At 38.2% G+C, this 63,176-nt stretch overlaps 5 protein-coding genes and 1 pseudogene across 9 annotated transcripts; 5 read left to right on the forward strand and 1 right to left on the reverse strand.

Moving 5' to 3' along the window:
- The first annotated feature begins 2,595 nt into the window (after positions 1-2,595).
- Positions 2,596-3,039, forward strand: LOC122048806 (secreted RxLR effector protein 161-like). The gene has a single exon (XM_042610330.1). The coding sequence runs from the start codon at positions 2,596-2,598 to the stop codon at positions 3,037-3,039; it is 444 nt and encodes a 147-aa protein (XP_042466264.1).
- A 1,903-nt stretch (positions 3,040-4,942) lies between these two features.
- Positions 4,943-7,500, forward strand: LOC122047560 (protein NRT1/ PTR FAMILY 5.10-like). 2 transcript variants are annotated; one of them, XM_042608923.1, is made up of 3 exons: positions 4,943-5,114; positions 5,219-5,436; positions 6,206-7,500. In XM_042608923.1, exons 1-3 carry the CDS (start codon positions 4,988-4,990, stop codon positions 7,412-7,414), a joined length of 1,554 nt encoding a protein of 517 aa, XP_042464857.1. In that variant the 5' UTR covers positions 4,943-4,987; the 3' UTR covers positions 7,415-7,500. The 2 variants fall into 2 exon arrangements, with proteins under 2 accessions (XP_042464857.1, XP_042464858.1); XM_042608924.1 differs by having other exon boundaries at positions 6,254-7,500.
- Positions 7,501-41,079: 33,579 nt separating this feature from the next.
- On the reverse strand, positions 41,080-41,251 carry LOC122049750 (annotated as a pseudogene).
- A 1,078-nt stretch (positions 41,252-42,329) lies between these two features.
- On the forward strand, positions 42,330-47,762 carry LOC122047563 (receptor homology region, transmembrane domain- and RING domain-containing protein 1-like). 3 transcript variants are annotated; one of them, XM_042608926.1, is made up of 4 exons: positions 42,330-43,036; positions 43,124-43,348; positions 44,838-45,251; positions 47,054-47,762. In XM_042608926.1, the coding sequence occupies exons 1-4, from the start codon at positions 42,889-42,891 to the stop codon at positions 47,665-47,667; spliced, it is 1,401 nt and encodes a 466-aa protein (XP_042464860.1). In that variant the 5' UTR covers positions 42,330-42,888; the 3' UTR covers positions 47,668-47,762. The 3 variants fall into 3 exon arrangements, with proteins under 3 accessions (XP_042464860.1, XP_042464862.1, XP_042464863.1); XM_042608928.1 differs by having other exon boundaries at positions 44,847-45,251; XM_042608929.1 differs by having other exon boundaries at positions 44,853-45,251.
- A 1,479-nt stretch (positions 47,763-49,241) lies between these two features.
- Positions 49,242-55,916, forward strand: LOC122047564 (probable methyltransferase PMT26). Its single transcript, XM_042608930.1, has 9 exons — positions 49,242-49,415; positions 50,110-51,162; positions 51,246-51,395; positions 51,919-52,189; positions 52,264-52,374; positions 52,789-52,963; positions 53,069-53,341; positions 54,119-54,313; positions 55,394-55,916. Exons 2-9 carry the CDS (start codon positions 50,155-50,157, stop codon positions 55,590-55,592), a joined length of 2,382 nt encoding a protein of 793 aa, XP_042464864.1. The 5' UTR covers positions 49,242-49,415; positions 50,110-50,154; the 3' UTR covers positions 55,593-55,916.
- A 633-nt stretch (positions 55,917-56,549) lies between these two features.
- On the forward strand, positions 56,550-59,427 carry LOC122047565 (BTB/POZ domain-containing protein At4g08455-like). Of its 2 annotated transcripts, none has more exons than XM_042608932.1 (2): positions 56,550-56,922; positions 58,786-59,427. In XM_042608932.1, exons 1-2 carry the CDS (start codon positions 56,684-56,686, stop codon positions 59,234-59,236), a joined length of 690 nt encoding a protein of 229 aa, XP_042464866.1. In that variant the 5' UTR covers positions 56,550-56,683; the 3' UTR covers positions 59,237-59,427. The 2 variants fall into 2 exon arrangements, with proteins under 2 accessions (XP_042464866.1, XP_042464865.1); XM_042608931.1 differs by having other exon boundaries at positions 56,553-56,922; positions 58,778-59,427.
- The last annotated feature ends 3,749 nt before the right edge of the window (positions 59,428-63,176 follow it).

Here is a 63,176-nt window from a genome sequence, read left to right on the forward strand (position 1 = left end):
TGCATCTGAATGCTACAACAAGCGTCGTGATGATGAGACTCACCTCACTTGCGCCACCTATGAAAAGCCAGCACTGATGATGACTGTGTTCCACGATGAGTCTCACACTAGGCGTGAGCGGCAGGATACCATTATGCTCAGTGAAGATAGGTTGCTACTGGAGATGTACCGCGATGTTAAGAAAGGAGATAAAGACGTCTGGTACCATGACAACAGTGCTAGCAACCACATGACTAGTCATCGCGAGAAGTTTCAAGAAATAGATGAAACCATCACCGGGAGGGTGAGGTTTGGCGATGGATCAATCATTGAGATCATGGGCAAGGGGATGGTTGTGTTCGAATGCAAGAACGACGATCAGAAAGTTCTCCACGAGGTATACTATATTCTGAAACTTTGTAGTAATATCATAAGTCTTAGTCAATTGACAGAAGCTGGGAATGAGGTGCATATGGAAGGAGATACCATGAAGGTGATTGATAGGAGCGGGAAGCTCTTGATGCTGGTAAAGCGAACACAGAATCGCTTGTACAAGATAACCTTGAAGATATTCAAGCAAGTATGTCTCCTAGCAAGATTAGAAGACCCAACCTGGTTATGGCATGTAAGGCTCGAACATGTCAATTTCCATGACTTGAAGCTGTTGGGTGAGAAGAAATTGGCGATTGATGTGCCACTATTGCTCCAGCCGAACAAGCTTTGCGAGGTGTGTGGGATCACTAAGCATGCAAGGTCACCATTCCCGTGCCAAGCAAACTTTAGAGTGGAGAAGCCATTGGAACTTCTCCATGCTGATATTTGTGGGTCAATCACACCATGGACATTCGCCGGTAATAAGTATTTCATTTTGATTATTGATGATTTCACAAGGTGGATGTGGGTGTTTGTGTTGGCAGTAAAGAATAATGCTTTCCAAGCATTTAAGAAGTTCAAATTCTTGACAGGGAACAAGATCAGAACACTCCGGACAAACCGGGGCGACGAGTTTCTATCCACGGAGTTCATTCGGTTTTGTGAAAATGAAGGAATCGAACGACACCTCACGGCTCCCTACACACCCCAACAGAATGGTGTTATGGAGAGCCAGAACCACACCGTGATGGCTATGGCAAGATCTCTCCTCAAGGGTACACATATGTTGCAAGGTTCTGGAGAGAGGCGGTTAGGCATGTTGTCTATCTGCTAAACTGTCTCCCAACTAAGGCGCTGGGAGAATGTAACCCATTTGAAGCTTGGATAGGGAGAAAGCCACATTTCGCCCACTTGAGAGTATTCGGTTGTGTTGCATCTGTGAAAAATACAACCTCTCATCTTAAGAAACTTGACGGCAGAAGTTCACCTATGGTATACTTGGGTGTCGAGGAAGGCTGCAAAACTTATCGTGTATTTGATTCAAGGCATGACAAGCTACAAATAAGTAGAGATGTAATATTTCAAGAAAATTGTGAATGGATATGGAATGCAGGTGCTAACAAGGATGAAAACTTACCAAAGTTTATGGTGGTGGATGCATTCGACACCGACGAGGTGATTGTTGCAGCAGACGTTAAGGCAGGGGGCGAAACATGTAACACCACCGGCAACAGCCGTAGTACTCATGCCAAGAGCGTTAAGTCCATCTACACCACCATCGAACGCCCATACAGTTACCTCGCCTCCAGTAACAAACACACCCGAGTCTCGTGAAGGGCTAGTCCGTTTTAGATCCATTGTCGATATCTATGTCAACACTGAGGAAGTGGTTGGTGTTGACGAAGAAGAGAATGAGATGACGATGGTGATGTCTGAAGAGCCGACATGTTACCAAGAGGTTGCAACCGAGGCTTACTGGTATGAAGCAATGGAAGAAGAGCTAAGATCCATTGAGATGAATAAGACCTGGACCCTAACTGAGCTCCCATTAGGCCACAAACCTATCGACCTAAAGTGGGTGTTCAAACTGAAGAAAGATTCAACGGGGAAAGTCGTTAAGCACAAAGCAAGATTAGTGGATAAAAGCTATGTACAAAGACAAGGCATCGACTTTGAAGAGGTGTTTGCACCTGTCGCTAGGCTTGACACTGTTTGAGTCATTCTTGTGCTTGTGGCAAATCAAAGTTGGGAGGTACACCATCTAGATATAAAGTCAGCATTTCTTAACGGAGAGTTAAAAGAAGAAATATATATCACTCAACCGGAAGGGTTTGAGGTACAAAATCAAAAATATAAGGTGTACAGGTTGTCCAAAGCCCTCTATGGACTATGGCAAGCTCCATGATCTTGGAACATGCGACTGAACAGGAGTCTGGAAGAGCTTGGTTTCAAAAAATGTACTCAAGAACATGTAGTGTATACAAGTGGTGAAGGAGAAGCAAGTATAGTTGTTGGAGTGTATGTCGACGATCTCATCATGACAGGAAGTATCACAGAAGAAATCAACAAATTCAAACAACAAATGATGACGGAATTTGAGATGAGTAATTTAGGTCTTCTCTCTTACTACTTTGGAATTGAAGTAGAACAACAAAAGAACCGAAATTTACTTAGACAATCACTTATGCCAAGAAAATCCTGTTTCAATTCAAGATAGAAGATTGTAATGCCACAAAGCATCCGATGGAACCCAAGACACAGCTGCATAAAGACTTGGAAGGGACTCTAGTTGACGCCACGGAGTACAGGCGCATCATTGGTTGTCTGAGATATTTGCTACACACACGGCCTTACCTATCGTATTCTGTCAGAATGGCGAGCAGATACATGGAGAGGCCTACAATCATGCATCACAAGGTAGTCAAACAGATTCTTAGGTATTTGAAAGGTATAATTCACTTTGGATTTGTTTACATGAAGGAACCTCAGGAAATTGGTATATTCGGCTACTCGGATAGTGATCTAGCCGACGATCTAGATGGGAGGAAAAGCAAAAGTGGAATGACTTTCTATTTTAATGAAAGTTTGGTGTCTTGGAATTCACAGAAGCAGAAGACAGTGGCGCTTTCATCTTGTGAGGCAGAGTTCATGGCAGCCAAACTGCAGTCTGTCATGCTTTGTGGTTAAGAAGTCTTCCAGCGAATTAACCGATGTAGAGCCAAAACCGGTGACTCTGTTTGTCGACAACAAATCTGCCATAGCTCTCATGAAGAATCCAGTATTTCATGGTCGCAGCAAGCATATAGATACAAGGTTCCATTTTATCAGAGAATGTATTGAGAAGGGATAGATTGTGGTTGAGTTCGTTAATACCGGAGAACAGCGAGCCGATGTATTAACTAAAGCATTGTCAAGAGTGAAGTTAGCTATCATGCGACAACTACTTGACGTCCGTGATTTAAAGTCATGTCAGGATTAGGAGGGGTAATGTGAGCATATTAATCCGGACATGACACATAGTAGTCACGATTTTTTTTCTTGCATTAGTGATGATAAGATTTCCTATTTTCATGGGATAAATTAGTGGAATTAGTCTTTTCTATTTTTATGAGTTAGTGGTGTTAGTTTATGATGTATTTAAAGAGTCCTAGAGATGTATAGTAAATCATTCATTTTTCTCACGTAAAAAAATATTCTAGTAATTATTTTCCTGATACCAATAATTTCTAAGCCAACAATGCCAACGCTCAAAATCTTGATCTCGCTAATTTGCTAACCTTAAGTTCATTTCTATCGATGTATTAATACTTACTTATTGTATTCTTTTATAAATTTAATATTTGTCTTTTTGAAGTGCTTTTAGAAATTTCCCATATGAGGCTGTGACCGCCATACGTGAGATCAAGGTTCCACCTTTTGCAACAATTGCCGGTCATAAGGACATTCAAGTGTCACTCAGCGCATATTATATCTGATAAGTTTAAATTATTACGATAATAATTTATTTAAGTTATCCGGATAACTGATGATAAAAATTGAATATATGAATTATTAAAAAATAGCAGTCGAGCACAAGGTGGCGGCGGCCGTGAGCAGTGAGGTCTACGTACGCGGCTATTTGTTAGGCAAGAATAGTGACAGCTTTAAGTAAGGGCTGTTTGGGCTGTTGCTGGTCCTCCTATGGCTAATTTTTTTTTCCAGGAAGCATCAGTTCAATTTAATTTATATTTAGTTATTATCTATATAATTTTTTTTAGGTAATAAATTTTTTAACTAAATAAATAAATATTAAATTTAAAATAAAGATGTTGAATTAAAATTGAATTGAATCGAACAAAAATACAAAATCTACCGCTCCCGCTAAGCACGAAGTTGCTACCCTGCCTGCAGTAGGCGAAAAAGGCATCAACTTTCATCACATTGGCGTAGACAAAGATCTCCAGACGGCTTTGGCTTATTCATAGACTCGACGGAACAGCCGTGGGGTTGACAGCCACAACCTAGGTACCGGATCTCCCTAATGTGGTTACAGGCAACGGGAGAGTGGAGAAGGAGAGGGGCAGGAGCAAAATAGAAGAGGAGATGCCAATGATCGGATTGACTTAGGACGGGGAAGGCTTGCTCGGTGCTACAAGAGAAGTCCTCCTTGAGGAGTCTAAGCATGCTTCTCGCTCCTGATTTCGAGCGGACAAAAAACTTAGGATAAATTTGAAATCCATCTTTCCCTTTATTTTTTTTTACACGTAAACAAACGAAAATATCAATTCCTTCCAGTCCGTCCATTTTCCCATCCGCGGTTCGGAATAAACAAGGCATAAAAGGGGCGACAATGAAGAAGGGTAATTTGGAAATTAGAATGGCTTTTTCATAAATGAGCAGATTCGAATGACTCCGCCATTTTAATATTACGCTGAGGGATGACGTCAGCAACCACTTAAAAAAGAACAAAAACCTGGTTTTCCAGCGAGGCCTGCGTTCCACTGCTCTCTTCTTGTTCACATCATAGTTTCGCATTCCACATCGCTTACACTCTTCTATACCAAGCTACTATTGGATACTAGGCGGACACGGGTAGATATAGGTATCTATGAAACGTGGTTTCTTCTGCTGCACTTCGCAACAGAGAGAGTGGGCGATGGACGACGGAGCTCTCCTTCTTCCCCACGGAAGCTCCGACATCGTCGATGGGGTCTTCGACTACGCCGGCCGCCCCGCCTCCCGCTCGGCCACCGGCCGCTGGATCTCCGCCGCCTTCATCATATGTGAGTACTGATCGATCGATTTTTCCGGGTCATCTCATCCCCTCGCATCGTTCTCTTCTATTTTCCCCTTTGCCCTAATCTCGCCGCAAGCAATCCGTTTCCAGGGGTGGAGATCGGCGAGCGGTTCAGCTACTACGGCGTGTCCAGCAACCTGATCTCCTACCTCACTGGCCCGCTGCGCGAGTCGACGGCGACGGCGGCCGCGGCCGTCAATGTGTGGAGCGGCGTGGCGTCTATGCTGCCTCTCCTAGGCGCTTTCATCGCCGATTCCTATTTCGGGCGCTACCGGACCATCGTCGGCGCCTCCCTCCTCTATATGCTGGTCCGTCCATCCTAATCTCATTATTCCTTTTATTGGATAATTACTAAAAGGCTCATGTTTTTTTTTTTTCAATTTGTTTTCTTCCAAAATTAGCATAAAAACCAGAAAAATAATTGAAATCAAAATGAATTAAACAAAAAAGAGGTGATAATAAAATAAAATATCACTGTAATTATTTTTTCCTGTCCCTATCCCTCTTTCATTCCACCTTGTTGTCCGTCTCTTAAAAAAACATAAATAATAAGGAAGATTCCTGTACATGGTCCTCCTTTTTTTGCAACTTGATATTAAAAAAATTAATGGCAAACGAATAGGACATTGAAAATAGACCTCGTTTTATATTTTTATAATTCAAATTGTTTGAGTGAGGGCCTTTAAGATTTGAAAAGATAATGAGGCCCTTTAAATTTAACAATCTACTTGCTTGTGTTAGAGCATCCACAATACATTAAATATTTCTTCCAAATATTTATAGATCCATTTTCATTTCATCAATCAAATATTTCACTTGTGATGCCCACTTTCATGCCACCCGTAATGAAATCATCAGACATAACTTTGTACCCGGTGATTTCTATTCTCCTTTCAAATATCCCTAATAATGGGGAATATTTGAGAGAGGAATATTTGGAGAAATATTTTTTTCAAATATCCCCTATAGGAGATGCCCTTAATATGTTTTTTTTTTTTTTTTTTAAGTTTTATGAATTATGATTAATTTATGTGCAAGTGAAAAATATTAATTGGAGATTAATAATTAATTACCAAGCTAAGTTCCTGTCCTTGTACCATCCGCCAATGGAGGGAAGAACCGCAGGGATTGAGCTTGATGACGCTTTCTTCCCTGCATTCATCGCCGTGCGGCGAGGCTGCCACCACGGACCCCGCCGACTGCGCGCCGGCTCCCAGCCAGGTGGTCTCCTTCTACGCCTCCCTCTACCTCATGGCGCTCGCCCAGGGTTGCCACAAGCCCTCCGTCCAGGCCTTCGGTGCCGACCAGTTCGACGACGACCACCCTGCCGAGCGCGCCGCCAAGAGCTCCTTCTTCAACTGGTGGTACTTCGGCCTCATCGCCGGCGTCCTCGTCGCCAACCTCCTCCTCACCTACATCCAGGACTACGTCAGCTGGGCCCTCGGCTTCGGCATCCCCTGTCTCGCCATGGCCGCCGCCCTCCTCGTCTTCCTCCTCGGCACCAAGACCTATCGCTTATACCCGCTGTACACCAACTCCTCGACGAAATGCCCCGGTGATGGCCGGCGGGGAGACTTGAAGCGGTTGCTCCCGCTGTTACCGATATGGGCGGCCTCTCTCCCTTACGCCGTCGTCTTCTCCCAATCGCCGACGCTCTTCACCAAGCAAGGCGCCACCTTGGACCGGCGCCTCGGCCCCAACTTCGAACTCCCGGCGGCGTCGCTCCAAGTCTGCTCCAGCGTCGCCATCATCACCTTCGTCGTGGTCTACGACCGCCTCCTCGTCCCACTCGCCCGGCGCCTCACCAAGCGCCCCTCCGGCATCACCATGCTCCAGAGGATCGGCACTGGGATGTTCATCTCCCTCTTATCTATCGTTGTGTCCGCTTTAGTCGAGATAAAGCGGCTCGAAGTCGCCCGGGAGTCCGACGATGGCGTAGCTCCAATGAGCATGTGGTGGTTGGTTCCGCAGTATGCGCTGTTCGGGGTCGCCGACGTGTTCACCATGATTGGGCTGCAGGAGTTCTTCTACGACCAGGTGCCAGAGGCGTACCGAAGCCTGGGGCTGGGCCTCTACCTGAGCATCTTCGGCGTCGGCAGCTTGCTCAGCGGGGGACTGGTGTCAGCTATCGACAAGATCAGCAAGATGGGTGGCGGAGACAGCTGGTTCGCCGACGACATCAACCGCGGCCACTTCGACTACTTCTATTGGCTGCTCGCCGGACTCAGCGGAGTAGGGTTGGTCCTCTTCTTGAACTTCGCTAAGGCATATGTGTATAAGAAATAGGAGGTGGTTGATAATGAAATAAATAATGACACCATAATCTCGTAAAGATAAAAATACAACCAAAGGATTAAAGATTATTCTAATCACGGAAATAGTATCAAATATATATATATATACAGTGAAAAAGGAGGACCACACTGACACGATTTAAATATTAAGATGAAGGTCAAAATCAAGATGCTCAATATCAAGGTGTTAAAAGGTTCATCTATCGTGTTCGAATGGAGGTCGACTACAACGGCGTCAATTGGGGCAAGATATATCCAATCGGCAAGAGACTTGTTCGAGCGGGTTAACTGTCTAGCTCGGGATAAGACGGTAAGACGGTCAAACGCTCAGTGCAGAATGACAGGACGTTGAAGAGCTTGTTCGATCGGGAGGGACAAGTTACTGCGCCTAGTCATCATAAGAAAGAGCAACTGAGGCCTACAGAGCGGAGGAGTCCCGATCGAGTGGCTATCCCGCTCGGCCATGCAGCAGGACTATTGTTATATCTCTCGATATCCTTTTAGGAGATAGTGTCGCTGACACGAGTCATGGTTAACAAGCGGATCGTACGACGGAAGCTTCTACTGTCTTGTCAGAGATATGCATGTCCTATTAAGGTATGGTGGCAGAGACACTTTCCTAACAGCTCTTTTCGTATGATACATTGAAGAACGTGTCTATGCCTCAAGGAACATGCACGTCGCCCAACAGGGTGGCAACCCTGTTGGGCAACGTGCATGTTCCTTGAGGCATAGACATATCGCCCAACAGGACTCTATATAAAGGGGGGTCCAAGCTAAGCATCAACGGAGGTACGTGTTATTCATTGTTTGCGCTTGTGTTACTGTTGCTCTGCTTTCCTCTACAGTTTCGATGACTGACTTGAGTGTTGGAGGATCAATGTCGGGGGCCTCTTCTCTGGCTCGGCACTGACGTTGCTTGTTTTGTAGAGCAAGACGTGGTCTACATCCAGTCAACGCAACAGCCACATCTACAGCTTTCTACCTTCCCATTTTTTGGACAAGATCATTTTGGCGCCATCTGTGGGAACGTAGCCTGCATTCCAAATGAAAAGATGGAGGGTGTTGGACGACTCACCACGATGATGCTGACAAAGAAGGAGCTCGATATGCTTATACAAGCTTGAGCCGCAAGGATAGTGGAGCAACAACAACAACAAGCGTTGGCTGAGCGCCAAGCGCATGAGCCCGCAACATCAATGGCAGAGCATCAAGCAGGATATGGAGACCGAGCAGAGCATATATCTATTCGGGGACAGAACAAGAAGCCGACCGACACATATGGGGAGGCACCCAATGCGCCGATCCCCTTTCATCGAGCGCTGTTCCGGACTCCTTCAGAGGAACAAGGCTGAGCGAACAAGGACCAAGGGTCTTCCTCGAATGATGCACCCATTCGGGACGCGTGAAAAGGGAAGGCACTAAGGGACGATGATTTGTCCGAGCGGATCAATCAACAATTCTCATAAGGAATTCTAAATAACCCTCTGCCCAGACACTACACCCCGCTGGCGATCAAAGAATACAACGGAACTACCGATCCAGACGACCACTTGGCCAAGTTTGATAATGCGGCCACACTTCATCAGTAGATCGATGGGGTGAAGTGCCGGGTCTTTCGCACCACCCTCTCCGGATCAGCACAACATTGGTTCAAGAGATTGTCGAGCGGATCAATTCACAGCTTCAAAGACTTCCGAGCGGCGTTTTTACACCACTTCGCCAATAGTCACCGCCATCAGAAGACAAGCGTTAACTTGTTCTCCTTGAAGCAAGGGCTCAGGGAGGCACTGAGGGCTTATATCCAGCGCTTTAAACAGGTGACCATAAATATTCTTTCGATCTCTGCAGAAGTATTGGTAAACGCCTTTGCCTAAGGCCTCACCGAAGGGGAGTTCTTCCGATTACTCATCCGGAAGCCGCCGAGGGATTTCGACTACCTGCTCAGGAGGGCCACGGAATACATAAACGTAGAGGAAGCCCAAGTGGCTAGAAGTAAGGAGGCGCGAGCGCCTACCAAGCCCATAGCAGCGCCCAAGCGACGACCATCGAGTAGCCATCACCCCCCAAAGGGGCCTCGATAGGGAGGAGCCCAGCAACACCAGGAGCCATGGACACATGCCATGCAACATGTAGTAGCCGAGTTGCCCAAAGGCTGCAAAAGGCAAGGCATCACGCCACTATCGTGCTCCTTCCATCCGACGGCGACACAGAACACGCATGACTGCTATGATATGACTCCGATTGTAAGTCGACCGGCTCCACAAGGATATCGTCGTCGGTCACCATCACCCGATCGGCATCACAGACGTCGGTCAACCAGTTGAAAGGAGAAAGAGAGAGGGTGTCTGAGCGACGCCATCATCAGCCCCCGCGAAGGAACAACATGAGTCTCACCCAAGCTTTTGCTAAGTGTAATAGACCCACGGATTGGGAGGAAGAAAACAGGAGCAATGTCGCTCGGGGAGAAATTGGAATGATTGCTGGTGGGCTGACCAGCGGTCTTTCCAATCGAGCGAGAAAATTGCATGCTCGACAATTGAAGATCCACATTGTGGGGTGCGACAAAGAGAAGGCCGAAGGACCTAAAATAAGCTTCGGTCCCCAAGACTTAAAGGGATTGGAGATACCTCACGACGATGCCCTAATCATCTGAGCGGTAATCGTTAATTATACTATTCACCGAACCTTTGTTGATACAGGGAGCTCGGTGAATATTATATTCAAGAAGACGTTTGACTAGCTGCAAATTGACCAAAGCGAGTTGCAGCCAATGACAACTCCACTCTACGGCTTCACATGCAACAAAGTGTTGCCGATCGACCATGCACGACTAGCCATTTCGCTAGAAGAGGAGCCGCTCAAGAGGACCGAGACCACGAACTTCATTGTGGTGGACGCGTCGTCATCTACAACGTCATACTAGGCTGACCAACCCTCAACGAGTTTTGAGTGGTGGTGTCCACCTTCTGCCAGAAGATTAAGTTTCCGGTGGACAATGAGGTGGGCGAAGTCAAAGGCGACCAGTTGGTCGCTTGGCGATGCTACGTTGAGATGGTCAAGTCCGAAGTAAGGGACGCTCGAAAGAACCCGCGCTTAGAGGTGAATGCTGTCCGGGAGGAGCCTCGTTCGCTGGTCTATGAAGAAAAAGAGGAGATTTAGATCCACCCCAGTCGGTCGGAGGCAACTACTTTTATCGCTGCCGACTTGGAAAGCGAGAAGAATGCAGAGTTGGTCGCTTGCCTTAGGCAAAACCATGATGTGTTCTCCTGGTTGACGCACGAGTTCTCGGACATCTTGTCGAGCGTGGCTCAGCACGAGCTCCATGTCCAACCAGACGCTTGGCATGTGAAGCAGAAGAAGAGGGACTTTAGTGTGGAGCAAAAGTAGATCATCCGGGTGGAAATAGAAAAGTTACTGGAGGCTGACCACATTCATGAAGCCCAATTCCCGAGCTGGCTGGCCAATGTTGTGCTGGTCTCCAAGCCGAACAAGAAGTGGCTGTTGGAATGTATACTAAAAGCCTAGTTTTTTTAAACATTTATTTTGAAATAAAGAATCACATTGGTCAAAAATGTCTACATTTATGCAAAGTGTAGTTGTTCAATTAATTTATATTATAGATAACATGGTGTGGGGTGTCACACACAGAAGATCATGTTATCAGTTCTTTATAAATTATAAATAGTAGCTCGCGACTAAGATGGAAATGAGCAAACCATTAGAATAGTCATAGTGTAATTAGGTATTAGTTTATCTTGACTAATAAATTACACTAGTACACTCTGAGTGTATTGAGCAGGACCATTTAAGATAAATTCTTTTTATATTGACTTAATAAAAGAACAAGACCTTAGTTATTATGGAAGTGTGTGCTCTTAATCCTAATATAATAACAAACACATATATTTAATATTTATTTCTTTAATTTATCAATGAGTGAGATTTAGCTCGATAAATCAATAGACCCAATAAGTTGGGAAATGATATTACTTATAGTGTGTGTTGTTGATTATAGAAGGAAACTGTGTCCTAGTAATCTAGGTTGATAATGTTCCCAAGAGGAGCTCATAAGGATTGTCATGTTAAACCCTGCAGGTGGACTTAGTCCGACATGACAATAAGGTTGAGTGGTACTACTTTTGGACTAAGATATTAATTTAAGAGAGTTGTCAGTAACTCATTTAATTAGTGGACATTCGACATCTTAAACACAGGGAGACTAACACACTCATAATAAGAAGGAACCCAAAATGTAATTTGGGATTGATGCGGTAGTTCAATAATAATTCTTTAGTGGTATGAATTATTATTGATGAAATTAAGTTGGGTGTTCGGGGCGAACGCGGGAAGCTTAATTTCATCGGGAGACCAAAACCAATTTCTCCTCTCGGTCCCTATCGTAGCCTCTTATTTATAAAGTATTATACTCACCTATACTCACCTTTATATTTATCCTAAGGTGGCCGGCTAAGCCTTGCTTGGAGCCTAAGCAAGGGGGTCGGCCAAGTTAATCCTTGGATGAACCAAGTGGCGGCCAGCCCTAGCTTGAGTCCAAGCTTAGGTGGTCGGTCACAATAAAATTAAAAGCATTTTATTTTTTTAAAAAAATCTTATGGGGATTCCATGGTTTTAAAATAGAGTTTAAAATTTAAATCTTTGCTTTTATAGCTTTCTACAAAAGATTGAGAAAAGATTTGATATCTTTCCTTATTTGTAGATTGAAAGGAAGATTTTAATTTTGACAAAACTTTCCTTTTTTGTAACCATGTTCATGATTTAAAAAGAGAGTTTAAAATGAAATATTTCCTTTCATAAGTTTCTACAAAAGATTAAGAAAAGATTTAATATCTTTCCTTATTTGTAGATTGTAAGGAGATTTTAATTTTAAAGATAACTTTTCTTTTTGGAAATCATCCACATGTTTTAATAGAGAAATTTTAATTTATATATTTCCTTTTATAACCAACCATGAAGGGATAAATTATTAGAGAAATTTTTATTTTAAAATTTTTGAAAATAAATTAGTAAGTTTTAATTTTTGTTAAAACTTTCCTTGTTTGGGATTATGAGGTGGCAAGCCGTTTTAAGAAAAGGAAATAAGTTTTAATTAATTAAATTTCCTTTTCATGGCAAAGTAATAATGAAGTTTTTTATTTAAATTTTCCTTATTTTCCAAGACCAAGGATTATAAAAGAGGGGGTAGGGGTGCCTTCATGGCTTATAACTCTATTCTATTCTCCTCCTCTTTTCCTTGGTGATGTGGTCGGCCCTTCTAGTTCTCCCTTCTCTTTTTTCTTTCTTCTCCTTGGTCGAAACTCTTCATCCTTTGGAGCTTGGAAGGTGGCTGGATATTGCTTGGAGAAAAAGGAGAGAAAGGAGACTTTGTTTCTTGCATCCCTTGGAGCTTGGTGGTGGTGGCCGAACCTTTACATCTTTGGAGAAGTTTTGGTGGCCAAAACTTGGTGAGGAAGAAGAAGGGATTGTGTTCTCATCTCGGTAGATTGTTGCCCACACAACGTCCGAGATAAGAAGAGGAATACGGTAGAAGATCAAGAGTTCATTGCATACAAAGAAAGGTATAACTAGTAATTATTTTCCGCATCATACTAGTTTTTCTTTGTATGAATTCCAAACACAAGAGGCATATGATTCTAAATTTTCGGATTAGATATTCGAGTTTGTGTTTTTTTTGTTGTTTTTCAAATTTGTGATTCGATTGTTCTTTTTGGTTAAACCTAGAGTTATATAAGGAAATTAAATATTAGATTTCCTTAAAAGGCTTTGTCTAGGCGATGGTGGATGATCTCATACCCAAGAAGGACTAGTGCCTCGCCATGCAGTCCTAGAAGCCAATTTTGGAAATTAATATTTAATTGAATTTATAGCATAGGTGGATTTGAATCAATAATGTTAAACATCGTTTGCGATCCAAATCTAGACCATTAAGAACAGATAAGTTAAATTTGGAATCAATAATGTTAAGTTCCGTTTGCGATTCCTAATTTAATTTCTAAAGAACACAATAGGTTGTTTAGGAAAGGTTCGACACTTGTACAAAATTTTTGTACAGTGGAGCCGGTACGATCTTCCTAGGACCAACCAATAGTGGCAGCTTTGCGTCGACTTCCGCGAGCTGAATAAGACGTGCCCAAAGGATTTCTATCCGCTGCTCAAGATAGATCAGATGGTGGATTCTATGACAAGCTGCGAGCATATCTACATGCTCGACGCGTACCAAGTATACCACCAAGTGTCACTCTCCTGAGAGGATCAACAGAAAGTCAGCTTCATAACGGTCGACGGAACCTATTGTTACAACCTCATGCCGTTTGGATTGAAGAACGCTGACTCCACCTACCAGAGTCTGATGAACAAGGTGTTCCGATAACAAATCAGCCACAACATGGAAGTATATGTTGATGACATATTAATAAAATCTCTCCGAGCTGTTGACCTTTGTGCAGACGTCGAGGAAACTTGTTGAACCTTGAGGGCCTACAAAATAAAGCTGAACCCGAATAAATGTCTGTTCGGCACAAAAAGTGGTCGCTTCCTCGGATATATCGTCATCGAACGGGGAATCGAGACGAATCCGAGCAAGGTGATGGCACTACAGGACATGCCCCCACCCCGTAATTTGAAGGAGGTCCAACGACTGACCGGGCAGATCACTGCGCTGTCTAGGTTCATCTCCAAGTCATCCGACCGGAGTCATCCGTTCTTCAAGGTGTTACGCCGAGCGGCAAAATTTCAATGGGACACGTGTTGGTACCCCCAAGGTTGTTTTGATGTGATCAAACAAGTTAAGTTAGGTCCTGTTGTTTTTAACCCTGTGTCTAAGTGTGCAGGAGCTTAGAAGCACAGGAAGTCGAGAAAAAGACGCAGCTAGCGAGAAGGACGGTACGGGAGAGAGCCGACGGACTCGGTGCGTCTGAGGGATGAGGTGCTACGGAAGAGTACACAGGCGGATGAGAAGGAGGCCAGCGTCGTTTCCAAGCGACGAGAAGCCAGAGCGAAAGGTTGCTCGAGAAGGCCGGAAGTTGGGTTCGGGTGAGCCCTATTCCGGATGGCCGAAATCACCCAAGCGAGCGGAGCCGGAGCGGAAGTCCCGGACCGAGGCAAGCAGAGCCGGAGCAGAGGGCCCGGACAAAAAAAAGTCAATCATGTTGACTTTGTGAGTCCGGGCGCTTGAAACCTAAAATTTATCATGTTCGACGTGGACTTTGACCGACGTGTCGGGGATAGAATTCTATCTCACTGTAGGCGCTTGGAACCCTTTTAGGCACCCCAACCAAGGCTATAAATACAGCCTTGGTCTAGAAGCTAAAGTATAACAAGCATTCTTACATCAACACTTGTACGCATCTTAGTTTCTATTTAGTTTCTCATTTTCTATGCTTACACTGTTGTAAAGAGGCTTCTTCGTTTGAAGGAGAAATTAGTGCTACTCCTTTCCTTGGATTAACAACCTCCCTGGTTGTAACTAAGTAAATCCTCTGAGCCTCTGTCCTTTTGTTTATTTAATTATTTTATGCAAGTGTTCTTTAAAGTCCGAGAAGGGTTCGTTTGCTTTTGATTTGTGCAGGGCTATTCAACCTCCCTCTCCCCTTCTAGCCGACAAACGAGTCCTAACAAGTGATATCAGAGTCATGACGCTTCAGGAGGACTAACCGCCAATCAAAACACCAAACCAATGGCCGAATCGAGCATATACCCACCGAAATTCGAGGGGGAATTTGCTAGCTGAAAAAAGTGAATGCAGGTATTCTTTAAAACTAACTTTGAATTACTTTTAATAATGAAGTTCGGTTTTGTAACACCTGAGGGTAAGGAAGAATACTAGTGGGCGAAGAAGGAGCGGGCCGACTACGTGGCAAACGGTAAAATAGAGTTCCATTTGCTGAGCGTCCTTTCATCACAAGAAGTCAATCGGATCGACACCTACGACTCAGCAAAGGAGCTTTGGGAGAAGTTCCTTGAGCTACATAAAGGGGCGTCCGAAGCCAAGCTCGCGAGACGGGACTTACTTCACAACCAACTCACCAACCTACGATTTGAAGAAGACGAAACGATTGCACACCTTCACTCGAGGATTAAGGAGCTCATCACCGGACTTTCGAATCTCGGAGAAAAGGTAAGCAACCGAGATTCGCTAAGGTACACTCTTAATGCATTCCCTAGAAATACAAAATGAGCATCATTTGTCGATGTCTTCTATATCTCTAAGGACTTAGAATCTATTACCTTAAAAGAATTATTTTCAACTTTTGAAGTGTATGAATCGAGATGTGCAGGTACGAAGGAGCTGAAGCACAACATCGCTTTCAAGGCAACGAGAGACGAACATGAGTCAAAATCCTCTCTCGATGATGATGAAATGGTAATGATGGTAAGACGTTTTATAAAATTATTTAAATCAAGAAAAACTAATCATCCACAGGGTAGAAAGAAAAGGACAATCATATGCTACCACTGCAACGAAGAAGGACATGTTAATGACAACTGCCCTAAGTTAAGGAACAAGGATAAGGACAAAGGAAAGAAGCTTGTCCAAATAAACAAGTACAACACTTTAAAGGCGATGTGGGATGAAACGTTATCCGAATCGGAAGTTGAGGCTTTCTTCAGGCTTGCGTTGATGGTAAGTCATCAAGACGAACACGAAGAAAGCTCATCCGAAATGAGCATTGAGAGCATCGATGAAGGGGGAACGACATCGGAAGAAAGCAGCAGTTCAGGGGAGCTATAGACACCGAGATCAACAAGGTAAGGCAGGTACGATCTCTTCCTCCCGATAAAATGTTTAAATTTGTTAAATTATTATCTAAAGATTGTTGCAAATTAGAAAAAGAAATTAAAGAATTAAAAGTAATTCTAGTAAAATCTTGTGTTGGGTTTGTAAGATTGCAAAAATAGTTCCATATTGAAAACACATGGGAAATATCATGACTTTATAAGAAAAAGATATCTTCATTGGCATGAGACCTTTTGGATAAAGTCCAAGAACAAAATCATAAGGGCTTAGGCTTAAAGTGAGCAATATCATACCATTGTGGAGATATCTAAATTTTTTTTGATCCAACAATTGGTATCAGAGCCCGGATTGTCAGAAGGTTTAACCGTCGACTGTGCACAAGAGTTATGGTCTGATTGAGCCATATGGGTACAATATTGACCTCGAACAAAGAAAGAGTCATGTGAGACTCCTATGTTCAGATCAAGAGGGCCAGACACTAGGCAGGAAGTCCTAGTTGTGGCTAGGCAAGGAAGTCCTAGTAGGTCGGGTGAACCGAGGGGCAGGAAGACCTGGTGGGTCGAGGATCGGACGTGGGAAGCCTGTGGTCCTTTGTTTGAGGGGCGGATTGTTGGGTTTGTAAGGTTGCAAATATAGTCCCACATTGAAAACACATGGGAAAGATCATGACTTTATAAGAAAAAGATATTTTCATTGGCATGAAGCCTTTTGGATAAAGCCCAAGAGCAAAATCATGAGGGTTTAGGCTCAAAGTGGACAATATCATACCATTATGGAGATATCTAAATTCTTTTCGATCCAACATCTTGTCCATTAGAAGATTTTGATAAATTAGAAAATGATGATTTATAAAAAATAATAAAAAACTTGAAAAATCGACTTATGACTTTCAGAGAGTACATTAAACGTTTAATTTCCTTATGAGGCTTTGTCTATAAAGTGGTTGTTGCTCCAATAACCAAGAAGGCCTAGTGTTTCGCCATAATCTGGAAGCTAAATATTGAAATAAAATATTTAATTAACTAACTGATAGAGCATTAAAATTGAAATTAGATAATGCTTTGAATAGTTACTCATTTTTTTTGAAAAATTCTTAAATTTTTCTATGCAAATTTGTTTAACTTAAAAAAAATTTCAATTTTTTTAACCAATTTAACTTAAAGTTTTTTAAGTTATTTTATAAATTTTACTTTACTAAAATGTATTTTATATGTTACATAAATCTTTTTTAACTTAGAAAATTTTTTCTGCTTCTTACTTAGAATTTTTTTTTTTTGCAATATTTAAAGTTTCTAAAATTATTAGAATTTTTTTTTTGATATCAAATAATCTTCAGAATTTTAAAAAACTTGATAATTTTTTTCAAAATTATTTGAAAATCAGAATTACCCTAAGATTTTTTTTACCCCATTTTTTATGTGATGAAAGGGAGAGAAGGGAAGATTAAGTCTAGGGAGAGGTAGATTATTTTTTTTTATTTTTGTACTTGTATTGCAAATTTATTGCTTTTATTTTATATTTGTTTACCCTAACTTAACCTGGGTTGCTCACATCAAAAAGGGAGAGATTGTTGGTACTCCAAGGTTGTTTTGATGTGATCAAACAAGTTAAGTTAGGTCCTGTTATGTTTAACCCTGTGTCTAACTGTGCAGGAGTTTAGGAGCACAGGAAGTCGAGCAAAAGACGCAACTAGCGAGAAGGACGACACGGGAGGGAGCCGACGGGCTCGGTGCGTCTGAGGGACGAGGTGTTGCGGAAGAGTAGTCGGGCGGACGAGAAGGAAGCATGCGACGTTTCCGAGGGATGAGAAGCCGGAGCGGAAGGTTGCTCGACAAGGCCGAAAGTTAGGTTCGAGTGAGCCATATTTCGGATTCCCGAAATCACCCAAGCGAGTGGAGCCGGAGCAGAGGATCCGAATCGAAAAAGTCAACTATGTTGACTTTGTGAGTCCGAGCGTCCTGAACCCAAAATTTATCATGTTGGACGTGAACTTTGATCGACGCGTTGAGAATAGAATTCTATCGCATTCCAGACGTTTGGAACCCTTCCAGGCGCCCCGACCAAGGCTATTAATACAGCCTTGGTCCAGAAGCTAAAGTATAACAAACATTCTTGTATCAACACTTGTACGTATCTTAGTTTTTATTGAACTTCTCATTTTCTGTGCTTACATTGCTGTAAAGAGGCTTCTCCGCCCGAAGGAGAAATTAGTGCTACTCCATTCCTTGGATTAACAACGTTCCCGGTTGTAACTAAGTAAATCCTCTGAGCCTCTATCCTTTTGTTTATTTAATTGTTTTATGCAAATGTTCTTTAAAGTTCGAGAAGAGTTCGTTTGCTTTTGATTTTGTGCAGGGTTATTCAACCCCCTTCTAACCGGCCAACGGGTTCTAACAACACGGAGTGTGATAAGGTGCTGGAGGAGCTCAAGGAGTATCTTAACTCCTTGCTTGTATTGGCCAAGCCGAGCACTGGTGAGCTACTCTAAATCTATTTATCATCCACCGAGTATACGGTTGGCTCAGCATTGGTAAGACAGAATAGTTATGAGTAACAGCCTATGTATTTTCTAAGTCATACATTAAAATATGTAAAGTCCTGCTACATCTGTCTTGAAAAGTTGGCATATGCACTAGTGCTCGCCGTTCGGAGACTCCATCCCTACTTTCTTTCGCATCCCATCATCGTGATGACCAACAGCACCTTGGGAAGGATCCTTCTCAACCCAGAAGCGTCCGAGCGGCTAATTAATTGGACGACCGAGCTGAGCAAATTCAACATACAGTATCAACCCCGAATGACGATCAAAGCTCAAACCTTAGCTGATTTCGTTACCGATGTCCAAAATGTCGAGCCAGACGCAGCGTGGAAGATATATGTGGATGACTCATCCACTCGGTAAGGCAGCTGGATTGGCATTCTTCTGATTTCGTCGCAGTAGGACAGGATGCAGCTGTCCGTTCGGTTGGATTATCGGGCGATGAATAATAAAGCTGAATATGAAGCCTTGATAGTTTACTTACAGGCAACTCGGCATGTCGGAGCTATAAAAGTTCTCATCCACTTGGACTCTCAATTGGTTGCTCAGCAGCTATTAGGGACATTCGAAATAAGCAGCTCTAAACTCAGGTTATATATAGAAGCTTTTGAGAAGTTGAAAGCTGGTTTTCAAGAGGTGGTGATCCAAAAGATTCCCTGGTCAAAAAATCAAACTGCGGATGAATTGGCTAAGTTAACCAGTTCATTGTCGTCAATCGTGATATAGCAGCGGATCGAGTAAGTCTCATTGGTGGCGCACATTGACAGGATGGAAGACATAACTTTCCCAAGTGACTGGATGACAACACTAATAGAGTTCCCCCCATCAAGGATCACACCTGTCGATCAGGAGGAAGCCTGCTTACTGAAAAAGAGGGTTTGACGGTTCACCCTGATTGGGAATTAGATATATAAAAGAGCCTTCTCCAGGTCCCTGCTCAAGTGTGTTGGACCGGAGGATGTGGAATACATCCTTCAGGAAGTGCACCAAGGCTCCTGTGGAAGTCATCCGGGCGGCCGATGGTTGGCCCAAAAGATTCTCCTCGCCGGATATTTTTGGCCCACGCTTCAAGATGATACCGCTAGGACAGTAGCCACCTGTCTGCCGTGCTAAAAATATCACAACATCCCGCACCGACTGACCAAGGAGATGAAGGCATCCACGGTGTCTTACCCGTTTGACCAATTGGGCACGGAGATCGTTGGACAGTTTCTAATGGCGACCAGTCAGCGAAGATTCCTACTCGTCGTGGTGGATTACTTTTCAAAATAGGTGGAGGCCGAGCCGCTAGCAAAGATAACCGAACAGATGGTCATCAAGTTTATTTAACGGAACATCTTGTGTCGATTCGGCATCCCTTGCCGGCTCGTCTCGGACAACAAGAGGTAGATTGTTGGACGGAGGCTCAGGAAATGGTGCGAAGGCTATGACATTCAGCAAGCCTTTACCTCGTTAGTCTACCTCCCAGAGCAACGACCAGCCGAAAGTCAACAACCAGGAGATCCTCAGAGGTTTACGGGCTCGGCTCGACAACGCAGGAGGCAACTGAGTTGATGAACTCCCCAGTGTCCTGTGGGCTCTTCGCACGATACTAAAAGAGGCGACCGACGTCACACCATTCCAACTGGTGTACGGTGGCGAAGCGGTGGTCCCCATCGAAATCGGAGTAGAATCTGACCGGGTACAACTCTACGATGAGGGGAACACCGAGCGGAGACTCATGGAGCTTGATTTGGTGGATGAAGCTCAGGATAAGGCCGCTGTCCGTCTCACAATGTACAGGCAGCAAATGAAGCAAAACTACAACTGGAGGGTGATCCCGAGGTCCTTCTAGGTCAGCGATATGGTGTGGAAAAGAATAAAATCGGTCGGCGATGTCACCAAGCTCGGAGCCCCATGGGTGGAACCTTCTAATGTTGTGCAGAAGTTCCGCTCAGGAGCCTACTACTTGCAGGACGAAGACGGGAGATAGCTCGAACGGCCTTAGAGCGTGAACCATCTCCAACCCTATAGAGCAAGGTGAGAGGTGCGTGAATAAATCCAAATGTACTTGTATAAGTGTATGTCTTGTGGATGCAGGAAAAGAATGAATAAAAATCCCAAGTGTTCTAGACTCTTGTGTCGACCGACCAAGTTAAAAGTCTAGCGACGACTATAAACCCTTGTCTACGTCAATCAACAGTCGAACAGTGACTTTAAATCCCTATCTACATCAACAGTCAAGCGGCGACTTTAAACCCCGGTCTACACCAACTGTCGAGCGACGACTTTAAACCCCGGTCTACGTCAACAGTCGAGCGGCGACTTTAAATCCCGGTGTTCGTCAACAGTCGAGCGACGACTTTAAACCCTGGTCTTTGTCAACAATTTGTTGGATCGTGATCGTTCGATAGAGGGGGGGGTGAATATCGAATATAAAAAATTCGTCAATAAGAGTAAGCGCAGCGGAAAAGAAAAAACAATGCTAACACAGAACCTTTTTACTTGTTCGAAGCCTGTGTCGACTCCTACTCCAAGGCCCGTACTCGTTGAGTACTTTCGTTGGACAATCACTAGCAATTCGAATATTCAATTACAGAGTTTAAGTACAGAAAAGCTAGAACAAGAAATACCGACAATTATGAAACAAGAAAGGAACAGACAAAGCTTTGTCGGAGATCTTTCGCAGCGTTGCAAGAGCACAGGAGAGCAGGTTTTCAGTTCTGAGTTGTTGTTGAAGCTCCACCCTTGACTCTTCTTTTATATGAGGCTCAGGGCGCCCTGGTGTGACGTGGCAGACCCAACCAGCGAGCTCCACGTGTCTACGCCACGAAATGGATAAACTTAATTAAATTATTTTAAACTTAATTAAATTATTTTAAATTTAATTAAAATTATTTTAAATTTAATTAAAATTATTTTAAATTTAATTAAAATTATTTTAAACTTATTAAAAATTATTTTAAACTTAATTAAAATTATTTTAAACGTAATTAAATTATTTTAAACTTAATTAAAATTACTTTAAACATAATTAAAACTATTTTAAACTTAATTAAAATTATTTTAAACGTAATCTAATTATTTTAAACTTTTAAAATTACTTTAAACTTAATTAAAACTATTTTAAACTTAATTAAATTATTTTAGACTTATTAAAAATTATTTTAAACTTAATTAAATTATTTTAAATTTAATTAAAATTATTTTAAACGTAATTAAATTATTTTAAACTTATTAAAAATTATTTTAAACTTATTAAAAATTATTTTAAACTTATTAAAAACTATTTTAAACTTAATTAAATTATTTTAAACTTAATTAAAATTATTTTAAACGTAATTAAATTATTAAAATTATTTTAAACTTAATTAAAATTATTTTAAACTTATTAAAAATTATTTTAAACTTAATTAAAATTATTTTAAACTTAATAAAACTTAATTAAATTATTTTAAACTTATTAAAAATTATTTTAAACTTAATTAAAATTATTTTAAACTTAATAAAATTATTTTAAACTTATTAAAAAAATTTTTAAACTTAATTAAAATTATTTTAAACTTAATTAAATTATTTTAAAACTTAATTAAATTATTTTAAATTTATTAAAAATTATTTTAAACTTAATTAAAATTAATTAAATTATTTTAAACTTAATTAAAACTATTTTAAACTTAATTAAATTATTAAATTATTTTAAACTTAATTAAAATTATTAAATTATTTTAAACTTAATTATTAAATTATTTTAAACTTAATTAAAATTATTTTAAACTTAATTAAATTATTCAATTATTTTAAACTTAATAAAATTATTTGAAACTTAATTATTTTAAACTTAATTAAAATAAAAATAAAATTCTTGACTTAGATTATTTTTCAAAATTCAAAATATAATTTTTAAAAGGTTGTTAAAAATTCTTTTCAACATATACTTTTTAAATTTTTTCTTGACTTGGTATATTTTTCGTAATGTTTTTTAAAATATAAGTCTATTCTTTGATTTGTCTATTCTAAATTTACTTGGCTTTTGTTTCTACCCCTATTTTTGATGTATGTCAAAGGGGGAGAGATAATGTATTCAGGGGGAGAAATAAGAATTTAAATTGCTTGCTTATTTACTTGTTGCATATTTGTATGCTTGTTTATTTACCTGTTGCATATTTTTAAACTTAACTTTGAACCTTGGTTGCCAAACATCAAAAAGGGGGAGATTGTTGGTGCAAACTACACCAGAATCAAACCTGAGTTTTGATGTTGTCAAAGGTTCAAGTTAAGTCTTGTTATGATCTAACAAGTTGACTGAGTGTGCAGGATGTTTACTCAACCGAGAAAGTCCTAGCTGGAGGCTAGGCAGAAAAGTCTTACCAGATCGTGGAACCTAGGTGCAAGTCCAAGCAAGTCAAGGGGACCCAATGCTTGGCGGTATGATCGAGAAGTCTGGATGACTGAAGATCAAGAGAAAAGTCCTGGGGAGCCGATCAAGGCTGAGTGAAAAGTCCAAACTGGATCTGGAGGATCAAAGTTTGGCAGGTAGGTTGAGGTAAGCAAACTGGAGGAGCGACAGTGAGGTCGGGTTCCCAGAGGGAACAACCTTAGGTCGCTGATCCAACTGAAGAAACCGGGAAGGTTTTCAAGTTGAGATCAAGACATCTCTACTGTCTATATTACTCATGCACTATATTACTGTGCTAACACTTGTTTTGCAGAAATATTGTTTAAACTCTGTTTTACAGATTCGGCCTGATCGGTCGACCGAACAGGAGGTTTGGTCGACCGAACCAGCTTGACTCAGACCAGAGATCAGTTCAGATCAGGCAAAGCAGAGTTCAGTCCGGTCAAAAGCTTGATCGGTCGACCGAACCAGAAGATCGGTCGACCGAACCATAGTGACTCAGCAAGCCAGTTCATCAGCACCGAATCAGCAAGCAAAGGAAAGAAGGGCTGATCGGTCGACCGAACAAGAGGATCGGTCGACCGATCCAATCAGCATTAATCAGCATTAAAGGGTGATCTTGGCAGATTTCAGCGAACAAGGAAAAACCTTATTCGGTCGACCGATAAAAGAGTTTGGTCGACCGAACCATTGAAGGCCAGTTAATGCAGAATTTAGGAGCCAGCGTCAGACTCCAGCTGTGGGTGATCGGAGCTGGTTCGGTCGACCGAACAGAGGGATCGGTCGACCGAACCTCAGTCCACCTATAAATTCAGACTCGAAGACAGAGGCCAATTAAGAATTTTTCTGATCACAAGTTACTACTCTGCAAGCGACTCATCTTCAGTGCAAAGCAACGTCATTTGGAAGAACCGACCTACGCTACATCTTCGATTCATTTGTCGGTATACTTGTTTTTTGTTTTATACTTAATTGCTAATAAGATAGTAGATTTGTTACTATCTTATTCTATTGTACTTGTACGATCTGCTTCTCTCCGAGGAGTTCGGAGAGAAGGGTTTTAGTGCTTTGCCCATCGGTGCGGTCAAGGACTGCGGGCCTTCGAGTAGGAGTCGAGCTAGGCTCCGAACGAAGTAAACGATTGTGTCTCCTTTCTTATTTTCCGCTGCACAATTCTGACTTAAAAAGAAAAGAATAGTTTTAAAAAGAAGCGATATTCACCCCCCCCTCTATCGCGCTACTCGATCCTATCAATTGGTATCAGAGCCAGGTTAGCTCTGAAATTTCTTAACCGATTTTCTAAGCATCTTTAAAATCTTTTCTTTTCTTAAAATTTCTTTAATATTTTTCATTATCTCTATTTTTTCAAGCACTACTAATCCCAAGACAAAAGTCTTGGAAATATTTTTTTTTATCTGTGCTTTGCAAGGATGTCGAATTCATATCAAGAAGGGTATAGCACAGTCCGACCTCCACTATTCAAAGGAGAAAACTTTAGTTACTGGAAGAATAGGATGGAGTGTTTCCTGAAGTCTGACATCGAACTCTGGTTCACAATCTTGAAAGGTTATACTCCTCCAACGAAGGACGGAACAACTCTAGAACCGGAAGAATGGACTCCACAAATGGTCAAAAAGGCACAACTAAATTACAAGGTGATCAACACCATTCAGTGTGGACTCACAATGGAGGAATTGAACAGAGTTGGTCCCTACGACAACGCCAAAGACTTGTGGGACTCACTAATCAAATTACACGAAGGAACCGACGATTCAAAGGTAAACAAACGAGATCTTCTTTTAAATAATTTACTTAATATAAAAATGTTTCCTGGAGAGACGGCCTCGCAACTACACGCCCGACTGAAGGGCATCCTCAACGGTCTTCACCTGATCGGACACGAACTCGAAAATCGCGACACGATAAGGTACGCTCTAAACGCCTTTCCGAGGAATACTTTGTGGGCATCAATTGTAGATGCATACAAAGTTTCCAAAGATCTTTCAATTCTTAAGTTAGACGAATTGTTTTGCGAGTTGGAATTACACGAGCAATCTAACATGAGTCATGTCGAGAAAGGAGTTGCTTTGTATGCAGGTTCAAGCAAAGAGACAAAATCAAAAACGAAGATCGAGTCTGAAAGCGAGTCAGACTCAGATTCAACAAACGAAGAAGAACTAGTCAACATGGTCCGAAGATTGTTGACTAAGAAAAAGTTCAGAAGAAATACCAAAAAGATTCCACCGAACCAGATCCAAAACAAATCAGAAATGATTTGTTATGGATGCAACAAAAAGGGGCATTTAAAAAACGAATGCCCAAATCGGAAAGAAGAACGACCCAAATCGACAAGACGAAAGAAGACACTTCAAGCGACTTGGGACGAAACCTCTTCCGACGAATCCGACACGGAACAAACGAAGCACTCGAGTCACCTTGCATTTATGGCAAGGAACGCATATTCCGAGTCCGAGTCCGACGAAGAATACGAGTCCGAGATCGACCTCGATTCCGAGAGAAGCCCCGGATCGAAAGATCCGAATATGGTAACGATTTATTCAAAGTCAAATTTACTTAAAGTAGTTAAATGTTTGTTTAAAAAATTAGCAAATTCGGAAAAACAAAATAACTTGTTACTTAAGGAAATAGATCACCTTAAGCAACAAGTTAGCTTGAGTGACTCGACTAACCAAGTTCAAGTCGGAACTTCGACTCAAGTTGAAAAACTCGAGGAAGAAAATTCTGATTTGAAAGGTCAAGTCGAGCGACTCAAGAAAACTTTTGAAAGGTTCGAAATGGGATCCAAGTGTCTAAATATGGTACTTGGATCGCAACGAGCCGTGTACAACAAATCGGGGCTTGGCTATAAATCGAACAAAACAAACAAATCATACATGTCTCTAATCAGTCAAAATGTTAGAAGTCAAGTCCAAGCATGAGTTCAAACAAAACACTTAACCAAACCAATCAAACCAAACCACTACTTGGTCCCTAAGAGTCAAATTCATTACTTAGATAGACCTTATCTAAGTTATGACTCAGGGGGAGCAACTAGAAAAACAATCCAACCAACTTAATTAAACCAAATTCAATACTTAGGATTAGTATTATTAGAACTGTTAGATGAAAAAGGTTTACCAAACCCTATAACATAGCACCGGAATGGATTGAGATGATAGTACGTCAAGGAAACTCTGTCGAAGGAAAGTCTAGGTTGAATATGGAATTCTACCTGGTGCACTAGACTTAGTGGATCTGACCGAAGCTACCCCAGTCAAACATGGGCTAGTTAGACCAAAATTTAGTATTAAGTTTTTTGGGCAGGAACAGTTTGGAAAGTCTCCAGCAAGTGGTCTAATGATATTCAAATAGGTCATATGCCTCGCCACTGAATTGAAACTTATCTTTAGGACGTCTGTTTGATTAACCCAAAGCTAAGTTTGAATCTAACATGGGTTCAATAACCTTTTTCAATAAAATTAATTCTAATTTGAACTAAATTAATTTTGATCTAATTCAAACTAATTAAATTATTTTAAACTTAATTAAATTATTTTAAACTTATTAAAATTATTTTAAACTTATTAAAAATTATTTTAAACTTAATTAAATTATTTTAAACTTAATAAAATTATTTTGGACTTAATTAAAATTATTTTAAACTTAATTAAATTATTTTAAACTTATTAAAAATTATTTTAAACTTATTAAAAATTATTTTAAACTTAATTAAAAACTATTTTAAACTTAATTAAATTATTTTAGACTTATTAAAAATTATTTTAAACTTAATTAAATTATTTTAAACATAATTAAAATATTTTAAACTTAATTAAAATTATTTTAAACTTAATTAAAATTATTTTAAACTTAATTAAATTATTTTAAACTGAATTAAAATTATTTTAAACTTAATTAAAATTATTTTAAACTTATTAAAAATTATTTTAAACTTAATTAAAATTATTTTAAACATAATTAAATTATTTTAAACTTAATTAAAATTACTTTAAACTTAATTAAAACTATTTTAAACTTATAAAAAATTATTTTAAACTTAATTAAAATTATTTTAAACGTAATTAAATTATTTTAAACTTTTAAAATTTCTTTAAACTTAATTAAAACTATTTTAAACTTAATTAAATTATTTTAAATTTAATTAAAATTAATTTAAACTTAATTAAAATTATTTTAAACGTAATTAAAAATTATTTTAAACTTAATTAAAATTATTTTAAACATAATTAAATTATTAAAATTATTTTAAACTTATTAAAAATTATTTTAAACTTATTAAAACTTATTTTAAACTTAATTAAAATTATTTTAAACTTATTTTAAACTTAATTAAAATTATTTTAAACTTAATTAAAATTATTTTAAACTGAATTAAATTATTTTAAACTTATTAAAAATTATTTTAAACTTAATTAATATTATTTTAAACTTAATAAAATTATTTTAAACTTATTAAAAATTATTTTAAACTTAATTAAATTACTTTAAACTTATTAAAAATTATTTTTAAACTTATTAAAAATTATTTTAAACTTAATTAAAATTATTTTAAACTTAATAAAAATTATTTTAAACATAATTAAAATTATTTTAAACTTAATTAAATTATTTTAAAACTTAATTAAATTATTTTAAAACTTAATTAAATTATTTTAAATTTATTAAAAATTATTTTAAACTTAATTAAAATTAATTAAATTATTTTAAACTTAATTAAAACTATTTTAAAATTAATTAAATTATTTTAAACTTAATTAAAACTATTTTAAACTTAATTAAATTATTAAATTATTTTAAACTTAATTAAAATTATTAAATTATTTAAAACTTAATTAAAATTATTTTAAACTTTATTTAATTATTTTAAACTTAATAAAATTATTTGAAACTTAATTATTTTAAATTTAATTAAAAAAAAAAATTCTTGTCTTAGATTATTTTTCAAAATTCAAAATATAATTTTTAAAAGGTTGTTAAAAATTCTTTTCAACATATACTTTTTAAATTTTTTCTTGACTTGGTATATTTTTCGTAATGCTTTTCAAAATACAAGTCTATTCTTTGATTTGTCTATTCTAAATTTACTTGGCTTTTGTTTCTACCCCTATTTTTGATGTATGTCAAAGGGGGAGAGATAATGTATTCAGGGGGAGAGGTTTATTTCAGGGGGAGAAATAAGAATTTAAATTGCTTGCTTATTTACTTGTTGCATATTTGTATGCTTGTTTATTTACCTGTTGCATATTTTTAAACTTAAGTTTGAACCTTGGTTGCCAAACATCAAAAAGGGGGAGATTGTTGGTGCAAACTGCACCAGAATCAAACCTGAGTTTTGATGTTGTCAAAGGTTCAAGTTAAGTCTTGTTATGATCTAACAAGTTGACTGAGTGTGCAGGATGTTTACTCAACCGAGAAAGTCCTAGCTGGAGGTTAGGCAGAAAAGTCTTACCAGATCGTGGAACCTAAGTGCAAGTCCAAGCAGGTCAAGGGGACCCAATGCTTGGCGGTATGATCGAGAAGTCTGGATGACTGAAGATCAAGAGAAAAGTCCTGGGGAGCCGATCAAGGCTGAGTGAAAAGTCCAAATTGGATCTGGAGTATCAAAGTTTGGCAGGTAGGTTGAGGTAAGCAAACTGGAGGAGCGACAGTGAGGTCGGGTTCCCAGAGGGAACAACCTTAGGTCGCTGATCCAACTGAAGAAACCGGGAAGGTTTTCAAGTTGAGATCAAGACAGCTCTACTGTCTATATTACTCATGCACTATATTACTGTGCTAACACTTGTTTTGCAGGAATATTGTTTAAACTCTGTTTTGCAGATTCGGCCTGATCGGTCGACCGAACAGGAGGTTTGGTCGACCGAACCAGCTTGACTCAGACCAGAGATCAGTTCAGATCAAGCAAAGCAGAGTTCAGTCCGGTCAAAAGCTTGATCGGTCGACCGAACCATAGTGACTCAGCAAGCCAGTTCATCAACACCGAATCAGCAAGCAAAGGAAAGAAGGGCTGATCGGTCGACCAAACAAGAGCATCGGTCGACCGATCCAATCAGCATTAATCAGCATTAAAGGGTGATCTTGGCAGATTTCAGCGAACAAGGAAAAACCTTGTTCGGTCGACCGATAAAAGAGATCGGTCGACCGAACCATTGAAGGCCAGTTAATGCAGAATTTACGAGCCAACGTCAGACTCCAGCTGTGGGTGATCGGAGCTGGTTCGGTCAATATCGAACAGAGGGATCGGTCGACAGAACCTCAGTCCACCTATAAATTCAGACTCGAAGACAGAGGGCAATTAAGAATTTTTCTGATCACAAGTTACTACTTTGCAAGCGACTCATCTTCAGTGCAAAGCTACGTCATTTGGAAGAACCGACCTACGCTACATCTTCGATTCATTTGTCGGTATACTTGTTTTTTGTTTTATACTTAATTGCTAATAAGATTGTAGATTTGTTACTATCTTATTCTATTGTACTTGTACGATCTGCTTCTCTCCGAGGAGTTCGGAGAGAAGGGTTTTAGCGCTTTGCCCATCGGTGCGGTCAAGGACCGCTTGACCGCGGGCCTTCGAGTAGGAGTCGAGCTAGGCTCCGAACGAAGTAAACGATTGTGTCTCCTTTCTTATTTTCCGCTGCACAATTCTGACTTAAAAAGAAAAGAATAGTTTTAAAAAGAAGCGATATTCACCCCCCTCTATCGCGCTACTCGATCCTATCAGTTCCCTTTTCGGAAACGCGTCCTCACAGTCACTTCCTTCCAGTGACTTACCTTTACTTACCCGCCAGACGTCCGGTCAGCCCTTCGACCCATCTGGACTTCTCGCCAGCTATCCGGTCAACCCGTCGACCTAGCTGGACTTCTCGCCAAGCGTACGGTCAACCCGTCGACCCGCTTGGACTTCTCGCCAGCTATCCGGTAGCCTGTCGACCTAGCTGAACTTCGTGCCAAGCGTCCGGTCAGCCCGTCGACCCGCTTGAACTTTGTGTCAGTTATCCGGTCGGCCCGTCGACCTAGCTGGGCTTCGTGTCAGACATCTGGTCAGCCCATCGACTTGTTTGGACTTCGCCTGCACATTCGGTCAGATTGTTAGATCAACAGCAAGACTAACTTAACCTATTTTGTCATTCATCAAAACCTGGATTAAACCGTTAGTGCTAACCGCACCAACACAATCAAGCAACTACTTTAAACCCCGGTCTTCGTCAGCAATCGAGCGACGAGTGTAAACCCTAGTTTTCATCAACAGTCAAGCGACGACTTTAAACCCAAGTCTGCACCTTCAATAGTCGAGTGATGGCTATAAACCTAAGTCTACAACAAATAATAGCTTATCAGCAGCTCTAAAACCAAGTCTACAACAAATGAAGAGGATCGACGAATATATAAGTTGAGAATAAGGCTGACGAGGAAACGTGCTGCTCCAAGAAGCAACAGTTTTCACTAAAATAAGGTCATTCGATAGCATTGAAGTGATCGCTCAGACATCCCAACGACTGGTTATATCGACGATCGGGAGGACAGGGAACCACACTCAGAAAGTTTTCCCAAAATGGTAAGTGATTTGTAATCCTACTCAAGCCGAGCGACGAAGTATGCATGAACAAGTGCGACAACCAACAAAGCAAAGAAACGCCAAACGAGCGATCATGCATTGAAACTTAGAAAATTTTTACAAGTTTTCAAAGGGAAGTACAAAAGGAGGCGAGCTTCGCAAGGGGCGGGTTCACTCAAGGTAGAGCACATCATCGGGCAGCGACTCGGTCAACTTGTCCCGACTGATGACATTGTTGATCAATGCGGTTGGGATATGGCCGCCGCCCTTCAGCTGGTTGAACGTTCCATCAATGGCGAGGTTAAAGAGGCGGAGCGCCCGGTCGGTGAGTTGGACGTTTAAAGGGTCCGAGGGGAGGTAATTCCGCTTCAGAATCTCAAATCGGCTAGACTTTGCGCCTTGATGCTCCTCCAAGGTCATTCAGGAAGCCTCCAGCTCAGCCTTCAGAGTAGCCAGCTTGGCATCCTTAGTGGCGAGCTATACTTGCGCCACTGTTTGTTCAACCAAGCAGCTCTCCCGCTGGGCATTCAAAGCTGCCTCCGCCTCCTTCAGGTTTTGAGCTAGGATCCTAACCTCTTTGCTCTTGATCTCTAAGTCCTAAATGGCTTGAAGCTTCGTGGTATTGGTCAAAAGGTCTTCAACTGGAAGGAGCTGGCATTCTTATTGAGCCTCACCAGTTGCGAAGCCTGCTCGGCGCTCTTGCCCCTCTCTGCCTCCAACAGCTTGGCGCTCTTTTGCAGATCGGCCTTTAGTTGGGCCGCCTCGGCAGTTAGCTACTCCAAGCGCGTCTTAGAAGTCGTTGACTAGCCGCTTGGAGCACGCAGTTGCTGGACTTCATGCTCCAAAAATGCAAGCCTCTAGCATATGGCCAGGCTCTCGATCCAGTACTGCAGGAACAGGGAAATGCTAAGGGTCGAGCAGATAAAAAGAAGTATGTACAAAGGCAACGTACATACCCCAGTGGATATTTGTGTATGGTTGTTCGCAAGCTCCCATGGAGAAATGATCGCCGCATCGACCCATATTTACGTGAGCAACCATTGGATTCGTATCTGGTGCTTGAGGGTGTGGAACACATCGTCATCCGAATTGCGCCACTCATCGATCGACAAATGGATAATTGTCGTTATTTGTCTCTAGCCGATCAGACGAGAGGGTTTCGAGGTCGCTCTGCCCGTAGACTGAGGTAGTTTGATCGGATGTGGGACACTTGGGTCGCTGACAAGGATTGGGGTGGCATGAAGGTAACCGGTGGTGCACAAATTGTCCCCAGCGGCAATCCGGACAATGACAGTGTCCAGTCGAATGACTGTGAGGTGTAGAGCGTTGTGGCTCCTTGCTTGGGAAGAGCAGACGTTAATGTCTCGCCCCGCTTGGAGGGTGGTCATGAACCAGCTTGGGTTGGAGTTTGCAGAGCAGAAATATCAGAGCGGGAGGACTCTTCCACACGATGCCTCTTGTGTCGTTGCAGTGGTTCGCAGGAAGTGGCCGACTCAAAAGCCACCGTGATCGGTAACATCGAGGGTCGTTCTGGAGGAAGGTTCGCTGTAGCAGCTGTTGCATCACTAGCCGTAGTTTGACTTCTTCCACCCTTGCTGGCCGGCACTTTGGCTCCTTCGGTATCGCTAAGCGGATCCTCGTGGGAGCCAACCAGTTGTTGGCCTCAACTCTCCAATTCGTCCACAGTCGCGACATTAATTTTTGTGTCCGCGAGTTTACTCTTGCCGGCCAGATGGGCCCTTAACATAATGCGAGCTACAAAAAAGAAAGCAAAATCAGTTAGATTCAAGGATGAAGAGAAGAAAGAGCATACTTAGGTTGGACGGAAACCGCATGCAGATCGGGCTCAAGCCGAACACGTAAAGGGCGTCCTCCAACAGCAACCGGTGAATGTGGTATTTCTGACCGACCAAACTGGAAGCTGCCTGGAGAAAGTTCGATCGGCTTTTGTACTTCCTGAGCAATGAGGGATTCATCACTTCCATATGCTAGCCGATCGGTAAAATGAAGAAAGAAGTAATGTTCCCTCCAATGCTTATTGGAGTACGACATTTTATCAAAAAAGACTGAGCCCACTCGGGCTTGAAACAAGAAGGTCCCTGGCTCAGATAATTTAGGATAATAAAAATAATGAAAACCTCGAGGAATCAAGAAAATGCCGTGTAGGCAGAACAAAACTACGACCCCGCATAGCAGTCTAAAGGAATTCGACACTAACTGATTAAGGGAAATATAGAAGTATTTACAAATAGCGGAAAAATAGGATGAACGGGGAATCAAATGCCAGCAGTTAACTGATCCTTAAACAAACACAGAAAATCTACTGATGGTTCGTGTGGTCGGTCGTAAGTAGATAGAATGACAACTTGGTAATTGGAGGGAAAATAGTAGGCGGATTTCATCTTTTCAATATCTTCCCCCATTAAACCTGAACTCGGTGGAAGTATACAGAGCTCAGGGACAAGAACAAGGGGTTGCGAGGAACTGGCTATCGAAAATAAAGGATTCAAGAAGGAGCAATGAACGGATTCGGATAACGAAAGAGCGAATAAACTTACAGAAAACGATTGTCGGAGAAGAAGAAGAGATGAAGCGTAGCAGAGAAGGCTCGAAGACAAAAGTGCAAGGAATGAAGACAACAGCAACGTGAAGTAAGGTTTATTGCGGTCGATCGCCCTGAGCTGTCTGATCCAGGGTTCAAAAAATCAGGAGAAGATCCGACCATAGAACTTAAAAAAAGGCGCCTGTCACATCACCCAACGGATATCCGCCTATCACGTCAAATATGCGACGACAGAAAGTGGGGCACGTGGCGTTCAGCTATCAAAAGACATTAATGAGGCTTAATTAAAAGGTATAACTGCGTGCTCGACCATAATGATTAGAGATTTGCATAGTCTTCAAGAAATTTGGATGATGTCAGCTACTATGAAAGGGCGCTCATCCGAGGGAGCGCAAGGAGAGGAGAAATTTCTCCAAGTGTTGTCACCCATTGTCTTGATCAGCGCAAAGAGTAGGTTATCACATAGCTGAGCGACCGATGCACCATCTGCCTTAGGTGGTATGATCTAAGCGGCAGCTACAAACCCAGCTAACGAAATAAAGCCGAACGGTGTAAATATTTGTTCCAATCAGAAACTTGGAAGTGTATATGGTCCAATCAGACGTGGAAACCACCGAAGGCTCTATTGGTCAAGTCAGTCAGACTTGCAATCTCCTTCGACTAGACTTGAGGGGGAGGCTTGTGATGTGGCGATAAAGGGGAGCCCACCCGACGCTGGTCTAATGTCGAGGTGGAGGTCAAGAGCAGAGCTCCTCTGGTCCGCTTTTAGCAGACCAGGCTCTGGTCCTCTACACTAATTAGAGGGATTCAATGGTCCCTACCTGCTAAACAGGTGGGGACCATTGAATCCCTCCAATCACTGCCCCTGATCCAGGGGTGGACCAGGGCAGGCGAGACCAGAGGATTCCGCTTGGGAGGTAAAAGTTAAGGTGGTCAATGTCAGGATGTCAAAAGACTCGCCTACAATGTCCGAGTGGAGGTCGACTACAACAGTCGGTCGAGGCAAGCAGTGTCCGATTGGTAAGAGACTTGTCCGAGCAGGTTAACCATCTAGCTCAGGATAAGATGGTAAGATAGCCAGACGCTAAGTGTGAAACAGTTGGGCACTAAGGAGACTAAAGAGCTTGTCCGATCGGGAGAGACAAGTTACTACTCCCAGTCACCACAAGGAAGAGCAGTTGAGGGCGACAGAGTGGAGAAGTCCCGGTCAAGCGGCTACCCCACTCGGCCAAGTAGTGAGACCATTGTTATATCTTTCGATATCCTTTTTGGGAGATAGTGTCACTTTGCAGAGGTATAGTCAACAGGCGCATCGTACGGCGGAAACTTCTACTGTCTTATCAGGGATATACATACCCTATTAAGGTATGGTGGCAAAGGCACTTTCCTGATAGGTCCTTTCATAAGACACATTAGAGAGAGTACCCATGCCTTGAGAAGTGTGCACGTCGTCCACCAGAGCTCTATATAAAGGGGGGTCCAAGCACCGACGGAAGTACGTGTTATTCATTGTTTGCACTTGCGTTATTGTTGCTCTGGTTTCCTCTACAATTCTGGTGACTGACTTGAGCGTCGGAGGGCCAACGCCGGGGGCTCTTTTCCTGGCTCGACACTGATGTTGCTTGTTTTACAGAGTGGGATGCGATCTACATCCAGCCAACACAGCAATTACATTCCTATCTTTCCACCTTCCCATTTTCAGACAAGATCAATATCAATTACACTGATTGAGGATCATTCTCTCCCATATAAATTGTGTATAAATATTGTCTAAACTATTCATAATATTATATTGGATTAAGAAATCATTTTGACTTTGTCTTCTTCCACTTTATACTTTTCTTTATTTCTTTCTTGGTATCAGAGCAAGTCAGAGATAACTCCTAAATTTCAGATCCTATGGTGACACAGCAAACCCTCCTCTCTGGCCTAATTGTATTAACAATACTTGACTAGAACATCTACGTGTCGTGAAAATCATAGATACTTCTTGTGTTAAAGGAGCATCACTTGTACCAATTTGTTAATGGTTTAGAAACAACGTTATTTGAACTTATTGAGGAGAAAGACGACAAAGGAGAGATTGTCATTGTCTACATCAGTCTAGATTTTACCGCCTAGGAGACAGAAGATCAACGACTCCTCTCATGGCTAATAACAACACTTTCCGAAACTTCTTAAGCGATTGCCCTAATCGCTTATAAACAATAGATATCTAAAATTTTCACTTATAAACAATATTAGTATATGCCATAATTAATTATTATATATAGAGATGTAGTTTCCAAGAAAATTATTTAATAAATAAATTTTGAACTCTAAAATTCTTACACAGACAAAAAAATTCAAATTTTTTTTCTTTGTCGAGAACATAATTTTTCATCAAAAAAAATAAAAATTTTAAAAATAACTCTAAAAAAAAATAATTTTTAAGATATTAATTTTATTGAAAAATTCATAAGAAATAATAAAACAGTCAAAATTTTTTAAAATTTTTTCTACAGATAAATAATGAAATCTTTTTTTCAAAAAAAAAATCATGATCTAATTAATTTTGAACAGAAAGGTTACGAAACAATTTATTTAAAAAGTTAGACAATTTTAAACAAAAATAAAAAATATTAAATCAAATTAAAAATAAAACATGCATAAATATTTAATTTAGACATGATATTCGAACCCAATATAGATTTCTACCTATTGGATTAATCAAATATTTTCTAATAATAAATTTTTATGATAATTTTTTAATTTGGCTCTTATGATGTCAAAAGTGTCAATTTAATCCATGATAATTTGAAGTAGCAAAATTCAAACATATAGAAATTTTCAAATTTCCTATTTGTTATTTTAATTTTTTCATTTTCAATTTTTATCTTGTCGAAATCTTCTAATCGACGAGATTTTGCTAAAGTTTCTTTTAACTCTTTGTTTTTTTAATAATATTTTTTTTATCATTTTCTAATTGACAGAAATTTTTAGATAGCATTTTAATAAATTTGTATAACTAGTCAAAAGGAATAGACCGTACCTGACTTACCTTGTCGATCTCATTATCTGATGCTCCCCCCTTAGTATTGCTTCCTTCTGATGTTGCTCCCCCTTCATCGATGTTCTCGATGCTCATTTTGGATGAGCTTGCTTCGTCATCTCTTGGTGACTTGCCATTAGCGCAAGTCCGGCATAGGCTTCAATCTCCAACTCTAATGACGTTTCGTCTCACATCGCCTTTAGATTTTTATATTTTTTCTGGGTTGGTCTTTTGTCTTTGTCCTTATTCTTCAGTTTTAGACAGTTGTCTTTGACGTGTCCTCTTCATTGCAATGATAGCATCTCACTTTCCTTTTTCTTTTCTTGGCCTACACTTATTGAATTTATTAGATCTATTTTTTTTAAAAAAAAAAATCTTACCATAAATGTCTTTTTGTCATCGTTGAGAAATGTTTCGAAATCTAGTTCGTCCATTTTTACCTTTAAGGTAATATTCTGTTTCGGTTCATTTTTTAGATTTGCACATCTAGATTCATGAATTTCAAAGGTAGAAAACAATTCTTCTAGATTACTTACCTCTAAGTCTCTAGAGATGTAATATGCATCTATTAGAGTTGACCATTTTAGTGGTCTTAAAAAAACATTAAGCACATACTTTAGCGAATCTCAGTTGGTTATTTTTTCTCCGAGATTCGTGAGTTTGGTGATTAGCTCCTTTAGCTTGGCGTGCAATTGAGGGATTGTTTCACCTTCCTTCAATCGAAGATTTGTTAGTTGGTTTCAAAGTAGATCTCTTTTTGTGAGCTTAACTTTGGAGGATCTTTCGTGAAGCTCCAAAATTTTTTTTCAGAGATCTTTTGCAAACTTGTAGACTCCGATCCTGTTGACCTCTTGTGGTGAGAGTGCATTTAGTGGATGGAATTCTTCTTTTCTGTTGGCCACAAATTTAGCTTGTTTATTTTTTGTCCAGTTTTCCTATTTCTTTAGCTTGTCGTTGTTGTCGGTAGGTACTACAAAACTATTTTTTTAAATTAGAAATATATCAAAATCGGTTTTGAAATATACCTCCATTTTCTTTTTCTAGTGGGTGAAGTCTCTGTTGAACTTATGCGAGTGAATACTTGTTCCGACCATCTTCTTTTTTGCTTCGGACGGCAGTTAATCCTTCTGAAGCAGTTGAGCTCTGATATCAATTGTAGATCATGTGCGGCTAGCAAGAAGGGTGTAAATTGCCCTATTCAAAATTAAACAAGTATACCTTTCTCAAACTATTGAACTTTAAACAATTACACACTTAACACAAAGATAATATAATTAAGAAGAGTAAGAGATAAATAATTTTACTTGATTTTGTTTACAATCAGAAGATTGTTATTCCAAAAAAAGTAAGTGCACTATGAAGATATCCTTCTTGAACAAAGCGTCGGAGGCGAAAAAGATTCGTTCAAAAAATGAAGCTCGGAAATGAAAAATGGAATGGATATAGGAGTGTGTTGTTCGAAATGAAGAAGATCATGACTCTATTTATAGCTCACTGGTTGAATCTGATCGTTTGTTGACGTGACATGATCCGGGCACCCGGACCCTCTTCGGGCGCTCCCAGCGTGGCAAAACTCTATCTCCACGCAACAGCTACTCAACGACCAAGTGATAAGGTTTTATCCATCTCCGGGCGCTCGGACCCTCCTCTTGTGCACGACCATTGCTGACGTGGACCAAAAGTTGATCCGTAGCATTGAGGCGACCCTGGGGCACCTTGATGGTTCGGGCGCTCGGACTACCTTGTCCGAGCTCTTGGACGGTATAGGCACTTGGATTAGTTAGCCATGTGCTGATTGGTTCAACACCTTCTCCAATCGCTTGAGTGATTTCGATCATCCAGAATTGGGCTCACCCGAATCAATCTTCCGATCTTCTTCTCGAGCAATCTTCCACTCTGGTTTCTCGTCACTCGAAAATGTTGCACGCTTCCTTCTCGTCTGCCAGCGTATTCTTCCGCAGCACCTCCTCCCTCAGACACACCGAGCCCGTCGACTCTTTTCCGTGCCATCTTTCTCGCTAACTGCTTATGTCGCTCAACTTCTTATACTCCTAAGTTCCTATACACTTAGACACAAGGATCAAAACATAATAAGACCTAACTTGATTTAATTGAACGCATTAAAATTATCACATGATACTTTCAAATAGAAACTTATTTAGTGATAGAAATTAATTTTCATCTATTAAGTTTTAACGGAATAAAAGTTTCGTCATCAGATTAATTTTTATTATTTTTTTATATTAAAAATTATATTCTGCCGTTAATTAAATAGAATAAATATCTCAACCAACGATAAACGACGTCGTACCATTTAGGGCTACTTTGGAACATCATTGCCCATCTTAGTCAGTCAATATCATTTTAAGAAAAAAGGAAAAATATTGACGAGTTAATTCATCGGACCTAAATTATTTGAACAACATTGATAGTTTGTTAATAAAAATAGAGACTCGCAGCCAAGCCAAAGGAGTGGCTTGTAGCAGTGAGTTGTTTCCCATCTAAGCCGTAAATAAATTAAATGTAGATCCATTCAGCTCTATCATAAATAATATTTATGAATAATAATGTTCGTGAATATAAATATATTTAATTTGTTTACTATATTTATGAACAATATTTATGAATCATATTTATTAATAAAATTTTATTAATATAATAAATAAATAAATAAATTTTTAATATGAATAATTAAATAAGTTTAAATTGAGATTTCGATAAAATTAAGTTCAAATTAAGTTAAACTCAAATTCATAAAAATAAATCAAGTAAATTTAAATAATTAAATAGTTTAATTGAATTATCTCGTATGCTTATTATTTAAGCGCAGGTATATGTACTCATAAAATCTCCTTTCACATATTTTATTTTCATTCGTATAATTTAGAATGTAATATTATTCTGTCTCTTGTGGATGTTTCTTGTATATTTTACTTTTTTTGGGATCTCTTGAGGACCCATTCATGCTAAAGAACCATCCCCTGAATTACAAAAAATAGTCCAGAGGATCTGGCCTCCTCTTGAGGATGGTTCCTGTACATTGTACTTTTTTGCAACTTGATATAAAAATAATTAACGGCTAACGAAAAGGCCATTGAAATTATACCTTGTGTTATATTTTGATAATTCAAATTGTTTGAGTGAGGCCTTTAAGATTTGAAAAGACAATGAGGCCATTTAAATTTAAAATACTTTTTTTTTAACTTTTATGAATTATGATTAATTTATGTGCAAGTGAAAAATATTAATTGAAGATTAATAGTTAATTATCAAGCTAAGTTTATTTCTTGTACCATCCGTTAATTGAGGGAAGAAGAGCAGGGATTGAGGTTAATGACGCTTTCTTCTCTACATTCATCATCGTGCACAGCGAGGTTGCCATCAGACAGTCGAGATCCTTTAGATCGTAACCTTTAGTCTATTTCTAAACTAAAGATTGTTCATAGATGAAATTCTATGGATCCCATCTGTATAACAGGTGGAGTTTATGAAACTTCTATCTATGAGTAAGCTAGGTTATTCTCTTGACTGTACTTTAAGATCCAAGATGATTCGAGCTCGTCACTAAACATCTCAAGATTTTTAGAAGCCATAGGTAAAGAAAAACATAACTCTTTAGGTAATTTTTTAAAAAAAATTCTCACCCATTTTTTATTCGGATTTGAGATGGCAATTACAAGTTTATTTTTTTTAAAAATTAGTTTTAAAAAATGGATTTTTATAAAATTTAGTTTTCTGGTTTTGAAATGTAAAATTATTAACTAAATTTGTATATTTAAGTTTTGATAATAATTTTGTTCAACTTATAAAATTATTAAATTATTTAATTTTTTTTTAACACTGATGAACTTAAAATTTTGTTTTCTGACTTTTTTAATATTCTATTTTGAGTTGTATGAGTAAAAAATCTTTAATTAATTTTTTATTAAGAAAGAAAAAAGAAAAAAAATGAGAAATAAATATTAGTATCACCAAATAAGGAGAAAGAATGGCTGATAAGGAAGGAAAATGGCACAAGCATTGAAAGAAAAGTTATGCGATCGGTTGAGATTTTTTTTTGTGAGATATTATAAAGGAAAGAGTTATTAGATTTTATAAAATATAATTAAATAGGTTGCCTAATTTTATATTAAATTAGGGAAGGTAATTAATAAGGAAATTGCGAGTTGAAAATGGGAAGGGGAATCCGTAGCAACTATGACAATTTTTAAATAAAATTAAGGAATATAATTAATGAGGAAATAAGGATAAATATTTTGTGTGAATAGTCAGTAGAATTGTCAGCAACATGACATTTATTGACGTGGACACACGTGCCCCTAAAATTAATCAATAAAAAAATTAAAAATTATAAATCAAATTTTAATAAAAATAAATTATCAACTAAATCTAAATCTAACTTGAAGTGATAGAAAATTAACTCTCTCTGTATAATTTTCATGATTTATATCCTTTCAAAAAGTGTGGGGTTGTCATGGTGAGACTCAACTTTACATTTTACTCCAACAGAAAAAAAAAATTATTAATCAAATTTAATTTAATGAGTAAATAAAATCTAATTTGATTAGTAAAAAATTAAAATTATCAATTAATTAAATTTTAATAATTCACAAAACTAGTAATATTTCAGAAAAAATTAGAATTTTATATGGTCTTGTTTCTCAAATTTATTTGATGATAAATCCGTGAGGTCAAATTGTCCACTACTAAAATTAATTATATCTTAAAGTTAGATAATGGAATTATTAAAAATAATGATATATCATACTTCTATTTTTTTTAATAAAATAAGGGTGTGCCAACTTTTTAATAAAATAAGGGTGTGTCAGACTCATACAATAATATAAGGGTAACATTTGAGAATCCTAACAATAAGTTACTGTAATGTACTCTCCCTCATACAAAATTAATTTATTTTTTTTATCAAATATAAAATTGATAAGGATAGACACTATACTTGATCTTAGTTAAAGACCGAGAAATGTATACTTTTTAAAGTCGTTAACCCAAAATATTTATAGAAATTTCTTCTATTCACGGGTGTTGTCAATTCTAAATTCTAAGATGTGGAACTAAAGAAAATTATAATATATATATTTTTTATATAAAAACAACTAGAAAAAAATTATTAATAAAATTATTTTATTTTAGTGTGAAAAAATATTAAATTAATTTAATTTTAGATTTTATCAAAATTAATAAAGGATAGTGATTCTTAATAAAATAGTAATATAGTAAGATAATTGGGAAGGAAAGAAATAATGACACATAATTTTTTTTAATATTTGTTAGATGATTTAAATTTATTTTTTTTCCAACCCATATAGATTAAAATAAATGAATAAAATAGCATCCAAATTTTTTCTCTTACTTTATTAACATTGTCTAGTCATTTATAAGAAATATCTTGCCATTTAAGATAATAAATGCCTAAAGATAATTTCATATTATTCATTTTTTTATTTATTATCATATTAAATATGATAATAAAATTATTATTTTTTATATATATTAGTAAAGCAATCAGGGAAATAAGAATGAATATATAAGTGTGAATAAATTAATTTTTAAAAATCGAAAAAAAATATTTAGGTTACTTAAATCAATCAATTCGTTGGCTTCATTCCATCTGGTAGCAGAGATGACGTGGCCAATTCCCATTGGGACTCTCACAAACGGACACCACTGACGTCATTCACCAACTCCAGCCGCAACCAACCGCAACAATGACGTCACTCCGTCGGCCAGAAACTTCGCGTTGTGTCGGACGCACCGTAACGGATCAGCGTCCTCGATCCCTTCCCGTCCTGAAAGATTCGCGCAAATCGCTTTGAGATACGGACACGCGTCCACAACCAGATTTTGTCATCTTTTTACAAATTAGAAAATATGTCAAAACAACCTCTAAAGTTTTATTAATATCAAAATGCCACCTAATATTTTAGTTTACAACTAACATCAGGAAGTTCTCTGAAAATGTTCTATATATTAGGGAGTATCATGAAAATTATTTGTCTAATTAATTATGATAATTTCAATTGGAAACCTAAGTCATATATGTAATGTGATTATTGTGTTGATATGATCATCTGTTTGCGGCAAAATCTGGCGGAAATCGTGATGCTATCTCTATTAGCTGGCGGGTGGTGGATAGGTTCGACGACGACGCGGCAACGAGATCCGAGCTTGCCGAATTCCGCTTCGACCTTTATGGAATCCGACGTCTCCATCGTCGCGCTTCACTTCTGCTCCCCTTAAGTTCTGATCTGTAGATATTCCCCCCTTCTCTGCTGTTTTCCGGACCGGAGCTCTCGTTTCCTGCGTTTCTTTCTGCGAAAAATTCGATTTTGAGGATTCTTTGCGGTCTGGTGCATAAGACCCGTGCTTTGGCTCTTCCGCCGCGGATTGGTGTTGTTAGGGATCGGAATCTCTTTTCCGGGTTCTCTTTCTGCTTTTGGTATACGGACACCCGCGCTTTGGTCTCTTTCATTGAGGATTGAGGTTCGGAACTGGCGTGATTGAGGGATTTTTGGATTGCGGCAGCTTTAAGGCAGTGGAAAAAGGGACAAAGTTTGGGGTTTGGATACTCTTAAGGGTTTCTTGTGTGCGCCTGGTTTGCCTACTATGGGTTCGTTCAAGCATGAGATTGAGAGGAAACAAATGCTTACTCTTTTCCTTCTTCTTGTATTGTTGGTTCCCACGGCAGTGAGTAATGTGGTGCTGATCGGAAAAAACGTGTCCTTGTCGTTTCCAGATGTCGAGGCCAATTTTGGTGAGTGTTTCGTATTTTTAGCAAGGTTTATTTGGCATCTTGCAATTGTATCATGGCTTATTGGTTCTCATATGTTGTTATGTGCAGCTCCACCAGTAAAAAGATCAGGTGAATCTGGAGTATTGTATCTCGCAGAGCCGTTAGAGGGGTGCACTAAGTTAACAAATGAAATTTCTAAAGGTTTAGGTGATCCATTTGTGTTGATCAGAAGAGGAGAATGTTCTTTTGAAGCTAAAGTCAGGAATGCACAATATGCTGGTTTCAAAGCTGCTATCATATTTGACAACGAGGATAGAGGATCCCTGATTTCAAGTAAGACTTTTATAGTTTGCAGTATTGCAACTTTAGGATGTTTAGTAGAGCATTTTAAAAAATCTCGTCTTGGTTAGAGAGAACCAAATGTGCAGTTGCGTTGTAACGGGTCAAAGCAATATGATATTTGCCAATTTCATTAAAAATTCAATTACTTTAATTTCTAATGGCGATCATACCTTGCTTTACATGATAAAACAACTAAGGCCTTATTTGTTTATCTCGAATAATTTAACTGTGATGGGAATTGGGAGCACACAACGAGGTGTCATGGAGGAGTTGGCAACAATTTTGTAATTGATTTTCATTTCCATGAGAAGTTTTTGGAATGAATGGTGGAATGTAATGGTAGGGTTTAGAAAACATTCCAAATGTATAAATCCTAATGGATTCAGTACTAAATCACAACACTTTTTTCCAAGCGAGTACTGTACGTGTGTCAGGATTCACAAATTATTATCATATTTCCTTTCATTTCTTATCTTTTTAATTTTCCATACTACTGGTATTGCCCAAATTCTTATTTTCTAGCAATTTTATTGGTGGTCAAACAAACATGAGCAATTTTCAAGATTACGAATATATAATTATAGGGTCCTTTGTTGGTGGATTCTGATACCCAATCTGTCATTAACAAGATTTAGCTTTTTTGAGGGCAGAACCCCATAGTTGTTTGAATACTCGATGGTTAATGGTGCGTTGTATGCCTTCTAGGTTAAAAGATGGGTCATGGGTTTATGTAGCTAATAAATAATAAAACTTACTAAACTTTGTAGCGAGGATGAGACTGTTGAGATGAAGGCATAAGGTTAATAACATAGATAAATAGAACACAAGTATTTGTGAGATGTTATTATGACAAACTAAGAGAGAATATGATAAAACAGAGTGTGTATGTCCAAATGGATTAGTTGAATCATTTAGAGTTAGAGGTAAGCAGTAGGAATTCAAAGAAAACTTGTCGAGTAGTAACCTAGATTTTACTGATAATTGGCCTTACAGTTCAATGATGGAGCAAGATCCATGCAAGTTCCTAAATAGTTAATACATGACTTTTTGTGTAGTTTTCCTTTTGGTATTTTCTTATTTTTTACAATGATTTGTTGTCTGGGGATCGATTGAGTTCATCACCTGTCATCGCATCATGGTTACCCTTTGTAGTTAGCCTAGCGTCACTGTTATTCTTCCAATTATTTATGATTATAATTTAGTAGAATGAGAGGAATAAATAGTTGAATTTTTGCAGCAGAAACTCAAGCTGTATGCTGGTGAAAATTATAGGCTTTTGGATAGAATGAAATGAAATATGCATTTCCACTTCTACCCTTAGTGATCTTATTTAACACTTGTATTCATTTTAGCTTAGTTGAGCATGTTAGAGGTGATCCTTGTTTCTGATTTTCTTTTGCAGTTAATTATTGGAAACTGTTCTAATATATCGTAGTCAGCAGTTATTCTTTCACTTTTTCATGATCCATATTTCAATAAGATATTGCAGTGGCAGGAAATTCAGTTGGCATCCATATCCATGCTGTGTTCATTTCCATGGCTTCTGGTGAAACATTGCGGAAGTATGTTGGCTATGCTGGTTTGGAGTTGTGGATCTTACCTACCATTGACAGTTCGGCATGGTCAATTGTGGTCATTTCATTCATATCACTGCTAGCTATTTCTGCTGTGCTTGCCATGTGCTTTTTTGTCCGCAGAAATGTTATAAGGCATGAACAACATCGACTTCCTAATGTGCGTGAGTTTCACGGAATGAGTAGTCAATTAGTTAAAGCTATGCCAAGTCTCATATTCACCTCAGCTGTTGAAGATAATTGCACCTCAACAACTTGCGCTATTTGCCTAGAAGACTACTGTGTCGGGGATAAACTTCGCGTGCTTCCATGTCGGCATAGTGAGTTTTCCTTTTATCATAATTCAGTCTTATCACCTGTTTTGCTTGATGTTTGTGTCTTCCATAATCTATCTGAATGATTCATTATATTGGAACTGCATAATTTTGTGGCATTTCAACTCCACTAAGGGCCAGACAAAATATCATCTTAAAACAACAGTCCTAATACTCTTAGAAAGCTTCATTAAAACTTTAAACAAACTGTTATGATCAACAAACAATAAATCATCTGAACTGTATGTCCAATATACATAAGCTAAGGACCCTATCGTTTGGTTACTCGATTGGAAAGGTGTGAAGAAGAACTGAAGGGAAAGAAAGGCAGGATAGGATTAATCCTCCTTCACTTGGAAAGAAATGTAGAAAAGAAAGTTCTTATGAACTTCCAGCCAGTCTGTTCCATGGAAATGAACAGGACGTATGGAGAAGGAAAGATTGATGTTGATTGTTTTTTAGTTTTCGACTGGACAAAAACTGGTGGACAGCTGACTAAGTTTTTGTTCTTTTACTTTTCCTCTTTCATTGCTTAATGGTGAATGATTGATAATATTTTCATGTTCTTTTCCTTTTCAATTCCTCCTCTTCACCAATTCCTTGCATCCTAGTAAACACACTCCTGTCTTTAATCCTATATCTAGAAAACAATTTCAAAGTGTTATTGATGAAGACATTACTCATACTTTCCAACAATTCAAATCGCTAGAAAAGGCGGCGCATAGAGCTCTTAGAGCTCTACGTCTCATGTGTTACAGGAGGATTATAAACTCTGAAATGTTCTTCACATCGATAGGTAGGCTGGTCGAGTCTACTTAGTAAGGGCATTGTGATGCTAAAATGAATTTAATTTTTGAAGCTTTAAACTTCGCAAGGAATTTTATTGGTAGATCTTTTTAAGGTAGTAGTTTTTATGTTTTTATTAGAAATTATCTTGTCTTGTTAGAGAATAGCGAATTTCTTCCAAATTTAATGGACTACTTTTGGGTACAGGATTATTTCTTTCATAGAGAATATAATTTATTTCAGTTTTGTGTTTATTTGGGGCCTTTAAAAGAAACCTTAATCGCCCCTTGTTGATCTTCTTCATATTAATATTTCACTTTGGTGTATTTAGTTTTGGTGCTACATCTCATAAACCCCTCATAATGCGAGCAATCCCTCTCATAACTACTAACTTGAAAATGTAATCTTGCTTTGCTCCGGCTCCATTTGTAGTGTGTCGTTTGTAGGCAAAGGCAGTAATCATTGCTCCCAATAACTGAGTTACTACACATGCCATGACCAGTAGAAGATTGCACATTGGCATGTCAGTCACTGAAACCCACTTAGCTACACTCCCATAATGGTTAGCCAAGTCAGGAGTCGCTGGATGCCTCGACGTTAATCTTCTACTTTAACCCAGAAGCTAAGTTGTCTAACATGCATAGAATCCATGAGGTCTAATCTGAATGGCATTCGGTGATTCTTTGTTTGGAGATTACGCGAGATGTTTATAACTGTAAAATCATTTACTTTTTGCTGGTTAATTTTACCGCCGACATCCTCTCGGGGAATCAATGTATCATTCATAATCGCTATTATACTACCTTTCTAGTTTTGACAATCAGAACTGCACACTTTCCTATCATCTGATAGTTTCTTAACGATTTAGTCTCCCGAGCTTATGTAGACAAAATGCCGATCCTGTGTGTTTACTGGTAGTTTTTCATGATTCATAATTGCTTCTAGTCGTTCTCCTAAGTACTTGTAACTCATGATCAGGTAATTTGTTGTCCCACTCTAATCTTTGTTGAATCATTGAACAGAGTTCCACGCGTTCTGCGTTGATTCCTGGCTCACTACTTGGAGGACATTCTGCCCTGTTTGCAAGCGAGATGCTATGGCAGGCGTAACTGATCTTCCGGCTTCTGAGCGCACGCCATTACTTTCTGGCACAACTCCGAGCACAATTCCTGTATCATCATTTCATTCTCCTGTGGCAGCATCTCCAGCCATCCGTATATCGGCAATGCCTCCCTGGTCACATTCAAATTCCAGACCTCATTCCTTCGCGAGTCCTAACAGTTCGCGAACAATGCCACTGCATCTCCAGTCTAATTCAAGTTTAACATCGAGCATTTCGCATATCCCTAACCTGCATAGTTCCTATGGCCGCTCACCATCAATTTGTATAAGTAGAAACTCTCTGGACCTCAGAAATTCATCGTCTCATAGATCTCGTTCGTACCTCGTATCTCCTCATTCCATTTACTCACCTATGAATTCTAGACTTGGATCCTCATACATGCCCGGCTCGAGTAATGCAGCCTCCAGCTATCTTGCGGCATCGTCCAGTAGACAATCTTACTTGAGACATTGTCCTGAATCAGAAGCAAGTTTATCGGCTTTAGCCTCGACAAATTCTTTACCAGGATGCTGATCTATACAATGGCTGCAGTTTTGATGTATATTATTCTTGGTTATGAAAACCTTTAGATTTTTCTTGTTGAATGACAGAGACATGTTGCTCGAGTATGTCTTGGTTATTCGGGTTTTATGGTTTTGATCTCTATTACGATTGTTTATCCTCGTTTCTTTCCTGATCGGATTACAGGTAGCTCTATCGGGCTAATCGAAGCTCACTGATGGTGATAATGCTCCGTTATTTTAATCGAATGAATTCGAAATTTTTTTCGAGTTAAGATCCAAATAGTTCACCAGCGACTTAGACTTGTTTATATACCTCTATCGGCAAGCTCATCAGGCTAGTTCATAGGAAGGAGTAGGGGTTTAGTTTCAGATTAGAAGTATAAATGAATGAATTGGGTCAAATAATATGAAAAATATTTAAATTAAGTTAAAAAAATATGTGATATAAATAATTTGGACTCGAGCATAATCCGAAATAAAATTCAAGTTTGATTTGAGTCATTGGAACTTTGATTCAAGCATAATTAAACTATAATTTAAAATAACTGAATTCGATTTAAATTATTTAAAAATTAATTTGAACATATTTAAATTAAAATAGTATAAAAACAACTTAGAGTTCTATTTGAATTTGTGTATGTTAATTTTAAATATAAATTAAATATTTTTTGAACCAATTTCAAAATTTTAAGAAAATCGATTTGTTTGCACCCTAGTGAAGATTACTAGATCATTCAATTGAAGTTTGGTTTGAATCGTTTCAACATTGATTCAAGCATAATTAAACTATAATTCAAAATGACTGAGTTCAGTTTAAATTATTTAAAATTTAATTGGAACATATTTAAATTAAAATGGTATAAAAACAACTAAAGTTTCATTTGAATTCGGATATATTAATTTCAAATACAAATTAAATATTTTTCAAATAAATTTCAAAAATTTGAGAAAATCGGTTTGTTTGCACCAGATTAATGGATCATTAAACTTGCTCTGAATATTTCATATTTACAGATTTAAGCAATACTAAAATATTTTTAATTCAGATTTGAAAATTTTCAATTACCTTTTAATTTTTTACTAAATTAATAAATCAAATCATGTTACACATTAATTATAATTAGGCAATATAATTAAAATATATTCAACTGACTTTTAATTGAGATTTAAATTCCATCCAATTTATCATTTTTTTTCCTTTTTTTATTAAACAAAATCGATCAATTTACATTTTTACCCCTTTGACGGTCAACATATATATACTTCTGCGTTGAAAGCGTACCTCGTTAGTGGATCGCCTCCGTTATATCCGATAGTGATCCGAACTGTTCGTCACGGCTGACATGTGCAAGAATTTTACATTTTGAACGCCTGTCAGACCATTTATAACGGTTTTTGTTGTTATTTTTTAAATAAAACAAGACGCGTTATAAGCGGGATAATTCCGCAGTGTTGGTTCTCTCACCGAACAGCAGGGACGGGTGGACGTCAAATCGCGACCTAAGATACGACGGAAGTCACGACCTCGGCTACATGATCAGAACGCGCCGCGTTTTTCTGCCGTGACTTATGGGGTAGCTCAAGTCGGTTCGCGTATCAGATCTCGTTTTTTTTTTCTTTTGGCCGCGGCTTCCTCGCTTCACTCTTATCGCCGCTTGCTGCTCTGGTCTCAATCTCAGTTTGTGAATCTCGTCGGTGGAGGAGGAGCCGCTTGCTGCTCCGCTTTGATCGCCGGACGTTGCTGTTGGCCGCAGAGTGGTACTGTTCAAATTCCCTGCTTCGCTTTCCGTGGATCACCGACCTAGGATCACTGCTTTAAAGTTTTTTTTTCCCAAAAAAGGAGAGTTCTTTTTGCGTTTTTGCTATCTTTATGTTAGATCTTATACGGAGTTTTGGCTTCTTTTTCGAGCTCGATTTTTCATCCATCAATGTCGGTTTTCTTCAGATCTGTCACCGTGCATAGGCTTGTGCATTTAAATGACGAGAGTATGCATTTGAGAATACCATTCACCGTTTTTATTGTTGTTTGGTGTAGATCTACAAGGTAGATCTTAGCAACCGGCTTCATTAATATTCGAAGGTAGCTAAAGGATTTTGTTATTGATGGTTGGAGATACTACTATTATTGCGTTTTAGTTTCTATTCATATTTGGTTGATGAAGTGCAAAATTCTCAAATCTGAGTCTATGATTTTAGATAGTAGCGCCTCTTGACGGCCACTCAATAGTTCAATGAGTTTTTTTTTTAAAAAAATAGTTCATGATGTTTTGATTCATATTTTTGTCGTGGAATTTACTGACTAGGTTATGCTCAGATAGGATTGCTTCTCGACTTGTTAGCTTGATTTCATCTTATTATTTGCTTTTGTATTCCATCCATGTTAATATTTATCGCTCAATAATTTATTGACTTGTTAATGCGCTGAAGAGATACTTTCGTTTGAGATACTCAGGAGGACTATCCCTTCAATGTTTGGATAGATCCATTTGCAAAAAACATGCCATTTGGAGCTAGCTCAAGGATGGATGGTAGAAGAGCATCCTCATATTGCTCGACTACTACAATCATCACATTTGTCGCCCTTGGCTTAATAGCAGTTTGGATGATCACGTCCTCAACGGTTGTTCCTGCAGCTATATCTGATGCACAGCCTGATACTAACGAAAAGGTTTCAGTGCCAGATCCTACCTCCTTTGAAAGTCGTTCAGGAGACATGATTGAAGAGTCAAACGGTGGCGACAAAGACAATAATGTCCAAAATGAATCCAATTCGTTTACAAAGAAAGCATCTGAGACATCGTTAGAAAATGTAGAAGTGGAGAGTTCTTTAAAGAAGAGCCAAGACAATAAAGATGAGTCAGAGGATGATTCTAAAACTGGGAGCTTTAGTGATATTAATGGAGAGGAAACAGGAGAGACGAATCCGGAGGTTGGAGATTTGGATCAGGATACTAAAACAGGTGATAAGGTCGATCCCAAAGAAGATGAAAATGCTAATGAAGAGAAGAAATTAAATCAAGATGAGATATCAGATGATGACAAAACTCAAGGTGAAAAACATGGTACAATAGAGGAAAAGTTGGATCCAGAAGGAGGAAACATTGCACAAGATTCTGATGGGAGCAAGGAGGGGGGTGATCAATTTAAGGCCACCAGCAGCAATGAAGTCTTTCCTTCTGGGGTTCAATCAGAACTTTTAAATGAAACCAATACCCAGGATGGTACATGGTCTACACAAGCTGCAGAATCAAAGAATGAGAATGAGATGCAAAACGTTTCTTCCTCCAAAGAAGAAAATTTAGATTCCACTTGGAAGCTTTGTCAAGTCACTGCAGGAATAGACTATATTCCTTGCCTTGACAATGAAGCAGCTATTAAGTTACTTCATCTCACTGGACATTATGAACACAGAGAACGACATTGTCCTGATGAACCCCCAACCTGTCTTGTTCCACTACCCAATGGATACAGGCCACCAATTAGGTGGCCTCTGAGCAGGGAAAAGGTATTTTTTTTGGCCATTGTCTTTTCTCCTATTTGCTTCTGCATTAAATTCCTTCTGTAGTAAAGATTTGTGACTTTGTGTAGATATGGTACAACAATGTTCCTCATACCAAACTTGCAGAAGTGAAAGGACACCAAAATTGGGTGAAAGTTTCTGGAGAATATACTGAATTTCCTGGAGGTGGAACACAGTTTATACATGGTGCACTTCATTATATTGATTTCATTCAAGAGGTAATAAATATGTTGGCCAATTTGATTTCTTCAATTCTTATTGGTTCTCTACTATTGTGCAGCAGTGAAACCTATTTTTTGATTGGATTGTATCCCTTGTGGTTTATGCCTACCAATCTTAATACTGTCCTTGATTGTCATGTGCTCTTGTTTTAGGATTTCTGCAATCACGTACCAATCTGAATGTTTACAATTGTATGCATAATTTATAAGTTTCCATCTGACTTAAACTTATTCCTTGTGGACTACTATACTTGATCATTGCTTATTTCTTATTTGCTTAAATTTGGTTGACCATGAAATCCCAAAGTAATTTCATAGATTTAAAGAATTTGCTGCAAAGACTTGGATATCTTTGTTGTTTTCCTTTTCCAGATCCTGATATCTAGATTCTGATAGGATAGAATAATTTGTAATGATCACTAATTTTTTATTCTTACAAAATATAAAAAGATTTATGTTGGTACTTGGGAACACTTTTAGAAACACTGAAAGATCCTTTGCTTTTTGAGAATAAATGCAGTCTTTGCCTGATATAGCATGGGGAAAACGCAGTCGTGTGGTTCTGGATGTTGGCTGTGGAGTAGCTAGCTTTGGTGGCTATCTCTTTGAAAGAGATGTGCTTGCCATGTCATTTGCACCCAAAGATGAGCATGAGGCTCAAGTCCAGTTTGCTTTGGAGAGGGGCATCCCAGCTATATCGGCAGTCATGGGTACTAAAAGACTGCCTTTCCCTAGTAAGGTCTATGACGTTATTCATTGTGCCCGGTGCAGAGTTCCTTGGCATAGAGAAGGTACTGATTCTGTTCAATATGATTTTTGTTTTGTTTTATGGATTGAATTATTGATCTTAAAGTGGAGGCTACAGGTGGCATGCTTTTGTTGGAGTTGAATCGGTTGCTGCGCCCTGGTGGTTACTTTGTCTGGTCTGCAACACCAATTTACCGAACTGATCCAGAAAATGTTGAGATATGGCAAGGTACAAAGAAATAATTTCTTATTAGTTCAAATATATTAAATTGGAGGGACTATACTGTTTTAACAAATAATTTAGACAAAATGATCTTTAACAGGTAATTGAATGTCTCAAAAATCAATCAACAAGATCAATATGTAGTTTTTCACTTGGCATAAATATAAACTTGGTTTTCTTGTTTTGACGGAATTATTTGCAATTTCTTCTCGAGGAACCTTGTTCTGGTATTCAAAATGAGAAATTCTCTTGTGATCATGATTCCATTAATTTATATTAAAATTTTTTAATTGTTTAACACTACGAGATGCTGTCATATATGAAGGCAATCTGACATCTATTCTTTTCTTCCTCTTGACCTATTTTGGAAAACTAAATAGACTTGGATTGTCCTAATCCTATTTTATTACATTATACTAGCCATGACTGCAATAACAAAATCCATGTGCTGGGCAATGGTCAGCAAGACAAATGATACGCTTAACCAAGTTGGTTTAGCTATCTATAAAAAGCCTTCTGACAACAAATGCTATGAGCAAAGAAAGGAAGATAATCCTCCACTCTGCCAATCATCTGATGATCCTGATGCAGCCTGGTATGATCTTTGCTTTGTAGGATGGACAGGGGACTCTCATCGGCGTGTTTTTTTTCCATCTAAACTGTATTCATCTTCATTCCATTTGCATCTTTTGGCACACAGGAATATCACACTCCAAGCATGCATGCACCGGCTGCCAGCAGATCTTACTAGTCGAGGGAATCAGTGGCCAGTGCAGTGGCCCCTAAGGCTAGAGAAAGTACCTTACTGGCTAAACAATTCTCAACTTGGGGTTTATGGGAAACCTGCACCAGAAGACTTTCTATCAGACTATGAGCATTGGAAACGTGTTGTTAGCAAATCATATGTCAGTGGAATGGGAATTAATTGGTCTACTGTGAGAAATGTCATGGACATGAGATCTGTGTATGGAGGGTAAGTTGATACTAGTATCATTCTAGTTTAGCTTTTATATAGATTGCCTTTTTCTTCTATAATGTCTAATTCAAAAAAAAAAAAAAAAAAGGTTAATCTGAGCTCTAAAGTCCATAATTTATTGATAAAATTCATTCATTAGAATAAAAAGGAGAGAAATCTACTCCGCTCAACCCTCCAATGCTTTCAAACAAATGAAACTCCTCGCTTCCTTTGATAGCCAACCTACTGCTCTGATATGAGATGCAAACAAGAGGTTGCCTAGTTTGTTTGTTGTAAGATTACTGAGCTTCTCTTAAATATGACTTAGTTACTTTAAATATGAATTTCCTTCTGTGGAAGGTTGTATGACAAACAAGATATTATGATTGAATTGATAGGTTAACCAAGATCGTTGTATATTATTTTATGTTGAATGATGATCCCAACTTGATTTTGGCATAGTTATAGTCCAACTACATCTGAGTGGTTGTTCTGCATGACTTCCATGTTGTCTTGACTGTTCTCGTCATTCGATGCTACATATTAGTTCTTCCTTCTGTAGGAAATCTGTTTGTTGTTGCACCTTGTGATTGCTAATTTTCATCTGTCTCCTCACAGCTTGAGACTGTTCTTTTCATTTCTGACACTTATTGTCCTCGCTATATATTGTAAAATATACATTTTTTAGTTTAGCAATTCAAAGAGATACCTAATTTTTTATATCATGATATCATGCCTTAGCAACCTTTGATATTTCACTCTACATTGTATATTTATTTTTGCCATTGTTTTCAGATTTGCTGCAGCATTGAGAGAAATGAAAATTTGGGTGATGAATGTTGTCTCAATTGATTCACCAGACACACTTCCTATTATTTATGAGCGGGGCCTGTTCGGCATGTATCATGATTGGTGTGAATCTTTCAGCACCTACCCAAGATCATATGATCTTCTTCATGCAGACCATTTATTCTCAAAAACTAAGAAGAGGTCAGTAAATGCCAATTAGACTTCCATGATCTAATTATCGCTTGTCTTTCTAGGATGCTAGATTAATGTTTCTAATTAAAATACTAGTGCAATTGTTTGGTTCAAAAGGATAACAAAATTTTGATATTCGAATTTGAAGCAGTATATACTGTCCAGCAAGCAACATGTTTTATAGATAATAATTACAATCATTATTTTCTGAGCCTTGAATAAAAATTATCTTCTTGCCTTTGATGGACCGAAGTAAATGGTGTGGTAAATAGAAGAAATTCTCGCAGCACTCAGTTAAATATAGTTAATTCTTTATGAACTTCTCGACTGCTTTTCAGCTTCTCCTCTTTGGGTTTGCTTATCACAATTTGGATGCCCCCTTAGTCACTACCACACCTATGGCTTTAAATTGCGTCCAAGTAAATAAACACCACATCAATCAAGGTATTATACCTGTTACCGATTTTAGCATTTTAAATGCACCATGCTTGATCTAGAGGGTGGCTTCAGGCAAACAATTGGACATCTACCTTAATCGAGTTGATCCTACCCGTGATTTTTCTGTACCGTCAGTATCAATTAGTGATGCTAGCGAGTGGCCTCAACCACCGTAAGAAGCCTAAATCCTAATTACTAATTGCATAGTTCTATCCTAATTGTGTATAGATATCATAGTGATTATGCTCAAAAAGAGCAAAATTTTATAATTGGAAAAGTTGAATCTATTATGTGGTGTTAAGGTAGAGGGATACCGAAGAAGCTACTAATAGTTAATGTAACAGAAATGATTTAATTAATATGAATACTAGTAGTGCTATATCCTTATATAGCACAACTTAATGATGATGATGGCGATTATGAATACTTTGGTCAATTAGCTAACAAGGTACAATCTTTTATAACAATCATACACGATCTCATTACTGCAAATTATATCTTCTCACACTAAGTTGCATCTTTCTAGAGAACTACATTTTTCTCAAATCACTTATGTTTACAAGACTGCTGGATATTTGAATTTGAGTTTTTCGTATGCCCTTCTAACCACAATCATTGCTTTCGCGTAATGCCTGATATTTTGTGTTTTAGGTGCCAATTACTGCCAATACTTGTCGAGGTCGACCGAATTGTGAGGCCCGAAGGAAAGTTGATTGTGAGAGATCATGTTGATATCATCAGCGAAGTAGAAAACACACTCAAATCTCTCCACTGGGAGATCCGGCTGGCATATTCCAAGGACAACGAAGGCTTGTTGTGCGCCCAGAAGACGATGTGGCGACCAAATTAAGCGACACAAACTATTATTACGAGTTCTTGACAATTCTGGTACAGATGTGTATTAGTTTATATTATGAGTTCTTGATTTAGATTCAAGAAGCTCAGACTGCATCATAAGTTCCTGATTCATTTGAGAAAGAGGGAGAGAGTGCGCGGGTGAGGGAATCTTATTTGTTTAGTGAACTAGATAAACACAAGTTTTTCTATCTTTATTTTCGATATTTTCTTTGCTTGCTTTAGGCAATGGGTACTCTTATCTCGTTGGATTTCGACGTTGAGCAAGCAACATTGTTGTTAATTTTTATTTCGATTATGTTTCTATCTTAAGTTGGTATGGACCATAATGTCTGCTATTGTGATTAATTTTCTCGGTTATTGACCCATTGTTCGGTCCGTATGGGTTAGTTTCGGTTAGTTCATTTAGATACTTAGAACAGATTGTGTGATTTTAGCCTACGCATAAGCTCAAATATGATGAGTAGACCGAGAATTTTTTTTATTCTCAAGATTATCACTTTTTTTTTGCTTGCTGTAAAATTATTTTCATGTCTTCTATGACTTGCCTAGCTTGACCGTCTTGTCCAAAATGGTTAGCACAAGGGTTAACTCATTGTTGGGTCCAAAATTACTCTGAGTTATTTTAGTTAAAATCATTCTAAATTATAATAATTTTGATCGAAATTATTATAATAATATTAAAATAAAAGTATTTTAGGATGAAAAAATAGTATGTATGAGCTTTAAATATTTTTCAATATAGGAAAGTCTTTTAATAATAAAAATATAAGAAGTCCTTTTTGATTTTTGTCTAGAATCTAGGAGTGATTAGACAGGGTATTTTGAAAAACTATAAAAATAGATGGTCAAATAGATTTTTTTTTTTAATGAAGGTGCAGTGGAGATTTTCATAAAATATAGGATGTAGAAGTGAAAATTTATCATTTTTATCTGTTTTTTATTTTTTATATTTAAATTTATTTTCTTGCTTTTGGGTAGAAAGAGAGAGAAGCGGCAACACGAGGGAGATCGACGAAGGATCGATCGGTCGGTGGTCGTCGTCGTCGATCATCGCCATGTGGTGCCAGTCTTGCCGGGAAGCGTATGAGGAGCGGGACGCCGGCACTTGCAAGGAGTGCTACGAAGAGGCCAGCGAGACGGAAGAGGAGCTCAAGCGCGAGATCGACGACCTCAAATCCAAGGTCGCCTTCCTCCGCCTCGCGTCCCCCCTCGACGACCTCGCGTCCACCACCGACCTCCTCCTCCACGCCGTCCTCTCCCCTTCCGGTTCCAACTCCGCCACCTGCGCCACCCCCGCCATCCCCGCCCACCGCGCCATCCTCGTTAGTTCTCCCCTCCTCTCCTCTTTTTTTTTTTTTTTTTTTTGTACATGTTGCACAACGTGTAATTGGCAATTTGTCATCGCACGATTTAGCGATTGAAATTATAGCTAAAGGTTCCGCGGAATTGTGTTACCGTCGGGTCTAGGGCTTCGTCCCCCATTACAACTGTGCACAATATCTTCGATTTTTTTTTAGGATCTAGGCGTCTTGATGCTAATGGTTTCTTATACTCGACATGAGCTTGCAATTTATCAGTGAGAGTTCTTCGCTCCTTTTGCCTGATTTTTTCCCCCCTGAGGTCCGTGGTGAGCATTATCTTGAAATTTGTAAACTTTGATCTGACAACTTTGAGTATTGCTAGAGGATCTATTCTGTTGTCGATAGCTTTGATGATCTTTGCCTTTTTGGCATTACCTAATACTTGGTGGGTGGAAATTGAATTCTTAGTAACTCTTGTTGCTTGATTCTTTTGAAAATTGCTGTCTGACTATGTCTCTGGTGCAAACTTTTCTGAAGGGATTCCCGTTTGTTGCTTGTTAGGAAGGCAATTAACATTCTAAATAAGCATGTTGTATCCACTCTATCCGAACCATTTCGGTTTGAAGGGGATCATTTACAAAGGTTAAGAAAAATGTAACTAGGATTATGATGGCCAATGGAAGGGAAACTTGGATTATGATGGTCAATGGAAGGGAAAATCTATTCATAATTCTTGAGTTAGGATATATGAGTTGTTCCGAGGTCCTAAATTCCTCTTTTGATTGTCAATTGCCCTTGACTTTCTCTCATATGCCTTTTTCTCTTTAGATATAGATTTGTTTCCAATTGGCACCGTGTATTTTGTATTCATGTTGTTTGACTAGAGTATATTGGTCCTAAATTCTCTTTGGATATTACTGTGCACACACATTGTCCCTTATCAGACATTAGCTAGATATGATTTTTATGATATGACTTTGCATAGAATACAATGGTGGAATAAGATCCATGTGAACCCTAAATAGTTGGGTCTAACATGACTTGTTAATATATCAGACACGTAAATTAATTTCGTTTGAGACTCCTGAAAACAAAATGCAAACTAGAAACACCATGGTGCACTGTAATAGCTAGAGTTCATCAAGACATACACATGTTATGTAAGTACAAAAAGGAAATGAACTTATCTATCACCACGTCTTCGATGAGATCCACTCGCTAGGTCCTGTTTCTCTTATTGTGTGGCAAATGGACACGGTTCTCTTGATCTTCTAACAATTGAGTTAGAAGCCAATTATTTGTTAGAAAATCTCTGCTACTGTTTTTTTCCCCTGGTATACAACAAGCAGGGTAAGGTAAAGTTGTTGCTTTGTGATCAAAATGTCACGGGTTCGAATCCTCGAAACAGTCTCTTGCAAAAAGCAGGATAAGACTGCGTACAATGGATCTTTCCCTGGGATCCCACATAGTGGGAACTTCGTGCACCGGACTGACTTTTTTTTTTATACAACAACAACAATTGAGCCTTCAGATTTAGATTTTTGTTTTTCTCATTCTTCATGTTTACTGCAGTGTTTGATCATTTACAATATGACAAAGTAAATGGAAGCAATGAAGTATTTGATCATGCACTTCATAAGCAATATTTAAATCCAATCTTGATGGTAAATATTATACAGATAAACAGTCATTTAGCCCTATGTGATGCTATTGACTTTCTAAGTTCATTGTAGATGTCTGTCTTATTACTAGAATCAACAATTAATATCGATGTTTAGTTATTTGTTTTCCTTGATGGCTACTTAACTTTGTTCACTAATGATATCATATAGGTTTTTTTATTACTTAACAACTTTGCCGCTTGATCATTGTATAGATTAGTAGGTCTCCTGTCTTCAAGGCAATGCTAGAAAATGAGATGGAAGAGAGTAGAAGTGGCATAATCAAGATCCACGATGTCTCATACTATGTTCTCCGGTCGTTTGTCCATTACCTGTACACGGCGGAGGTTCTTCTTGACGAGCATATGGCCTGTGAGCTGCTGATCTTGGCAGAGAAATACCAAGTGAAACATCTGAAGATCTTCTGCGAGAAGTTCATGACGTCCAAAGTGAACAACGATAATGCCATTGGAAACTATGCCTTTGCTCATCGGCATAGTGCTAAGCAACTGCTCGAGGCAGCTTTGTCGCTGATTATAGAAAACATGGCCACATTGACGGAACGAGAAGAGTACAAGGAACTCGTGGAGAAAGACCCACGGCTAGTGGTGGAAATCTATGAAGCTTACCTCACCAGGCAAGTCAATACGGCTGCGAAAGACTCGACAACTTAGCAACAATGGAAGTTAAATGTTTCTTTTTCGAAAGGATTATTTGGTTTTATGTTGCTGATTGAGAAGGAAGATGGTGTTTCGAAGCTTTCTGTTCACAAGTCATGCTCGGTTTAACTGAGCTGATTCAGCTGCTATTTTGTACATGAACACAAGTCACCCAATTAATTACATTTTGGCCGGTTTAATTGATTGTTTTTTGGGGACCGATTTTATTGAAAGAAATTGAAATTCGGGGTAAGTTGTAAAAAGATGACCGGTTCTCTAGTGATTTGGAATTCTCTAACTAGTTTCGGAATTCAAAATTTTAAAATTTTGATGTTTTTTTTTTTAAATTATGGTAGATTAGGAATTTATTAATAGGGTTAGTTAGTGAGTATGTTTTATAATGAATTTGTATAAATTTTATTTAGTTTAAAATTTATTATTCTTAATGTACACGATTGAATTCAGATCTCAACGGTGTTGATATATTATAGAGATTTTCAGAATTATATTAATTTTTATTTAAGGTGGTTCAGTGTAATTTTATTATAACGAGAGTTAGATATACGAAATGAGAAATTTTAAAATCTACATAAATGTCGTTTTAAAATTGAACCGAAGGGTTCAACCATGATTTAAATTTTTTTTGTAAGTTCGAAAATTCTCCAATGCTTTATATGTTCAATTAGTATTATTTTTTGTTTTTACTGATTTTCTTTTAAGAACGTTTTAATTTAGATTTTTTAAAAAAATTTAATCAAGTAAGAAATCTAGAGTTAAATATATCCGCTACATTAATTTAGCGGATATGGATAGGGAGAGACCCATTACATTAACGACCTCCCTAGTATCGGTTCTATGCATATGGAGGGAGGTATATGTAGGTACACAGACGTCAGGTGTATGATGCAGAGATGTCATGCGTCTACCGTCTGTGCTACACCCTGGGAACAGTTAAATATATCTTAAAACATTTAGGCTATGTTGATTAAGAGTAATGTAATGAAATTTATAATATAATAAAATTTATAATGTAATTAATATTATATTACTATTGATGCGGTAATGATGAGGGGCCCCACCCCGTTGCCACAATGGGGGTCAAAGACAAGACGGTCAACGGGTGGACGGTGTTGGCCGGACGGACGAGGCATACTCCGACCGGGGATGAAGCACCGACCCATCGTCTTCGACACAGAGTAATCAAACCGACGCTCAAGGGATATGCAGAAGTGGAGCCGAGCGGCTCCTCTACTCGGCCTAGCAAAAGACTCGACATCAGTTGAGCATGCAAACAGTGAACTACCCGCCGAGCAGCTATCGCGCTCGACCCAACAATCAAGCATGTGTACAGTTGGCTTCCGGCCGAGCAGATATCCCGCTCGGCTCGGCAACGGACGACACTTGAACAGTGGACTTTCAATCGAGCGGATATCTTGCTCAGCGCAATAGTAAACTTTCAGCCGAGCGGCTATCCCACTCGGTGTGACAGCAGACAATGCAGGACACAACAGGATATCGTTCGACATCCTTTTGGGAGCTAGTGTCGCTGACAAGCGGCATGGTCAGACAGAAGATCGTACAATAGAAGCTTCCACTGTTATTTCAGAGATATGTTCGGCCCATTAAGTTACTATGTCAAAGACACTTTATTGACACATCTTTTCAAAGAAAGTTTTGAGAAGTGTGCCCGCCTTGGGAAGCATGCACGCGTGCTACAAGAGCTCTATATAAAGAGGGGTCCAAGTATCAGCGGAGGTATATTTTTCACACGTGATTCTCTAGTGATTTGGAATTCTCTAAATAGTTTGGGAATTTAAAATTTTAAAATTTTGATGTTTTTTTTTAAAATTATGGTAGATTAGGAATTTATTAATAGTGTTAGTTAGTGAGTATGTTTTATAATGAATTTGTGATAAATTTTATTAAGTTAGTTTAAAAATTTATTATTCTTAATGTACATTGATTCTGTCCGAAGGCGTGAAGCTGGAAAGTCCGAGGATGTGGTAATTCCGCTGATTGGATGAAGACTTCACTCTTATTTGCAAAATAAATAAAATCAGGGAGGAAGTCTTCGGCGTTGATCCTCCGACGCCTAAGTTAGAAACAGAAAGAGAGGAATCGAAATAAGAGGGATAGAAAATGAGTCTTCTCTTTCTGCATACTTATCATATTCTTTTATACCAGTTTTAGTGACCCTTCGTATGTCCTTGTTTAATGATATTAATTGCAGACAGAAGGTATCTTTGTCTTGGCTTCTCCGCATTTAATGATAGATGAATTGTTCTATTTTGTTTTCTCTTCTCCTTATTAAGTATCCGTCTTTTCCTCTTTTATTATATCAGTCTATTACACTGTCAATGGCATACCCCGAGCCGAACGGGTGGCTCGCTCGACCCATTCTCCTGCTAATCGGGTTGACCATATGTTGTTTCATCCAGACGACCGATCGGACAGCGGTTCCTCCGATCGGTCTGTGTAAACCCCTCTCACTCAGGTGACGTGATTGAGCCTCTAAGCCCTGACATTGAATATTTTGACTTTAACCTTCATCGTGACCATTGACCTGTATCAGATGGGCTCCTCTTTATTATCACATCATACACGATTGAATTCAGATCTCAAGAGTATAGATATATTATAAAGATTTTTTTTATAATTATATTAATTTTTATTTAAAGTGGTTCAGTGTAAATTTATTATAACGAGAGTTAGATATACGAATGAGAAATTTTAAAATCAACATAAATGTCGTTTTAAAATTGAACTAAAGGGTTCGACCATGATTTAATTTTTTTTTTAATTTCGAAAATTCTCCAATGCTTTATATGTTCAATTGGTATTATTTTTTGTTTTTACTGATTTTCTTTTAAGAACGTTTTAATTTAGATTTTTTTTAAAAATTTAACCAAAGTAAGAAATCTAGAGTTAAATATATCCGCTACATTAATGTAGCAGATATAGATATGGATATGAATATGGATATAGATATGGAGGGATCCGCTACATTAATAGGTCCTTAGTATCGACTCCATAAATATGGAGAGAGATATATGTTGGTATATAGGTGTCAAGTGTATGATAGACTTAGTTATTATGCCAGAGATATCATACGTCTATCGTCTGTATTAGGTCCTGGGATAGTTAAATATATCTTAAAATATTTAGGCTACGTTGATTAAGAGTAATCTAATGAAACTTATAATATAATAAAATTTATAATGTAATTAATATTATATTACTATGATTGATCAAAGAGTTGTACATGTAATCTTTAATTATAAGGATGAGTGTATTTTTTTTATTTGATGTCTATTATTTTTTATAAATAATATAATTTATATTATTATAAAATAATAAAAATATCTTTATAATTAATTTTATTTTTTTCTCTCAATTAAACCAGACTAAATTAAATAAGATGGAATTAAGTCAAACTAAATTTAATCAAATATAAAAAAAATCAGACTAGATTAAATTAAATTAAATTTTATCAAATTTAATAAAATTAACCGGTAATGAGTCACTTTATTCGGATCAAACCAAGTGAGTTAAACTAAATTTACTAAATTTTCCTCCAGACGTGGCCATTTACTGCATTTTCAGATGTTATTACATCCATCATAATGCTTATTATCATGGCCAAAAAATATATCATATGACAGACATGCATTCATCCGAACTTTCTCAAATTAAAATGCAAGGGAAAATTGCAAAAGGAAATCAAGCAATACTCAGTTGTAGCAGCTTTATGGAACTTGCTACACAAAGTTAAGATATTGTTGCATAAAAAACGAAGTTTAACCTACAAGTTTAGACGGTGTAGGAAATTATAAATTTAACTTGTTTAAAAAAATATCACAAAACCTACAAGGTCTACCTTTCAAAACTCTCCACTTAATAATATTTTTACCCAAACTTCTTTCTCATCATCTGATATGATAAAGAAAATATTTAT

Source organism: Zingiber officinale, chromosome 2B (assembly GCF_018446385.1).
Source record: "Zingiber officinale cultivar Zhangliang chromosome 2B, Zo_v1.1, whole genome shotgun sequence".
Taxonomy (NCBI): Eukaryota; Viridiplantae; Streptophyta; class Magnoliopsida; order Zingiberales; family Zingiberaceae; genus Zingiber; species Zingiber officinale.

Excerpts from the sequence above, each read along its gene's own strand:
- LOC122047560 (XM_042608923.1), top strand. The coding sequence starts at position 4,988 with ATGGACGACGGAGCTCTCCTTCTTCCCCACGGAAGCTCCGACATCGTC. Across the intron at positions 5,115-5,218 it reads CTCCGCCGCCTTCATCATAT|GGGTGGAGATCGGCGAGCGG; the intron begins GTGAGTACTGAT and ends ATCCGTTTCCAG. Across the intron at positions 5,437-6,205 it reads CCTCCCTCCTCTATATGCTG|CTAAGTTCCTGTCCTTGTAC; the intron begins GTCCGTCCATCC and ends TTAATTACCAAG.
- LOC122048806 (XM_042610330.1), top strand. The coding sequence starts at position 2,596 with ATGGAACCCAAGACACAGCTGCATAAAGACTTGGAAGGGACTCTAGTT.
- LOC122047563 (XM_042608926.1), top strand. The coding sequence starts at position 42,889 with ATGGGTTCGTTCAAGCATGAGATTGAGAGGAAACAAATGCTTACTCTT. Across the intron at positions 43,037-43,123 it reads AGATGTCGAGGCCAATTTTG|CTCCACCAGTAAAAAGATCA; the intron begins GTGAGTGTTTCG and ends TGTTATGTGCAG. Across the intron at positions 45,252-47,053 it reads CGTGCTTCCATGTCGGCATA|AGTTCCACGCGTTCTGCGTT; the intron begins GTGAGTTTTCCT and ends ATCATTGAACAG.
- LOC122047564 (XM_042608930.1), top strand. The coding sequence starts at position 50,155 with ATGCCATTTGGAGCTAGCTCAAGGATGGATGGTAGAAGAGCATCCTCA. Across the intron at positions 52,190-52,263 it reads AGTTCCTTGGCATAGAGAAG|GTGGCATGCTTTTGTTGGAG; the intron begins GTACTGATTCTG and ends TGGAGGCTACAG. Across the intron at positions 52,964-53,068 it reads GATGATCCTGATGCAGCCTG|GAATATCACACTCCAAGCAT; the intron begins GTATGATCTTTG and ends TTTGGCACACAG.
- LOC122047565 (XM_042608931.1), top strand. The coding sequence starts at position 56,656 with ATGTGGTGCCAGTCTTGCCGGGAAGCGTATGAGGAGCGGGACGCCGGC. Across the intron at positions 56,923-58,777 it reads CCGCCCACCGCGCCATCCTC|ATTAGTAGGTCTCCTGTCTT; the intron begins GTTAGTTCTCCC and ends ATCATTGTATAG.